Genomic DNA, 72089 nt, shown 5'->3' with positions numbered 1-72089 from the left:
ATGTTGGCCAGGAAAACTGAAAGGTACATGATGATGATACTGGTAATCTGATGTTTACATAAAAGTTTATAGTAATTTCTCCTTATTTTTCGAGGTGAAGGTTTTGTGTTTTGTTTTTTGTTTTTTGTTTTTTGTTTTTTTTGACTTGAGGGGTTTTATCCTTCTTTTGAAGGAAAGGTTTTCCAAACTGTGGCACACAGACGTCACACGGTTTTTCAGATGAAATCACTGATTTGGAAAGAAAGATTTAAATTTAAGTATGGGGGACAGGTAATACAAACATTTCAATTCTTAATATACTAGCACACTGAATTTACAGTGCTATAGAAAAATATAACTCTAACCCTAAAGCAAATTGGCGCAGTTTATAGAGAGAAGTGTAACTCATGTCACAAGCTCCATGGCAAAACAGAAACAAAAACAACAGAGATCTCCTGTAAAATTTCTGAACTTTCTTGAATAGCTTTTAAAGGTGGGATCCCTGGGTGGCTCAGCTGGTTAAGCCGGTGCCTTTGGCTCAGGTCATGATCCCAGGGTCCTGGGAAAGAGTCGCGCGTCAGGCTCCTAGCTCGGCACAGGGCTCCTTGCTCAGCATCGGGCTCCTTGCTCAGCATCAGGCCCCTTGCTCAGCGTGGAGCCTGCTTTTCCCTCTGCCTGCCAGTTCGCCTGCTTGTGCTCTCTCTCTCTCTGACAAATAACTAAATGAAATCATTTAAAACACTTTTAAAGGCAGGGACATAAGCCATTGCGATAGGTGTGATATCTCATTGTAGTTTTTCATTGGCTTTTCCCCGACGATCAGTGATGTTGAGCATATTTTCACGTGTCTGTTGGCCGTCTGGATGTCTGCTTTGGAAAAATGTCCATCCTTACCTTCTGCCTATTTTTTAACTGCATTCTTCATTTGGAGGGTGTCGAGTTTTATAGGCACTTTATATGTTTTGGATAGTAGCCGTTTATCAAATGTGTCATTTGCAAATATCTTCTCCCATCCCACAGGTTGCCTTTTCTTTGTGTTGTTTGTTTCCTTAGCCGAGTAGAAGCTTGTTAATTGATGAAGTCCCAGTCGTTTATTTTTGCTTTTGTTTCCCTTGCCTCAGGAGACATATCTAGAAAGAACGTGCTAGGGCTGCTGTCAAGGAGGTTGTGTTCTACTCTAGGATTCTGATGGCTTCAGGACTCACATTTAGGTCTTTGATCCATTTTGATTTATTTTTGTGTATGGTGTAACAAAGCGGTCCAATTTCATTCTTTTGCGTGTTGCTGTCCAGCTTCCCCAACACCCTTTCTCAGAGAGACTGTCTTTTGCCCTTGGATGGTCTTTCCTGCCTTGTCAAACAGGAGTTGACCATATAGGGGTGGGTTCCTTTCTCGGTTTTCTATTCTGTTCCCCTGATCGATGTGGCTGTTTTTGTGGCTGTGCCATCTTGTTCTGATCACTACACCTTTGTAATATAACATGAAGTCCAGAATTGTGATACCTCCAGCTTTGCTTTTCTTATTCAAGGTTGCTTTGGCTCTTCTGGGTCTTTGGTGGATACATACCAATTTTAGGATTATTTGTTCTTGCTCTGTGGCAAATGCTCGTGGTATTTTGATAGGGATGCCATTAAATGTGTAGATTGCTTTGGGTAGTATAGACATTCTAGCAATATTTATTCTTCTAATCCATGTGCATGGCATAGTTGTCCATTTCTTTGTGTCATCTTCAGTTTCTTTCACCAGTGTTCTATAGTTGTCAGGGTACAGGGCTTTCACCTCTCTGGTAAGGTTTATAACTAGGTATTATGTGGTTTTTGCAATTGTAAATGGGATTGACTCCTCAGTTTCTATTTGTGTTGCTTCATTGTTGGTGTATAGAAATGAAACGGATTTCTGTACCTTGACTTTGTGTCCTGTGCGTTTACTGAATGCGTGTAACAGTTCTAGCAATATTTTGGTGGAGTCTTTTGCGGTTTCCACATAGAGGATCATTGCCTTCTGCAAATACTGAAAGTTGGACTTCTTCCTTGCCGGTGTGGATGCCCTTGTTTCTTTTTGTTATCTGATTGCTGAGCCTGGGACGTCTAGTATTTTTTTATTTAAATTTCATTAATGAACATGTAGTGTAGTAGTACTTTCAGAGGTAGAATTTAGCGATTCATCTGTTGCATAGAACACCCAGTGCTCTTTACAGCAAGTGTCCTCCTTGACGCCCCTCACCCAGATATCCCATTCCCCCCACACATCCCCTCCTGTAACCCTGTTCCTATAGTCAAGAGTCTTGTATGGTTTGTCCCTCTCTCTGATTTCCTCTTATTTTACTTGTCCCTCCCTTCCCCTATGATCCTCTGCTTTGTTTCTCAATTTCCACATAGGAGTGAAATCATATGATAATAGTCTTTCCCTGAAGGCCTTGTTTCGTCTAGCATAATACCCTCTAGTTCCATCCATGTTGCGGCAAATGGTAAGATGTCAGTGTATTGATGGCTGAGTAATATTCCATTGTATATATATATATATATACACCACACTTGTTTATGCATTCATCCATTGATGGACATCTGGGCTCTCTCAGTATTTTGGCTACTGTGGCCTTTCCTCCTATAAACATTGTGGTGCAGGTGGCCCTTCAGATCACTACGGGTGTATCCTTTGGGTAATTACCTAGTAGTGGAATTGCTGGATCGTAGGGTAGATCTATTTTTAACTTTGTGAGGAGCCTCCCTACTGTTTTCCAGAGTGGCTGTACCAGCTTGCATTCCCACTAGCAGTGTAAGAGGGTTCCCCTATCTGCCCATCCTCACCAACATCTGTCACTTCCTGACTTGTTAAATTTAGCCATTCTGACGAGTGTGAGGAGGTATCTCATTGTGCTTTTGAATTGTATTTCCCTGATAGCGAGGGATGTGGAGCATTTTTTCACGTGTCTGTTGGCCATTTGTGTATGTGTTCTTTGGAGAAACGTCTGTTTCCTTCTGCCTATTTCTTGACTGGATTATTTGTGTTTGGGGGATTCTGTATCATAAGAGCTTTATATATTTGGGATACTAACCCTTTATCAGGTCTGTCATTTGCAAATATCTTTTCCCTATCCATAGGTTGCCTTCTAGTTTTCTTGATTACTTCCTTTGCTGTGGAGGAGCTTTTCATTTTGTTGAAGTCCAAATACTTTATTTTTGCTTTGGTTTCCATTGCTTTGGGAGACATATGTAGAAAAATTGTATGATTAATGTCAAAGAGGTTACTGCCTGTATTCTCCCGTAGGATTTTAATAGCTTCATGTCTCACATTTAGGTTTTTAGTCTATTGGGAATTTGTTTTTGTATATAGTGAAAAAAATGGTCCAGTTTCATCCCTTTGCATGTTGCTGTCCAGGTTTCCCAACACCATTTGTTGAAGAGACTATCTTTTTCCCATTGGCTGTTTTTCTTTAAGATTTTATTTATTTATTTGACAGAACAGAGAGAGAGATAGCAAGAGCAGGATCACAAGAAGGGGGAGTGAGAGAGGGAGAAGCAGGCCTCCCGCCAAGCACGGAGCCCGATGTGGGGTTCGATCCCAGCACCCTGGGACCATGACCTGAGCCAAAGGCACACACTTAACCAACTGAGCCACCCCCGCACCACGGATATTCTTTTTCAAAAATTTTTTTAGTTTATTTTAGAGAGAAAGATCGAGAGAGCGAGCTTGCCCAAGTGGGGCAAGGGGCAGAGGGAGAGGGAGAAGATCTCATGCAGACTCTATGCTGAGCGTGGAGCCTGTCGCTTGGCTTGATCTCAATCAACTGTGCCAAAACTATGAGTCACATGCATATCCAGCTGAGCTATCCAGGCACTGATCATTGGATCCTTTTTTTAATAGCTTCTTCCTTTTTTTTTTTTGGTTTGTTGGCGTAGAGTTTGAAGTAATTCTTATCCACCCTTTCTTCTCTTGTTTATGCACTTTAGACTATACCTTATCCTCAAGCATGACTTCATCTGCATTCAGTACAAGTTGTGGGCCACCTTCATTAATATTGGATTAAAGCTATTTTCTAGTTTACAGTATGATTTCTTTCAGCATAAGTTACCTACCAGAGTATGGCTTGGTCCGAGATTTTTCCGTTCTTTTTAATGTTGAATCCGACATTAACTTTCCTCTTGTCAGGCAACCGATTCTTACTTCCTCTGAAGCCTGTTAAGGCTTATTCGAGTGAGTAATTTTGTCAAATACTAGTTTACATTACTAGTACACATTAACCAAAGTGTGTATTCTGTCATCATTGTGTTTCATGCCATTGTGTTGCTTCCTTATTCGAGGAACCTCCTGTGTGTAATCTGAACCTAGCACCACCACCCCCCCATAAGAGGAGGGCAGGAATAAACCCAAGAAAGAGGTGGATCACCTCAGATTGGTGGGTTGCAGGTTAAGAAGCAAGGAAATTTATTTACGATTCTTTTTTACCGCGTCCAAAAGACTAGGAGATATCCACGCCAGTCCATCAATTCTTTAAAGTTTGTACAGAGAGACTATGGACTCTGAGAAACAAACTGAGGGTTCTAGAGGGGAGGGGTGTGGGGACTGGGTTAGCCCGGTGATGGGTATTAAAGAGGGCATGTACTGCATGGAGCACTGGGTGTTGTATGCAAACAATGAATCAGGGAACACTTCCTCAAAAACTAATGATGTGAGAATGTATGGTAATTAACATCAGATTAAAAACAGTTTATACAGAGGATTTAAGTGAGTTCAGCCATATACAGCTTCCAAAGACTCTTTTTAAAAAAATTGTATTATGTTCTGTTAGTTGCCGCAACATACGTGATTAGTTTCTGAGGTGGTGATCCATGATCCATTGTTTTCGTATAACACCCAGTGCTCCATGCAGCACGTGCCCTCCTTAATAGCCATCACCGGGCTAACCCATCCCCCCTCTCCCCTCTCCTCCGAATCCCTGTTTGTTTCTCAGACTCCATAGTCCCTCATGGTTCATCTTTCCCTCTGATTCCCTCCCCCGCCTTCATTTTTCCCTTCGTTCTCCTAAGGTCCTCCATGCTATTCCTTATGTTCCACAAATAAGTGAAACCCTGTGATAATTGACTTTCTCGGCTGGAGTTATTTCACGTAGCATCATCTCCGCCAGTCCCATCCATGTTGATGTAAAAGTTGGGTATTCACCTTTCTGATGGCTGAGCAATATTCCATTGTCTATATGGACCACTTCTTCTTTATCCATTCATCTGTTGAAGGGCATCTCGGCTCTTTCCCCAGTTTGGCTATTGCGGACATTGCTGCTATGAACATTGGGGTGCGTATGGCCCTTCTTTTCACTACATCTGTGTCTTTAGGGTCAATACCCAGGAGTGCAATTGCTGGGTCATAGGGTAACTCTGTTTTTAACTTTTTGAGGCACCTCCACACTCTTTTCCAAAGTGGCTGTACCAACTTGCATTCCCACCAACAGTGTAAGAGGGTTCCCCTTTCTCCACAACCTCTCCAACATTTGTTGTTTCTCGCCCTGTCCATTTTTGCCATCCTAACTGGTGTAAGGTGGTATTTCAATGTGGTTTTGATTTGAATTTCCCTGATGGCTAATGATGATGCACATTTTTTCACGTGTCTGTTAGTCATTTCTATGTCTTCTTCGGAGAAGTGTCTTTTCATGTCTTCTGCCCATTTTTTGACTTGATTATTTCTTTTTTCGTTGTTGAGTTTGGGAAGTTCTTTTTAGATCTTGGATACCAGCCCTTTATCTCCAGTGTCCTTTGCAAATATCTTCTCCCATTCTGTGGGTTGCCTCTTTGTTTTGTTGACTGTTTCCTTTGCTGTGCAGAAGCTTTTGATCTTGATGAAGTCCCAAAAGTTCATTTTTGCTTTTGTTTCACTAGCTTTTGGAGATGTATCTCGAAAGAAGTTGCTGTGGCCGATGTCAAAGAGGTTACTGCCCATGTTCTCCTCTAGGATTTTGATGGATTCCTGTCTCACATTGAGGTCTTTCATCCAAAGAGTCTTATCAGCACAATTCTATGTCAAGACGGTATCCTTAGGGTATATTCGAAGAACGGGAAAGGAAAGCAGTATGCACATTTCAAGAACAGGGCACTAGGAGGGGGTGCCAGTGTGGCCCAGTCAGTTAAGCCCCTGACTCTTGATCTCAGCTCAGGTCTTGATCTCAGTGTCGTGAGTTCAAGCCCCGTGTCGGGCTCCACAGTGGGCATGGAGCGAACTTTAAAAAAAAACAAAGTAAAAGAGGGGACCGTGTGGATGCATATATTTATTCATTTGTGTGTTCTATTTACACACTTATAATTTTAACCCTGACCCGTTTAAAATTATTTTCATATGTGGTATCAAAATAAGTAGATCCCCATACGGGAAGTGAGGGTCAAGTAAAATAAGACAACATCAGAAAGGGAGAGAAACCATAAAAGACAGTTAACTATGGGAAACACACTGAGGGTTCCTGGAGGGGCAGTGGGTGGGGGATGGGCTATCTGGGAGATGTCCAGTAAGGAGGCACTGGATGTAATGAACACTGACTGAGGTTTATATGTAACTGGTGAATCACTAAAGTGAAACTACTCTGAAACTAATACTACACTATCCGTTAAGCACTTGAATTTAAATAAATCAATAATATTAGATTCAACCTCACGGTGACATGGAGTACAATACTTGTTACCGTCTTTTGATTCATACTTCTTATGGCCCCTTTTCTCTTTATGAGAACGTTCCAATATTTTTTGTGATTCCACTTTTCTCTGTGAGGTTGTTAAGTCTGTATTTCCTTTCTCTTTTATTGACTATCACACAGCTTCCACTATGCAGCCCTGAGTTGATACAGTGTTGATAATTACTAACAGCGAATGCAAAGTATGAATTCTATTACTTCCCTTATACTGCAGGATTTGTGGAATGCTTTAACTTCATTTCTCCCCTTGAACTTCTACCTTATATTTACATTACGTTAATTTTACATATACTTGAAACGCCATAAAATATGATTTTTTTGTTTCTACAATGATGATGCAGTCAATATTCTCTTATATTTACTCACATAATGACCTTTCTTTGCTCCTCCTTATTTCCTATAATACTGTTTCACTTTGGAGTTCTATTTTTTCTGCCTGGAGAACTTTTAATATTATTTCTCTTAGTGCACACTTGCTGGTGATGAATTTCATCAGTGTGTGTGTGTTTGTGAGGGAGAGAGAACACTTACAATTCGTCTTCTTAAAGAATATTTTTATTGCTTATAGAATCGTACATTGACACTTGGTTTCCTAGACTGTGAAAGCTACCATTTCATTTTCTCCTAGGTTTCATTATTCTATGATATCGCTCACCTTTAAAGGTAAAGTATACTTTTTTACCTGCTTACTTTTATGAATTTCTGTTTGGTTATCAGCACTCTTTAAATTTGATGCTGTGGGGGTGACTATCTTTGTCATTATTTCTGGAGGGTCTACAGAGCTTGTGATATGTACGGATGCCTTTCATCAGTTGTAGAAAATCTGGGCTATTGTTTGTTCACACACTGCTTCTTCCCTGTTTTTTCTCTCCTTGCCTGTCTTCACTTACACCTGTGTTGGACCTGAATCCTTACCTTTTTTTCTCTCTAGCTTCATGTTGATATTTTCAGCTCCCTAATCCTGTGGTCTGCCTTGGTCCTGACCTTGCTTGTATGGAATCTTCTGCTAACCCGATATAGTGGATTCTTAGTTTTAAAGGCTGGGTTTTCACCATTTGAAAATGTCCATTTGAATCATTTAAAGATAGTTTAGTTTTCTGTTGAAATTTTTCATCTTTCAGGATGAGAATCATACGCAGTTGTTCCTAGGAAGTACCATTGCTAAAAGTAGAGGCAACATTTTTCTTTTACTGAAACCCATCCATTTAACATATGGACCGTACGTTTCTACTAATATTTATACTCAGTGGAACAATAAGATTTCTGTATATTAAGGAATAGCAGTTTTGATCACACACTATGCCTATTCAAAAATAACATGAAAAATCAATGTGATGTGGACTATAGCATGGAAAACCCTGGCACTCGATAAATTTCATATTATACAGTCTCTTGCATGACTCAGAGAGTACTAGAGGTTTAATAGCCGTTGGTTCCATATTGATGAAGTATAGGTGTGTGTTAAATTGGGTGATATGGGTAAGTTCTCACTTTTGAAAGTACTAATCCGACTTTCATTATTCAGCACATTGAGGAAATAAGAATTAGACATAAGCTTTTGTTTCGGGGATGTGCCAAAATTTATGAAAGAAGTGGCACTCTGTACAAAACAAGATACGACTTTTGGTCTGGACAAAATGACAGAGACTCATTTCTACTTGGTCTTCTCTACGAAGCAAGCCTGTGGAGTTTGAGATTAATGCAAGAGGCAACCAAATGAAAACTCTGAAAGAACGAAATCTTGCCATTTGCGATGGCGTGGATGGAGCTAGGCCAAATAAGCCGGTCAGAGAAAGAAAAAAACCATGTGCTTTCACTCATGTATGGAATATAAGGAACAAAAGAGATGAACATGGGACAGGGGAAAGAAAGACAAACCAAGACACAGACTCTTAATTATACAGAACAGATTGAGGGTTACTGGAGGGGAGGTGGGTGGGGGAAATCTGTTAAATAGGGGATGGGGATTTAGGAGGGGATGTAGGATGAGCACTGGGCTTTGTATGTAAGTGATGAATCACTAAATCCTACACCTGAAACTAATATTACACTGTATGTAAACTCACTGGAATTTTGTAAAAACTTGGGAAAGGAAAAAGAGAAAATTCTGAATAATATTAAAGGAAAGGAAAAGGATTTGGGGACTCCAGAAGTGGGTAACAACACAGTGGCTGGAAAACTTACTATGTGAGCTGATATTACAGCCCAAATCCAAAGACAGTATGAAGGCAGAATTCTCTCTTCCTTGGGTGACTTCAGCCCTGTTTTCTTTTATGGTCTTCGTCTGACTGAATGAGTCCCGGCCCCCTTATAGAAGGTGATGTGAATTACTCGTAGTCTACTGGTTTAAATGTTAACCTTATCTAGAGATTAGCTTCCCAGCAATATCCCCTCTAGTATTTGACCAAATATGTGAATACTCTGTCCTAGCCAAGTTGACACATGAACTTAGCCATCATCTGTTCTTTCCCTGGGAAGCGTCTCTGGAAGGCAGGTTACGTGAAAGTATTAGCACCAAAGCGGTGGGCAGCATTCTTAACTTACAGTTCAACGGAATCATTGTCATTTTTCTTCCCATTGAAACTAAGACCTCTAGGCAAGCAAGGCATAAAGCCACAGGGGGCAGGAAATAGAAATTGTGCTAGTGCATCACTAGGGGTTAATAGTGAGTGGTGCCACTGCCAGTTTCCATCCCTCGATTCCTGGACCCGTGATTCCTGCCCATGGGAAAAATAGCCCCGTGTGTTGGATGCTGATTCAGGTATACAGCCTCCTGGAGAACCTTGCCCCACTCCTACAGGGTATTGCCATCTACCTGGCACCATTAGCAGAGTCTTCAAAAGGACATTCCAACGTTGCGTCAGCCAGCGGACTTGGAACAGTGGGGAGCATGATACCACCAGTGAATTGCATGACTAGGGGCTCGTGGCTTCACACCATGTGCTGTGAACTTAGTTCCTCCATCAGAATCAGGCTGCACGGAATACAACAGTGGCAGAAAAAGCATTCCGTAAGTCACTGCTGTTAGTTTAGACACGAAGCAATGCATGCAGGGAAGGCAAATTCATGTCGATGGTAAGTGTCTATTCCAGTAAGAACAAATGCCGCTTTTCCATGATAGAAGAGGTCCAATGTAATAAACCTGCCACCAGCTAGCTGGCTGATCACCTGGGGGGAGGGTGCCTTATCAAAGACACACGGATCATTTCTGTTGCTAGCAGGTATGGGCACTCAGCGGTGCACTCAGCCACGTCAGCTCTGGTGAGTAGAAGTCCAGTGCTGAACCAATACATAACATCCTTCTATGACCCATGGCCAATTGGTCCAGTAGCCCATTGGGCAATGACAAGGATGGCTGAGGAAAGAGGCTAATATCCATAGAACAGTTCATCTTATATACTTGATTAGTAAAATGCATCTCTGCTGAGAGAGAGAGACAACCAACCAACAGACTCTTAACTGTAGCGAACAAACCGATGGTTACCGGGGGTGGGGGTGGGGTGGGGATGGGTGAAATAGACGATGGGGATTAAGGCGTGCACTTGTCCTGATGAGCGCTGGGTGATGTCTGGGATTGTTGAATCACGATAGTATACACCTGAAACTAATATAACACTGTAGGGCGACTATACTGAAATTTAAAAGAAAAGAGAATGGAAAGAAAGAAAAAGAATCTTCCTCTCTGCTGAGGTCACCCTTTAGTGAGCATTCACATAAGCCACAAATACCTTCACATTTCTCACCTACTCAGAGAGGTCTATCCACATACCTCTTTCCTAGAATTTGGTCACCTATTTTAATTCCTGTTCCTTCCACTTCCCTGACCTCTCTGCCAAACAATTGGCCACAGCCCGTGAATTGGAAGATAATCAGAATTCCGTCCATTTCCTCTTTTCCTTAGAGGAGGGGAGAGGGGCAGAGGGAGAGGGAGAGAGAAGCTTAAGCAGGCTCCACGCCCAGCACAGAGCCCAACGGGGGGCTCGATCCCACAACCCTGAGATCGTGACCTGAGCCGAATTCAAGAGTCAGGCGCTTAACCAACTGAGGCACCCTAGTGCCCTTGTCCATTGATCTTTTAAGAAAAGTAAACAACCGGGTGCACTGCTCGAAGTTCTGCCCACTGGGAGGTTGACCCTTCCGCACTGTCCTCCACGGATATCCCAGAAAGGGGCTGTAGTACCACAGCTATCCACTTGCAGGTGGTGTCTGCATATGGTGCAGAATCATCTGTAAATTGGGCCCAAAGTATCACTTCCTCTGTCAATTGCATGTATCCCTGCTGTTGCACAAATCTGTGAGGCAGTCTGGCTCGGGGAAATGTTAAAGACAAAAGTGTGAAAGGAAACGGGTAACACAACCTATACCATTCCCTACTCCCTGGTTTCACTGTCTACGACAAGGCATCTGCTTTTGCTTCCTTTTCAGACTCCTCAGGCAAGTGGTATTATATTTATTTTTTATTTTTTATTTTTGCCTTTTGTCTACAATGGTCAGTTACAATCACAGGGAGACATAGGCAGCAGTGAGCTAACTCCATGGCAGCCAGAAGCAGAAACTCCTCACTAGGTTTTTAAAAATAGTTTTACTCTTTAGAGCAGTTTTAAGTTCACGGCAAACTTGAGCCAAAAGTCAGAGTTGCCACATACCTACCGCTCCCACCCATACACAGCCTCCTCCACTTACAATATTCTGCGTCAGAGTGATGCATGAACTATAATCGATGAACCCATATATCATAATCCCTCCAAACGTCCACCGACAGTTTACGTTGTGATTCACCTTTGGTGCTGTACATTCTAACAGTTTTCACAAATGAGTAATGTCATGTCCACAGGATTTCTGAGTGGGCATAAACCTTGAACTACATTAACTAAACATCAAAAGTGCAATTATTGTATCTACAGAATTATTTCGCTGTCGTAAAATTGCTCTGCACACTGCCTGTTCTTCCTTCTCTCCTCTAACTCACGAGGCCACTAATGTTTTAATGTCTCCATAGTTTTGCCTTTTACGGAAGATCACCATAGTAGGAATCTTACCGTATGTATAGCCTTTTCAGATTGACTTTTTCACTGCTGAGATGCATCTAAGGTTCCTCCTGGCTTTTCATGGCTTGATGGCTCCTTTGTTTTAGCCCTGGATAATATTCCGTTCTCTGGATGTGCCGTATCTCTAGATAAATATACATTTATCTCCCAAAAAAGGAAACCGCTATGTTGGTTGCTTCCAAGTTTGAGTAGTTATAAATAGAGCTACTATAAACATTTGTGTGTAGGTTCTTGTGCGGACATAAATTTTCAACTAATTTGAGGAAACACTAAGGCGTGTGATTACTGGATTGTACGATAAGCATGTGTTGAGTTTTGTGAGCAACCTCGATTCTGTATTCCAAACGGTTATGCCGCTTTGGCTTTCTACCAGCAGCGAATGAGAGTTCCGGTTACTGCACGTCTTCACAAACATTTGATGTTCTCAGTGTACAGTGATGCCTCGTTGTTGTTTATTTTGCAATTTCATAATGGCATAGGATGTTGAGCATCTTTTCATATGCTTATTTCCCATCTGTGTATCTTCTTTGGTGACTTCCCTGTTCGTGTCTTTGCCTATGTTTAAATCGGGGTGTTCATTTTCATATTTTGGGGTTTAAGAATTCTTTCTAAATTTTGGATAACAGTCTTTTATCAGATATGCCTCTTCATCTATTTTCTGCCAGTCTGTCAAAGAGCAGAGTTTTTTAATTTTAATGAGGCCTACCGTATCTATTGTTTCTTTCGTGGATCATGGCTTTAGGTTGTATCAAAAGAAATGTTCTCTGTGTCCATCTTCATCTAGATGTTCTGCTCTGTTTTGGATTGCCTATGCAAAGGCATCTCCCATGCAGTTTTGTAGTTTTTATTTTACACTTAGGTCTGTGATCCTTTTGAGTTAATTTGCTGTGAAGGGCATAAGGTCTGTGTCTAAATTCATTTTTCCCCACGTGAATGTCCAGATATTCCAGCATCATTTGTCGAAAAGACTTCTTTGCTCCAGCGTATTACTTTCGGTCCATTGCATAAATCTGTTGGCTGTGTTTATGGAGGTCTGTTTCTGGGCTTTCTCTTTTGTTCCATTGACCTGTCGGTCTATTCTTTCTCCAGTACCATACTGCCTTGATTGTCTTAAGTTTATACTAAGTCCTGAAGTACGGTAGTGTCAGGCTACCAACCTTTTCTCCTCCTTCAGTATTGTGTTGGCTGTACTGTGTCTTTGGCCTCTCCATAGAAACTTCCTAATCAGTTTGTCAATGTGCGCAAAATAACCTGCCGGATTTTGATTAGGATGCATTAATCTATAGAACAAAGTGGGAAGAATTGGCAAGTCGACGATATTGAGTCCCCTTCCATGAACATGAACTATCTCTCCATTTGTTTCGTTCTTCTTTGATTTCTTTCATCAGACCGTTGTAATTTTCCTCATATAGATTTTGTACATATTTTGTTAGACTTAGACCAAATTGATCATTCTGTGGGGTGCTAATGTAAATGGTAATGGGTTCTTAATTCCAAAGTCCAGTTCCTTAGGCCGATATAGAAGAAAGCAGTGGACTCTGCTATGGTAACCTTGTATCCTCAAACTGGGTAGAATGGCTAATTTGTTCCACCAGGTTTTTATTCTTTTAAGTATCTTTACAAAGAAAATCATGATATCTGCAAACAGAGACAGTTTGTTCCTTCCTTCTCAATCAGAGTATCTATAATTTCCTCCCTTGTTAGCTAGGACTTCGAGTAGGATGTTGAACCTGAATAGCAAGAGGGGACGTCCTTGCCTTTTCCTGACCTCAGAGGGAAAGGTCACAATTAAGTCCAGTGTTAGCTGAAGGTTTCTTGTCGATGTTCTTTATCGAGCTGAGGAATTTCCTCTTTATTTCTGTTTTCTGAGTTTTAATCATGAATGGATGTTGGATGGTGTCAAATCCTTTTTCTGCATCTATTGATAGAATCAAGGGATGCTTTTTCTGTAGCCTGTTTCCTCACTGAAAATGTGGAAAACAAAATTGAATTGGAAGTGGTATCAAGTCGTTGGTCTGAGTGCAATACAGGCTGTTTGAAATGATAAGTCCCCGAAATGATGATCGTGATCATTTTAAGTTGATACGTCTTCTGAAATAAAATGAGGGTTCCATTGAACACCCGGAAGTATGAGCAACGATTGAAATGTAGAAGGCAGATACAATCTGTATTATCTTACAGATGTAAAGTGATGACTAAGGCCAACCTAAAATCAGCCATAGACCAGACGTCCTGTCAGGGCCTGGCAGGTGGTACACGCACTTGGGTTGCTTCCATAATTTGCCTATTGTAAATAATGCAGCTAGAGACATAGGGCTGCAGGTATCCCTTTGAATTTGTGTTTTTGTATTTTGGGGATAAATGCCCAATAGTGCGATTACTAGATTGTAGGGTAGTTCTAGGTTTAACTTTTTGGGAAACCTCGATACTCTTTTCCACAGTGGCTACACCAGTTTCTTGCTTGGTTCTTGATGTTAGAGAAAGACAAGTAGTCTTTCTCTATTAAGTATGGTGTAAGATGTGGGATTTTTGTAGTTGCTCTTTATAGATCGTCCTTCGGCTCCTCCTCGTTTGCGGAATGCTTTCGTCATGAATGGCTTAAATCTTGTTAAAACTTTTCCTGAAGGGAGAAAAACAGCATAGCCAGGTGACAAATTTGTTTTTTCTTCTGTCCTCCAGGCAGAAGAACAGGTTTTCAAAAATACACAAGGGTAACCTTCGGGGCGGGGGGGGGCAAAAAAAAATGAAGAAGAAGAAGAAGTTAAAATTTTAGTTTCTCTCTCCTCCAAGGGCGCTGGTAAAATTAAGCCAATTCTCTGGGTTTGAGTAAACCTTTAGATAACCGAGAAGGAAACGGGAAAAGTTTTCAAGCCTCGACTTCAGCGTTGCTGCTTCTCCTGAGGCTACCTCCCAGAATTTCAGAGGATCTCCATTGCCGCCTATAATCCAAATCTTATTACTTCCGAGAGACCGAAAAAGAAAAAAATAAGATCTAACAGTAAGTATTTGTTTTATTTCCTTTTATGGCTGGTGCAACTGGACATATGATAAAATTGATGTAAAGTGTCATATATACTTGCAGTATCTTAAATGCTGAAGGAACCATCCCTATCAGGGAAAATAGAAACAAAAAGATACTAAAGGGACTTCGTGTCTTAACTTGTGTTTGACTCAGGTGAGCAGATTGGAATTTTGGCTCTGCGAATATTAAGAAGAAAACATGTCTCTATAACTGATGGTTTTTACTCCGATTGTTGCCTCTGTAAAATGAGAAACAATATAAAAGGGTGGCAATATACAGATGGAGATAAAATTTGGGGTTTTAAAGCAGTTTTCAGTTTTTAGTGAACGCCTGTAAAATCAGCTATCTCGCGCATACAGAGTCATGATCTGTCAGCCAGGTGTGCATGTTTTTGAGTGGGGCAATTGGATTCTATGCCTGACAAGATAAATGGGGCTCAGGGTAGCCTTGCTTGTGGCTTGGACATGAGGCAGGGCTGTCCAGCTTGAAGTATTTTTTGCCTTTGCTGCTGCTGCTGCCAAAGAAAAGCTTCTGGCTTCTTTGCAACCCTGGCTTCACAGATCCTGATTCCCTGACCTGACTCTGTACTGAAACCTGATGTGCCTGCTGTGGGCTCTTTCAGCCTCAGCAGGAGCTGTGCTGCACTGAAAGCAGGCCCAGGCTGAGTGAACAGGACTGAGGCTCGGGGACTGTTGCAGATTGAAGACACCCATCTGTGAGCCCAAGAACTAGGGAAACATCATGGAAGCTGCTTGAACTGTCCACGGCACTGCACCACGAAAAGGACTGGTTCGCTGAGGGGACCATCTAAAATCGACCTTTACGTTAGGCCTATATTTCTGATGCAGAGGCTAGTTGCATTCCTAACGTTTGATTCCTGCCGCAACTACAAGTTGGGGGAGGACACATCACTGTGTGTGTGACCCTCCATCCACTCCCGACACATCGGGATATCTCACTGCTATTGACTTGGTTTCCACTTCCTCACTGATGACAGATGGTAGTATGAATATCTCACACTGAATTTTCCCCATCCACTGACAGTATAGCCTATTGGTCACCTGACTTCCATAAGCCCCTGCTCAGGCTGGAGGGCCACAGAGTCACTTTGCGTCTCCTGGAATCAGTGGCACTTCAGATCCGGTGTCCAGCAGTCCCGAAAAGTTGTGATCATTTCCTCTTTCCCAGTGTCCAGTCACCCTACTAAAAGGTCCCTTTGGGAAGACTAGAAGAAAGATTTAGAGTATCAATGTCCAGGAGTGTATGGTTGACCTTCAAAACACAAAAGAACCAGCTTTTTTTCTTTTCTTTTCTTTTTTACCAGCAAAATGACCTCATTCAGGAAGAGCAGAGGACTTGCAATTCTGGACAAGGAAACCAGGCAACCCCTCTGTAAGTGCCGAGATCATAGGAGAGAGTCTTGCTTTTACAGTGGAGAAGAGGAAGCTGGGAGGGGTTTCTACAGCTTGCCATTGGCTGAGTGTGGTGGTCTTCATGGGATGGGCTGTTGCTGGGCAAAGAGACATTCTTCTTTCCTCCTGCTAGGGCAGGTAAGCTAAACCTCTTCCTGTTGGGGAATGTGAGCTATGTTTATTAGACAGCGGCGGTGATGTGGGAAACAAAGGCAGAAGGAAATGTAGGTAAAATTAGATGTCCTTCTAACTGGCAGCCCACTGACAAATCCTTGAGACAGGCGGAGTATAATGTACCTCCAGGAATCTCCCAACAGTCTTGAAGTTAATGCCTTGCTGAGGGAAAAACAATCTTGGTTTGACAACATCAAGGCCTCAGGTTTCTTGTGAGTCTTCTTTAGCATATGAAAATCCTTTTGAAGCTTCCCTTATCTTTACTTCCCCCAACCCCAAAGTATATCATCAGTTGCTCCTCCCAGTCCCAGGGCAGCAGCTCTTCCTGCCCACTGGACCTGTCCCCTTGCCTTAATAAAACCACCTTCTTTTGCACCAGAGATGTCTCAAGAATTCTTTCTGGCCCTCAGAAGCCGCTTTGGGCCCTGGACCCCAACAACACACTACTCTGCAGCTCTTCATTGTCATATACAGAGTCACGAAACTCCTTGCTTCTTATAAGTGGTTGTTTAGGAGTGTCAAATGCACATATTTTGTGTATCTATGTAAACAACGATTCATGGACTATCGGTGCTGTTTTTCCTATTAGAAATCGAGCCATTAGCTTCTTTAAATGTAATCATATTAGACACTCAATTGCAGAAAACCAACAAGCAATTCAGAAAACCCACCCTGAACATCCGGGTCCTCTAGAAACACTCTCGGCACCAAAACCTTCTGTAGTCAACCATTCTGCAGAGAACTAGCACCAACAGGATTACATACAGATGTACAGGCATATATAAGAGGAGGATATTCATTACAGGAGTTGGCTTATGTGATTATGAAGGTGAGGAAACCCACGGTCGGCTCTGTACACACAAGACAACAAGGAAAGTCGGTGGCCTACTTCAGTCCACGTCTAAAGACCTGGTTACATGGGGTTGTCGTTTTTTGTGGGGTTTTTGCTTTTTTCTTTCTTTTTTTTTAAGATTTTATTTATTTATCTGACAGAGAGCGACACAGCGACAGAGGGAACACCAGCAGGGGGAGTGGGAGAGGGAGACGCAGGCTTCCCGTGGAGAACGGAGCCCGATGCGGGGCTCAATCCCAGGACCCCGGGATCATGACATGAGCAGAAGGCAGACGCTTAACGACTGAGCCCCCCCCCCCGGGACCCCTACACGGGTTGTAAGTCCCACTGTATGACCAAAGCCTGAGAACCAAAAGTGTTGATGTCTGAAGACAAGAGAAGATCGACAAAGCTCATACACTCTGTGCCCTAGCAATAAAGGACCGCATCTCCTACAACGCTCCCAGCTTATGAAGCCAGGGTGAGAGTTGCATTTCACACGGTTACATTGATCCATTTGACCTCAACCAGCAAACAGTGTGAGCTTAGTTACTAGCCGCCTCCAGTACCCTGGAAAATGGCAGCCGCCCCGAATCTGTAGAACTTGCCCCATGCCCACTCATCCTCGGTTCTGTGGGAATTTCAATTGCTTCCTAGATTCTCCTGCTTGCATGGAGAGAAGCTCTGGTCCTGCAGAAAACTGAAGCCCTCCCCCAGGCAGAGGAGTTTCTGGCACTCTCAGCCCTAGCTCCGTGCTTAGCAGCGCAGACACAGCTCCTGGAGGCAACAGTCGGGCAGTTCTTCCCGCCTCTACAGTGTCCTTGATACTTGCCGCTGCTTCCTGGGGGTCCCCGGAGCATCTTCACAACTGGCTTTCACCTGAATCCAATTATGGCCCTATCACGAGCTGCCCAACACTTTTCTCCAACAGGAATGGTGGGAGAAAGCCAAATGTTTGTACCAGGTTGAAGTCAGGCCTGGGAGGTGGACTGGAGCAGTTCGGGCATCATCAGGTCCTCAGAACCCACAACTAACTGTCCAGGCATCCGACGGCAGGAACTTGAATGTTTGCAATTTAGGTGCTCCCAGAAAGTGTAAATTCAGAAATCACCGCGTCCCAACCTTTGAGCCCTTCTTGAGTGCTACACACACCCAAAAACGGGGGCTAAAAGAGAAAGAGCCAGCCAGAGTAACTCGGTGATGATAGTCTCCTTGCTGACAATGATTTTAAGAGATAAAAAATAAACCTCTGAGGGCTGTGACTACTCTCACTCTTAAACATTCCTTGAGAAGAATCACATTTCCTATTCAGTCTGCTTCTCAGGGAGAAAGAGGCAGAGAGCCTGGGAGACCTCCCTTGCTATACTGAAGCTACTTCCTTCGAAGAAGCCCAGCTAGATGGAACACATCGGAGTCACTTAAGTTCAGCAGCATATCCTAACTTATTCAGAAAAAGATACTTTCTGACTAGGGCGCCCCTCTTGTCCTCTCTTCCATGTGCACCTCCCACACAAAACTACTAAGTTATCTCAAAGTAATCAAAATGGACACCTGCACACAGCTGACTGTCTACATTAGCAAGGGTTCGTATTCCCCTGCTTTCATCAACCGTCATGACCCCTCTGTGAAAGCACACACAGGGGTTGTGTCTTTCCCCAACGTCAGCTTTATGCAATCATAGAACAAAGTAAATCACCATTATAAAGCAGGTTCAGGATTCCAAACTCAATGACAACTCCCCCCTGTGATTAAACTTGGCTTCTCAAACAGCACACAGAGCAGGACGTAAGACAAACCACACCACAAGCGAGATAACACAAGGGTGCAGGAAGTTAGTGAACCAAAGGGGAAGTCAGTCTGTGGGCATGCAGTTGAAACAAGGCCTCGGTCCGGTCCGTTCTGGTCCGGGGCAGCTCTGGGCATGACCGCTTATTACGTTCAAGCGGTGAAGGATCTCAGTTCTGTTCAGAGATCCGTCGGGCGCAGCTATCGGAGGCAGTTGCCTTTTCTCAGCGGTCAGTCATAGAGGGGTCATGTCTGAAGAGTCTGGCGGTTTGCTGCAAAATTCTTCCCCTTTCTAAAGGGATTTAGTCGGGATCTAAAGGTCTGCCCCTGCAGACCTCCTCTGGTTCTGCTTGTTATCAGTGCTGGGGCGTCGGCTGATGCTGGTCCCGGCCATCCCTCCTAGCAGCAGTACCGTTACCTACTTGGGTCATTGCTTGACACAGGCCCCTGCTTGACATGACAGACTCCACTTTGCTCTCTGCATCAACGTAAACTTACTAATCCAGCAAGGCCTCACTTGGGAACACAAGAGTCGCAAATAACGTTCTTCTTCGTTCTGGGAACTACCTGAAAAACCCATGAACGCGTCGATAAAAAGTGTGAAAGGACATTTTTCAACCACAAGAAACTTTGAGCTTTTGGTCTTAAAATTCTTGCCTCGTGGGCCACCTGGGTGGCTCAGATGGTTAAGCGTCTGCCTTCCGCTCAGGTCAGGATCTCCAGGTCCTGGGATCCAGCCCGAGGTCGGGCTCCCAGCTCAGTGGGGCGTCTGCTTCACCCTCTCCCTCTGCCTCTCCCCCTGCTTGTGTTCTCTCTCTCTCTCAAATAAATAAATAAAAATCTTTAAAAATTGTTTCCCTTGTGTCATCCAAACCTAAGCCATTCTATCACGATTCTCACCCAATCTAAATCACACCGTCCTCCAACATTGAAAGATCTGCTCTATAGCGGACTTCAAAATCTGAATAAATACCTCTCCTGCCCTGCCACCTCCAAGACTCTATTAAGAGTCTGTCCAGGTAGTGCTCTCCCTTTATGGGATAAAGTCAGCTTTGCTTAGAAGTGGCCTGGCGGTTTATTGGGAAGTACAGAATTTGAGGAACATAGACACTACTGCTGCATGCCATGTGAGCATGGACGGAGCCTAAATCCCAGGACCAGTATCTGTGGATATTTCTGAAAGCATACACCGACTGAATGAACGCAGTTACAGAGGAAGGAGCTACGAGTGCAGAGTATTCAACGTGTGGTAGCGCCAAGAAAAACGTAAAGAGAACAGATGTTAATGTATTTATCACACAGAGGTGAGCCAGTTCATTCAAGAATGACACATCACCCAAAAGCAAACGAGGAAATGACTAAACAAAGGAAGTATCAAACTCGGATTAAAATGCTTCATATCTATTTCTGTCTCAGCGGTGTTTCTTCTTCTTTTTTAAAGATTTCATTTATTAATTTGTCATAGAGAGAGAGCAAAAGCAGGGGGCGCAGCGGGCAGAGGAAGAAGCAGGCTCCCGCTGAGGGAGGAGCCCGATGCTGGACTGGATCTCAGGACCCCGGGATCATGACCTGATTCTAAAGCAGATGCTTAGACGACGGAGCCACCCAGGCGTTAACGTGTCATTGGTTTTTCTGAGACACCTTGTCCGCTAAGGGTAAGCTGGGGCTCTCTGTCCCCAAAGTATCTGGCTGCCTAGGAGAGATTGGGTGGTGTGCAAAACAGAACGCTCAAGCCCCTTTCCTTCTCCTCGGCTGACCCGCGCAGCTGCGAGTCTCTGCAGCAGCGAGTCTCTGCAGCAGCACAGGCGGGAAAACCTCAACCCACCCTGCCCGCAGCCAAGGCTGTGCGCATGCTCCTTGCTGTGAGCGAACAGTGCGCATGCGCCTTGCTGTGAGCGACTGTTACTGGGCGTGTGCATTGCTGTCCGCGCTCTGTGAGCTGGGGCGAGATCCGTCGAGGCGCCGTGTTCTCTGTGCCGTGAGCTTTCTCGCTAGCCCAATTCAACTGGTAGGTCCCCAGATCAGTCCTTCCAGGAGTTTAAGTGTGAGCGAGGATGGGGAGGGAGCCAGTGGGCCGCGGGCAGGTGGGGACGGTAGATCTGTGGCATCCTAGGTGGAAGTGGCGAGGAGCTAGCGCCCTTCTCCTCACAGGCGTCGCGGCCGCCATGGCGCTCGTCCTCGTGGTGGGGCCAGGGCAAGTGAGGATGGTGGGTCGAGGAGCGGAGGGGAAGACGGGCCGAGGCCCGGCGCGGGCGGGGCGGGGCGGTTAGTGGAGATCTCGGAGTCCTGGAGCACCTACAGCTGCCAGCAGAGCACAGAGTCCAGGATCCTCTGTGGGACCCGGGGCAGGGAGCCGACCAGGCGGTATAGAAAAGCCCAGGTAGCGGGGAACGCTAGGGGCTTGTGACTGGGTCCGCGAGATTAGCCGTGCACCGTGCAGAGGTCGAGGGAGGAGCCGGCCCGTGGGTCTGGTTCGCGACTACACGCCTGAACCCTTGGAGTGCGAACAGAGCCCGAGGCCGTATGCAGAGGATTCTTTCTTTCCCTGCGTTCCAGCCAAACGTTATTTAAGGCGGTAAAATGAGCCTAGTAAATGGGAATGTGACCAAAGCAGTAGTGACTCAGGTTTGAATGTCCAGCACTGTTTTCTCAAATGCCTTTATAGTGGGGAATGCAGGCGTGAGGCTAAGCCTCGTCTTTTAGCCTGTCCATAAGGCGATTTCACGGCCAGCCTGGCTGATGTAAATGATCTTGCAGCCCGTGTCTTTGGTGTGACCACAGCTTGTACACTCTACTGATGCTAGGTTGGCTCTCAGAGTGTTTTCAAAGTAAAAAAAAAAAATTAAGCCTTTGGCCTTGGTTGGACGTGGTATGCCTCTCCTTTAGAGTACATTTTCGAAATACCAGTGTTCTCCTTTCAGTGTGGACTATGAGTGGCCAAGTCAGATCCAGATCCAGAACCAGAATCAAAGAAAGAAAAGATAATCCAGGGTCTAAAGAGCAGGTGGGTGTGAGTACTTCCGTGTTGGCTGTTTTCGATTACCTTCCATTTATTGCTCTGAAAATTTTGTTGAGCTGCAGGCATACAAATACAGTGATAAAATCTTCTCTGCTGATAAAGGGAGGGAAACATTGAACCAGAAGGCTTCCATATTTCTGTTGCCCATGCAAATACACCCTATGGCTCCTTTGTCATGCTTATTAACGACAGATTGTGCATATCCATCCCAGCATAGTTTACAGTAGCCTCCAAAGTGCTTGTGGTTACCTTTGTTGGAGTAGCCGCTGTGTGGGAAGAGTCACTTTTAAGAATAAGTGCATAGAATCATGATGTGGGAGTGTCTTTATGCTTATTCCTTATTTGATATCAAAATGTATAATGTATATTTATACTGTTAGCATGTATTAACAACCCAACTTTTTATTTGCCCACATACACACACCCACACACACACCCTTAGGAGCAGCAACCCAGTGATGAGCAACCGAAAAAAAGGGAGGCACCACCTGAGAGTCAGGATATTCTGCCTGATCAAGGGAAGGAAGTTGAAGCAGGACCTGTGGCTCAAGGTGAAGGGAAAGGGAAGGAGAATGACTGTGGGGGCAGGGGGTGTATGTGGGCATCATGCGTTATGACAAACCATTGCAGGAGGAAAGAAAACATTGGAAGAGACTCTCAGTCATTTCCCGAAAACGGGTTGAAGATGTGAAGAGTGTATAGTGTGCAGCTTCCTGTAGTCCTTCACCGTAACCAATTTCCCTTTTTCCTCGAGAATTAATCGGTGTGCTTGAAAATGCTGTCCTCTCTAAATTAGAGGAAAATGTTTAACTACAAAACTATACATCGCTTCCCTAGTTTAATTTGTTCTTCTTAGAATATTTTTGTGTGTCCTTTTCACTCATTTCATCAAAAGCGTAAGCACTAGTCAACAGGATAGGCAGAGTGGCACGTCAACGTATCCTGTAACGTGTGGAATAAAGCCAGTTTGCATACGGATGGGAGCCCCATTTTATAAATGAGAAAACTAAGGCTCAGGGATTGTGGCTTGCCAAAGACTGCTTGACACATGGAGATACACCTCGTAGTTCAGTACAAAGTTTGCGTTCTTGGGGAAGCTGGCAGGCTCAGTCGGTAGAGCATGTGACTCTCGGTGTCGGGGTCGAGAGTTCAAGGCCCATACTGAGTGTAGAGATTACTTAAAATAAGCAATTTTAAAGAGGTCTGTGTTCTTCCTACCATCTGTGTTGTTTTACAAACAAGTGAATGGTTTTGTATCGAATGCTTAGTAGTCAAATGTGTCTGTCCTGTAAAGTAGCTTATTAGTGGCACAGGAATCAGTCCAGTTCAGTGGAGCAGGAGAGAGACTCCAGAAAAGAGCTCAGTGAATGATAGCCACTGTCTGATTAATCATTCAGGAAACTGGCATTAGGGTCACTACGTTAATATGATTTTTACGTGGCCTTAAAAGGTGTTGAAGTACTTTTACGATTAGGAAAATCAAAAGGATCTTAAAACGATCATGAAACAAGAAATGAATGTCTTCCAAATGGAACATCTTCATCAAGTACTTGTAGTGAATTATGGACACCGTTCAGGCCATGGAGTGTGTTAGGAATTCGCTGTTAAGAGGTTTCCACAATACGACTGACGACAAAGTTCATTAATTTCTTTCCACCCTACTTGTCCCTACTGTCTCACTGCCAGACAGAAGTGGGGCTGTTAATCACTACTGTTTTGCCGTTACTTTTGGAACTTTGCTCTATACATGACTGCTTTATCCTAACTTATACATAGAGGGAATTTGCACTTAAATCGAACGGGTAAAATTGGACAAAATACCCTGCAGATTGCCCTACTACGGCATGGATGTCACTAGTATAGGATTTGTTAGAGGCCCACGAATACACTCAGCTTATCCTTCGGAAAACTACGTTGTACTTTTTAAATAAAATCTTATGCGTGGTGTAGACTTGATTTCCCACATGTAGCTGATGCTCTCTATTCTAAGAACACTATGGTAATAGAAAGGAAATGAAGTGCAGTGGGCTTTATCTTTCGAATGTCCCTTGAAATAAAGCAAATCGTACTACAGGAAAACAAGGGTGTGAAATGCATTTTCCCATCACATTTTTTTATCACCCTAGCCTATAGGCTTTTATTGGTTTATATTTCATATTTACTGCTTAAATCGATTACCTTTGTGTTTTAAGGACGGGACCTGGAAGCTGATCTCCAGGAGCTGCCTCAGGCAAAGGCTGGGGGTATAACTGAAGATGACCCTGATGCAAGGGGCCAAGTCTACCCTTCTTAGAGCCCATTAAAATGCCGGAAGCAGGTATGTTATCCATTGACAGTGCAAAGTATGAGGGTCTTTCCCCGAATATTATATCTTTACGTATGCAGATACAACTTTAATGATACATTTCTAACAGGGGTTGCATATGAAGATTACTTTCCCAAGTAGATCAAACATCCTGCCGGCCTGACTTATACACAAGTAGAGATAGAAACAAATTGGGTCAAAGCCTTATTAAATCATACAATATGAAACCATTTTCTTTTTTTGAGTATAAATACTTCAACGAACTGCTAATAATATTCAGATCCTTCTGTAAGTTCTGCTTTTATCAAACACAGAATTCATTTGGATTGAATATCAGTTTGTATGAAATATGCTGAGGCACTGAGGTAGGTTCTACCCGCGGCTGTAATATAACGTGTATGATTTTCTGACAGTCCCTTAACTTCTGAACCCATCTTTACTCATAATATATATTGAGTTGAATTCTGATATATTACAATCATTTTTAATGCTGATATTTGTATTCTGGGGTTCTGTTGGTTACATAGAATACCAAGATGTTGTATTTTGCATGATTTTTTTTATCAGATAACATCTTTGGTCAAATTTTAACATGTGAATTGAAATTTGGCTGCCACCGGGAGCAACAAAACACAATGGTTGCTGTTTGTGTTTCTCTATGGCGATCTGGACCCCTATTCCCGTTTTTGGTTTCAAATGTTTGTTTAATTTCTATGTAGTTAACGCATAGTGAAATACTGGTTTCAGGAGTAGAATTTAGGGATTCATCCCTTACCTATAATACCCAGTGCTCATCACATCCGGTACCCTCCTTAACACCCATCACCCATTTAGCCCATCCCCAACCCATCTTCCTCCATCAACACTCAGTTTCCTCTCCATAGTTAAGAGTCTCACGGTCGGCTTCCCTCTCTCTTTTTTTCTGTCCCATATGTTCATCTGTTTTGTTCCTTAAATTCTACCTATGAGTGAAATCATGTTATTTGTTTTTCTCTGACTGACTTTTTTCGTTAGCATGATATACTCGAGGACTTCCACATCATTGCAAATGGCAAGATTTCATTCATTTTCATGGCTGAGTCATATTCTACTGCACACACACGCGCACACACACACACACACACACACACACACACACACACACACGTCTTCTCTATCCGTTCATCGATCGGTGGACATTTGGGCTCTTTCCATAGTTTGGCTATTGTTGAAACTGCTGCTCTAAACATTGGGGTGTTTGTACACTTTGAGTCTGTAATTTTGTGTCCCTCGGGTAAAAACCTCATAGTGTAAATGCTGGGTCACTAGGTAGTTCTATTTTTAACTTTTCTAGGAACGTCTATACTGTTTTCCACAGCGACTGTCCCAGTTTGCATTCCCACCAACAGCGTAAGAGGGTTCCCCTTTCTCCACATCCTCACCTACATAGCTCGTTTCCTGCTTTGTTAATTTTACCCATTTGACAGGTGTGAAGTGTGTGACCATATAATCTGTTCGAGAGACTGGAACGCCGTTAAGGCCAGCACCGTTAAGGCAAACGGTTACCCTACTGAATCAATGACGTAAGGGAAACACTAGCTGACAAAAACAGCTTTCCGCTTAACCAGAACAAAGAATAACTTACATGTGGTCCTCATTGCTCTACTCCCATCACTTACGCAGTAACCAACTTGGCATTATTCCTTCGGCATCATATATTCACAATATTATTTCAAGTTGAGGCCTTTAAGTGATACTTACGTGTACATTTTTGTTTTTCAGCTCTTTGCATGTTGTTTGGAGTTTTTGTAAACCTGCATTCGCCTTTTGCTCTCCATTTAAAACTACCTTTTAATAGGCTCATTTCATTTTGTGTGTTGTGAACCTGAACTGTCTTTTTGTATTGTTGTACCAATAGAAAGTGGGGTGTGTTCAAAAAATATTGGTAAAATATACGCTTGGAATTCTATCTTATACAATGAAAACTATAATGTCCTTCCTGTACCATGAATTTAGTCGACATACGATTCTGCTGAGTAGTATTTCTAACTGTTACATCTACCTTACAGGTGAAGGACTACTCCAGATTGAAACAAGGACAAGCTGAAACATGCAGACTACTCTTATGTGGGGTACTTCACTGTTGTAGTTCTCTCAATAAAGTGTTACAGACGTTCCACAAAGAATCTTTTGAAATCTGTGTTAAACTTATCCCAAGTAGGGGGTGCCTGGGTCTCAGTCCCTTAAGCAGCTGACTCTTGGTTTCAGCTCAGGTCATAATTCGTTGGTCATGGGATGGACCCCGAGTCTGGCTCGATGCTCCTCGGGAAGTCAGCTTGAACGATTCTGTCCCTCTGCTCCTGTTCCCTCCCTCCCTCCCTCTGTCCCTCCCTCCCTCCCTCTCTCTCTCTCTCTCTCTCTCTTAAATTAATAAACCTTTAAAGGAAAACTTATTCTGAGTAGTCGATGCTATCAAAATTAGGTCACTTTTTGAAATGTTATAGTCCGATTGAGCTGATATACACAGATATATCTGTACATTGAATTTCTGTCCAGCAACCGTGCTACGTATGCTTTAATAAGTGTACATCGACCTCCGTTTTGAGTTTCAACAGACACAATGATATCATCTTTGAACACCGACAGTTTGTTTCTGCCATTTTAAACCTATCCCCTTTTCTGATCGTTTGACAACATTGGACAGACCCACCCAGTACAATGTTGAAAGAACTGGCCACGATGGACAGCCTTGTCTTATTCCTGATAAATTAGATAATATTTAACATTTTGTCTATTTACTGTGAAGGAAAGGAAGTTCCATTCTTACTCTCGTTTACCATGAATATTTCTATTGAAAATATGTTGACTTCCAGTAAACACTTGCAGTACGTTTATTCAGATGAGTGTAGGATTTCCCTTCATTAATCTGTGAATGTGATGAATTACTTACATATTGTCCTATGTTTAAACCAACCATACATTACCGGGAGGGCAGGGTCATGATATATTATCTTTCTGAATACTCTACTTCTTAATAATTTGTTTAGAAGTTTTACGGCTATCCTCATGAGTGTCATTAGCAGACACTTTTATATACTGTCTTGGATATTGGTATCAAGGCCATACTAGCTTCATAAAATGAGTTGGTATGTAAAACCTCTTTTCCGCTTCTCTGGAACTGAAGACTCTGGAAGGCTGGGAGTAACGTAGGACTAGACTTGCCCGTGTTCAGCTGTGTCTGGATCGCATCTCTCTTTTGCAGTCGGACCCTCCCTAAATGGCAGGTGACTGAAGGGACACCTCCAGGTTCCCATCCTTTGAAATTTTGTGAGGGGCCCATCTTCCCTGCAAGACACCTCTAATGATGCTGTCACTCCAAAAGCTACCTGCTCCAGTTTCTATACTCTTACGAATCTTCTATACCCAGAAAGCTAAAGGTCATGGCTCTGTTAACTACATAATTTTGATCTGTGCTGTCTGATTGTGAATAGCTGGCCAACCTCGACTTCTCTCCCGTGACGACCATAGGTCCATTTATTGGGCTTTTTAAAAAACAAGAGTTAGTATTAAAAGTCTTATTTAATGTTAGCCACTTCTTTCTCCTGGGTTCCATACATTTATAACCTCATTTAATCTTCACAAAAAGGTGGGTCACAGTGTACCCCAAACTTACGTCTCACTCTAATAAGCAGTAGATTTTGGGATTTAGTTCCAATTTAGATGTCCTTGCTCTTTCTCAAAGGAAATACTCCTGAAAATGTTGGCCAGGAAAACTGAAAGGTACATGATGATGATACTGGTAATCTGATGTTTACATAAAAGTTTATAGTAATTTCTCCTTATTTTTCGAGGTGAAGGTTTTGTGTTTTGTTTTTTGTTTTTTGTTTTTTGTTTTTTTTGACTTGAGGGGTTTTATCCTTCTTTTGAAGGAAAGGTTTTCCAAACTGTGGCACACAGACGTCACACGGTTTTTCAGATGAAATCACTGATTTGGAAAGAAAGATTTAAATTTAAGTATGGGGGACAGGTAATACAAACATTTCAATTCTTAATATACTAGCACACTGAATTTACAGTGCTATAGAAAAATATAACTCTAACCCTAAAGCAAATTGGCGCAGTTTATAGAGAGAAGTGTAACTCATGTCACAAGCTCCATGGCAAAACAGAAACAAAAACAACAGAGATCTCCTGTAAAATTTCTGAACTTTCTTGAATAGCTTTTAAAGGTGGGATCCCTGGGTGGCTCAGCTGGTTAAGCCGGTGCCTTTGGCTCAGGTCATGATCCCAGGGTCCTGGGAAAGAGTCGCGCGTCAGGCTCCTAGCTCGGCACAGGGCTCCTTGCTCAGCATCGGGCTCCTTGCTCAGCATCAGGCCCCTTGCTCAGCGTGGAGCCTGCTTTTCCCTCTGCCTGCCAGTTCGCCTGCTTGTGCTCTCTCTCTCTCTGACAAATAACTAAATGAAATCATTTAAAACACTTTTAAAGGCAGGGACATAAGCCATTGCGATAGGTGTGATATCTCATTGTAGTTTTTCATTGGCTTTTCCCCGACGATCAGTGATGTTGAGCATATTTTCACGTGTCTGTTGGCCGTCTGGATGTCTGCTTTGGAAAAATGTCCATCCTTACCTTCTGCCTATTTTTTAACTGCATTCTTCATTTGGAGGGTGTCGAGTTTTATAGGCACTTTATATGTTTTGGATAGTAGCCGTTTATCAAATGTGTCATTTGCAAATATCTTCTCCCATCCCACAGGTTGCCTTTTCTTTGTGTTGTTTGTTTCCTTAGCCGAGTAGAAGCTTGTTAATTGATGAAGTCCCAGTCGTTTATTTTTGCTTTTGTTTCCCTTGCCTCAGGAGACATATCTAGAAAGAACGTGCTAGGGCTGCTGTCAAGGAGGTTGTGTTCTACTCTAGGATTCTGATGGCTTCAGGACTCACATTTAGGTCTTTGATCCATTTTGATTTATTTTTGTGTATGGTGTAACAAAGCGGTCCAATTTCATTCTTTTGCGTGTTGCTGTCCAGCTTCCCCAACACCCTTTCTCAGAGAGACTGTCTTTTGCCCTTGGATGGTCTTTCCTGCCTTGTCAAACAGGAGTTGACCATATAGGGGTGGGTTCCTTTCTCGGTTTTCTATTCTGTTCCCCTGATCGATGTGGCTGTTTTTGTGGCTGTGCCATCTTGTTCTGATCACTACACCTTTGTAATATAACATGAAGTCCAGAATTGTGATACCTCCAGCTTTGCTTTTCTTATTCAAGGTTGCTTTGGCTCTTCTGGGTCTTTGGTGGATACATACCAATTTTAGGATTATTTGTTCTTGCTCTGTGGCAAATGCTCGTGGTATTTTGATAGGGATGCCATTAAATGTGTAGATTGCTTTGGGTAGTATAGACATTCTAGCAATATTTATTCTTCTAATCCATGTGCATGGCATAGTTGTCCATTTCTTTGTGTCATCTTCAGTTTCTTTCACCAGTGTTCTATAGTTGTCAGGGTACAGGGCTTTCACCTCTCTGGTAAGGTTTATAACTAGGTATTATGTGGTTTTTGCAATTGTAAATGGGATTGACTCCTCAGTTTCTATTTGTGTTGCTTCATTGTTGGTGTATAGAAATGAAACGGATTTCTGTACCTTGACTTTGTGTCCTGTGCGTTTACTGAATGCGTGTAACAGTTCTAGCAATATTTTGGTGGAGTCTTTTGCGGTTTCCACATAGAGGATCATTGCCTTCTGCAAATACTGAAAGTTGGACTTCTTCCTTGCCGGTGTGGATGCCCTTGTTTCTTTTTGTTATCTGATTGCTGAGCCTGGGACGTCTAGTATTTTTTTATTTAAATTTCATTAATGAACATGTAGTGTAGTAGTACTTTCAGAGGTAGAATTTAGCGATTCATCTGTTGCATAGAAAACCCAGTGCTCTTTACAGCAAGTGTCCTCCTTGACGCCCCTCACCCAGATATCCCATTCCCCCCACACATCCCCTCCTGTAACCCTGTTCCTATAGTCAAGAGTCTTGTATGGTTTGTCCCTCTCTCTGATTTCCTCTTATTTTACTTGTCCCTCCCTTCCCCTATGATCCTCTGCTTTGTTTCTCAATTTCCACATAGGAGTGAAATCATATGATAATAGTCTTTCCCTGAAGGCCTTGTTTCGTCTAGCATAATACCCTCTAGTTCCATCCATGTTGCGGCAAATGGTAAGATGTCAGTGTATTGATGGCTGAGTAATATTCCATTGTATATATATATATATATACACCACACTTGTTTATGCATTCATCCATTGATGGACATCTGGGCTCTCTCAGTATTTTGGCTACTGTGGCCTTTCCTCCTATAAACATTGTGGTGCAGGTGGCCCTTCAGATCACTACGGGTGTATCCTTTGGGTAATTACCTAGTAGTGGAATTGCTGGATCGTAGGGTAGATCTATTTTTAACTTTGTGAGGAGCCTCCCTACTGTTTTCCAGAGTGGCTGTACCAGCTTGCATTCCCACTAGCAGTGTAAGAGGGTTCCCCCATCTGCCCATCCTCACCAACATCTGTCACTTCCTGACTTGTTAAATTTAGCCATTCTGACGAGTGTGAGGAGGTATCTCATTGTGCTTTTGAATTGTATTTCCCTGATAGCGAGGGATGTGGAGCATTTTTTCACGTGTCTGTTGGCCATTTGTGTATGTGTTCTTTGGAGAAACGTCTGTTTCCTTCTGCCTATTTCTTGACTGGATTATTTGTGTTTGGGGGATTCTGTATCATAAGAGCTTTATATATTTGGGATACTAACCCTTTATCAGGTCTGTCATTTGCAAATATCTTTTCCCTATCCATAGGTTGCCTTCTAGTTTTCTTGATTACTTCCTTTGCTGTGGAGGAGCTTTTCATTTTGTTGAAGTCCAAATACTTTATTTTTGCTTTGGTTTCCATTGCTTTGGGAGACATATGTAGAAAAATTGTATGATTAATGTCAAAGAGGTTACTGCCTGTATTCTCCCGTAGGATTTTAATAGCTTCATGTCTCACATTTAGGTTTTTAGTCTATTGGGAATTTGTTTTTGTATATAGTGAAAAAAATGGTCCAGTTTCATCCCTTTGCATGTTGCTGTCCAGGTTTCCCAACACCATTTGTTGAAGAGACTATCTTTTTCCCATTGGCTGTTTTTCTTTAAGATTTTATTTATTTATTTGACAGAACAGAGAGAGAGATAGCAAGAGCAGGATCACAAGAAGGGGGAGTGAGAGAGGGAGAAGCAGGCCTCCCGCCAAGCACGGAGCCCGATGTGGGGTTCGATCCCAGCACCCTGGGACCATGACCTGAGCCAAAGGCACACACTTAACCAACTGAGCCACCCCCGCACCACGGATATTCTTTTTCAAAAATTTTTTTAGTTTATTTTAGAGAGAAAGATCGAGAGAGCGAGCTTGCCCAAGTGGGGCAAGGGGCAGAGGGAGAGGGAGAAGATCTCATGCAGACTCTATGCTGAGCGTGGAGCCTGTCGCTTGGCTTGATCTCAATCAACTGTGCCAAAACTATGAGTCACATGCATATCCAGCTGAGCTATCCAGGCACTGATCATTGGATCCTTTTTTTAATAGCTTCTTCCTTTTTTTTTTTTGGTTTGTTGGCGTAGAGTTTGAAGTAATTCTTATCCACCCTTTCTTCTCTTGTTTATGCACTTTAGACTATACCTTATCCTCAAGCATGACTTCATCTGCATTCAGTACAAGTTGTGGGCCACCTTCATTAATATTGGATTAAAGCTATTTTCTAGTTTACAGTATGATTTCTTTCAGCATAAGTTACCTACCAGAGTATGGCTTGGTCCGAGATTTTTCCGTTCTTTTTAATGTTGAATCCGACATTAACTTTCCTCTTGTCAGGCAACCGATTCTTACTTCCTTTGAAGCCTGTTAAGGCTTATTCGAGTGAGTAATTTTGTCAAATACTAGTTTACATTACTAGTACACATTAACCAAAGTGTGTATTCTGTCATCATTGTGTTTCATGCCATTGTGTTGCTTCCTTATTCGAGGAACCTCCTGTGTGTAATCTGAACCTAGCACCACCACCCCCCCATAAGAGGAGGGCAGGAATAAACCCAAGAAAGAGGTGGATCACCTCAGATTGGTGGGTTGCAGGTTAAGAAGCAAGGAAATTTATTTACGATTCTTTTTTACCGCGTCCAAAAGACTAGGAGATATCCACGCCAGTCCATCAATTCTTTAAAGTTTGTACAGAGAGACTATGGACTCTGAGAAACAAACTGAGGGTTCTAGAGGGGAGGGGTGTGGGGACTGGGTTAGCCCGGTGATGGGTATTAAAGAGGGCATGTACTGCATGGAGCACTGGGTGTTGTATGCAAACAATGAATCAGGGAACACTTCCTCAAAAACTAATGATGTGAGAATGTATGGTAATTAACATCAGATTAAAAACAGTTTATACAGAGGATTTAAGTGAGTTCAGCCATATACAGCTTCCAAAGACTCTTTTTAAAAAAATTGTATTATGTTCTGTTAGTTGCCGCAACATACGTGATTAGTTTCTGAGGTGGTGATCCATGATCCATTGTTTTCGTATAACACCCAGTGCTCCATGCAGCACGTGCCCTCCTTAATAGCCATCACCGGGCTAACCCATCCCCCCTCTCCCCTCTCCTCCGAATCCCTGTTTGTTTCTCAGACTCCATAGTCCCTCATGGTTCATCTTTCCCTCTGATTCCCTCCCCCGCCTTCATTTTTCCCTTCGTTCTCCTAAGGTCCTCCATGCTATTCCTTATGTTCCACAAATAAGTGAAACCCTGTGATAATTGACTTTCTCGGCTGGAGTTATTTCACGTAGCATCATCTCCGCCAGTCCCATCCATGTTGATGTAAAAGTTGGGTATTCACCTTTCTGATGGCTGAGCAATATTCCATTGTCTATATGGACCACTTCTTCTTTATCCATTCATCTGTTGAAGGGCATCTCGGCTCTTTCCCCAGTTTGGCTATTGCGGACATTGCTGCTATGAACATTGGGGTGCGTATGGCCCTTCTTTTCACTACATCTGTGTCTTTAGGGTCAATACCCAGGAGTGCAATTGCTGGGTCATAGGGTAACTCTGTTTTTAACTTTTTGAGGCACCTCCACACTCTTTTCCAAAGTGGCTGTACCAACTTGCATTCCCACCAACAGTGTAAGAGGGTTCCCCTTTCTCCACAACCTCTCCAACATTTGTTGTTTCTCGCCCTGTCCATTTTTGCCATCCTAACTGGTGTAAGGTGGTATTTCAATGTGGTTTTGATTTGAATTTCCCTGATGGCTAATGATGATGCACATTTTTTCACGTGTCTGTTAGTCATTTCTATGTCTTCTTCGGAGAAGTGTCTTTTCATGTCTTCTGCCCATTTTTTGACTTGATTATTTCTTTTTTCGTTGTTGAGTTTGGGAAGTTCTTTTTAGATCTTGGATACCAGCCCTTTATCTCCAGTGTCCTTTGCAAATATCTTCTCCCATTCTGTGGGTTGCCTCTTTGTTTTGTTGACTGTTTCCTTTGCTGTGCAGAAGCTTTTGATCTTGATGAAGTCCCAAAAGTTCATTTTTGCTTTTGTTTCACTAGCTTTTGGAGATGTATCTCGAAAGAAGTTGCTGTGGCCGATGTCAAAGAGGTTACTGCCCATGTTCTCCTCTAGGATTTTGATGGATTCCTGTCTCACATTGAGGTCTTTCATCCAAAGAGTCTTATCACCACAATTCTATGTCAAGACGGTATCCTTAGGGTATATTCGAAGAACGGGAAAGGAAAGCAGTATGCACATTTCAAGAACAGGGCACTAGGAGGGGGTGCCAGTGTGGCCCAGTCAGTTAAGCCCCTGACTCTTGATCTCAGCTCAGGTCTTGATCTCAGTGTCGTGAGTTCAAGCCCCGTGTCGGGCTCCACAGTGGGCATGGAGCGAACTTTAAAAAAAAACAAAGTAAAAGAGGGGACCGTGTGGATGCATATATTTATTCATTTGTGTGTTCTATTTACACACTTATAATTTTAACCCTGACCCGTTTAAAATTATTTTCATATGTGGTATCAAAATAAGTAGATCCCCATACGGGAAGTGAGGGTCAAGTAAAATAAGACAACATCAGAAAGGGAGAGAAACCATAAAAGACAGTTAACTATGGGAAACACACTGAGGGTTCCTGGAGGGGCAGTGGGTGGGGGATGGGCTATCTGGGAGATGTCCAGTAAGGAGGCACTGGATGTAATGAACACTGACTGAGGTTTATATGTAACTGGTGAATCACTAAAGTGAAACTACTCTGAAACTAATACTACACTATCCGTTAAGCACTTGAATTTAAATAAATCAATAATATTAGATTCAACCTCACGGTGACATGGAGTACAATACTTGTTACCGTCTTTTGATTCATACTTCTTATGGCCCCTTTTCTCTTTATGAGAACGTTCCAATATTTTTTGTGATTCCACTTTTCTCTGTGAGGTTGTTAAGTCTGTATTTCCTTTCTCTTTTATTGACTATCACACAGCTTCCACTATGCAGCCCTGAGTTGATACAGTGTTGATAATTACTAACAGCGAATGCAAAGTATGAATTCTATTACTTCCCTTATACTGCAGGATTTGTGGAATGCTTTAACTTCATTTCTCCCCTTGAACTTCTACCTTATATTTACATTACGTTAATTTTACATATACTTGAAACGCCATAAAATATGATTTTTTTGTTTCTACAATGATGATGCAGTCAATATTCTCTTATATTTACTCACATAATGACCTTTCTTTGCTCCTCCTTATTTCCTATAATACTGTTTCACTTTGGAGTTCTATTTTTTCTGCCTGGAGAACTTTTAATATTATTTCTCTTAGTGCACACTTGCTGGTGATGAATTTCATCAGTGTGTGTGTGTTTGTGAGGGAGAGAGAACACTTACAATTCGTCTTCTTAAAGAATATTTTTATTGCTTATAGAATCCTACATTGACACTTGGTTTCCTAGACTGTGAAAGCTACCATTTCATTTTCTCCTAGGTTTCATTATTCTATGATATCGCTCACCTTTAAAGGTAAAGTATACTTTTTTACCTGCTTACTTTTATGAATTTCTGTTTGGTTATCAGCACTCTTTAAATTTGATGCTGTGGGGGTGACTATCTTTGTCATTATTTCTGGAGGGTCTACAGAGCTTGTGATATGTACGGATGCCTTTCATCAGTTGTAGAAAATCTGGGCTATTGTTTGTTCACACACTGCTTCTTCCCTGTTTTTTCTCTCCTTGCCTGTCTTCACTTACACCTGTGTTGGACCTGAATCCTTACCTTTTTTTCTCTCTAGCTTCATGTTGATATTTTCAGCTCCCTAATCCTGTGGTCTGCCTTGGTCCTGACCTTGCTTGTATGGAATCTTCTGCTAACCCGATATAGTGGATTCTTAGTTTTAAAGGCTGGGTTTTCACCATTTGAAAATGTCCATTTGAATCATTTAAAGATAGTTTAGTTTTCTGTTGAAATTTTTCATCTTTCAGGATGAGAATCATACGCAGTTGTTCCTAGGAAGTACCATTGCTAAAAGTAGAGGCAACATTTTTCTTTTACTGAAACCCATCCATTTAACATATGGACCGTACGTTTCTACTAATATTTATACTCAGTGGAACAATAAGATTTCTGTATATTAAGGAATAGCAGTTTTGATCACACACTATGCCTATTCAAAAATAACATGAAAAATCAATGTGATGTGGACTATAGCATGGAAAACCCTGGCACTCGATAAATTTCATATTATACAGTCTCTTGCATGACTCAGAGAGTACTAGAGGTTTAATAGCCGTTGGTTCCATATTGATGAAGTATAGGTGTGTGTTAAATTGGGTGATATGGGTAAGTTCTCACTTTTGAAAGTACTAATCCGACTTTCATTATTCAGCACATTGAGGAAATAAGAATTAGACATAAGCTTTTGTTTCGGGGATGTGCCAAAATTTATGAAAGAAGTGGCACTCTGTACAAAACAAGATACGAGTTTTGGTCTGGACAAAATGACAGAGACTCATTTCTACTTGGTCTTCTCTACGAAGCAAGCCTGTGGAGTTTGAGATTAATGCAAGAGGCAACCAAATGAAAACTCTGAAAGAACGAAATCTTGCCATTTGCGATGGCGTGGATGGAGCTAGGCCAAATAAGCCGGTCAGAGAAAGAAAAAAACCATGTGCTTTCACTCATGTATGGAATATAAGGAACAAAAGAGATGAACATGGGACAGGGGAAAGAAAGACAAACCAAGACACAGACTCTTAATTATACAGAACAGATTGAGGGTTACTGGAGGGGAGGTGGGTGGGGGAAATCTGTTAAATAGGGGATGGGGATTTAGGAGGGGATGTAGGATGAGCACTGGGCTTTGTATGTAAGTGATGAATCACTAAATCCTACACCTGAAACTAATATTACACTGTATGTAAACTCACTGGAATTTTGTAAAAACTTGGGAAAGGAAAAAGAGAAAATTCTGAATAATATTAAAGGAAAGGAAAAGGATTTGGGGACTCCAGAAGTGGATAACAACACAGTGGCTGGAAAACTTACTATGTGAGCTGATATTACAGCCCAAATCCAAAGACAGTATGAAGGCAGAATTCTCTCTTCCTTGGGTGACTTCAGCCCTGTTTTCTTTTATGGTCTTCGTCTGACTGAATGAGTCCCGGCCCCCTTATAGAAGGTGATGTGAATTACTCGTAGTCTACTGGTTTAAATGTTAACCTTATCTAGAGATTAGCTTCCCAGCAATATCCCCTCTAGTATTTGACCAAATATGTGAATACTCTGTCCTAGCCAAGTTGACACATGAACTTAGCCATCATCTGTTCTTTCCCTGGGAAGCGTCTCTGGAAGGCAGGTTACGTGAAAGTATTAGCACCAAAGCGGTGGGCAGCATTCTTAACTTACAGTTCAACGGAATCATTGTCATTTTTCTTCCCATTGAAACTAAGACCTCTAGGCAAGCAAGGCATAAAGCCACAGGGGGCAGGAAATAGAAATTGTGCTAGTGCATCACTAGGGGTTAATAGTGAGTGGTGCCACTGCCAGTTTCCATCCCTCGATTCCTGGACCCGTGATTCCTGCCCATGGGAAAAATAGCCCCGTGTGTTGGATGCTGATTCAGGTATACAGCCTCCTGGAGAACCTTGCCCCACTCCTACAGGGTATTGCCATCTACCTGGCACCATTAGCAGAGTCTTCAAAAGGACATTCCAACGTTGCATCAGCCAGCGGACTTGGAACAGTGGGGAGCATGATACCACCAGTGAATTGCATGACTAGGGGCTCGTGGCTTCACACCATGTGCTGTGAACTTAGTTCCTCCATCAGAATCAGGCTGCACGGAATACAACAGTGGCAGAAAAAGCATTCCGTAAGTCACTGCTGTTAGTTTAGACACGAAGCAATGCATGCAGGGAAGGCAAATTCATGTCGATGGTAAGTGTCTATTCCAGTAAGAACAAATGCCGCTTTTCCATGATAGAAGAGGTCCAATGTAATAAACCTGCCACCAGCTAGCTGGCTGATCACCTGGGGGGAGGGTGCCTTATCAAAGACACACGGATCATTTCTGTTGCTAGCAGGTATGGGCACTCAGCGGTGCACTCAGCCACGTCAGCTCTGGTGAGTAGAAGTCCAGTGCTGAACCAATACATAACATCCTTCTATGACCCATGGCCAATTGGTCCAGTAGCCCATTGGGCAATGACAAGGATGGCTGAGGAAAGAGGCTAATATCCATAGAACAGTTCATCTTATATACTTGATTAGTAAAATGCATCTCTGCTGAGAGAGAGAGACAACCAACCAACAGACTCTTAACTGTAGCGAACAAACCGATGGTTACCGGGGGTGGGGGTGGGGTGGGGATGGGTGAAATAGACGATGGGGATTAAGGCGTGCACTTGTCCTGATGAGCGCTGGGTGATGTCTGGGATTGTTGAATCACGATAGTATACACCTGAAACTAATATAACACTGTAGGGCGACTATACTGAAATTTAAAAGAAAAGAGAATGGAAAGAAAGAAAAAGAATCTTCCTCTCTGCTGAGGTCACCCTTTAGTGAGCATTCACATAAGCCACAAATACCTTCACATTTCTCACCTACTCAGAGAGGTCTATCCACATACCTCTTTCCTAGAATTTGGTCACCTATTTTAATTCCTGTTCCTTCCACTTCCCTGACCTCTCTGCCAAACAATTGGCCACAGCCCGTGAATTGGAAGATAATCAGAATTCCGTCCATTTCCTCTTTTCCTTAGAGGAGGGGAGAGGGGCAGAGGGAGAGGGAGAGAGAAGCTTAAGCAGGCTCCACGCCCAGCACAGAGCCCAACGGGGGGCTCGATCCCACAACCCTGAGATCGTGACCTGAGCCGAATTCAAGAGTCAGGCGCTTAACCAACTGAGGCACCCTAGTGCCCTTGTCCATTGATCTTTTAAGAAAAGTAAACAACCGGGTGCACTGCTCGAAGTTCTGCCCACTGGGAGGTTGACCCTTCCGCACTGTCCTCCACGGATATCCCAGAAAGGGGCTGTAGTACCACAGCTATCCACTTGCAGGTGGTGTCTGCATATGGTGCAGAATCATCTGTAAATTGGGCCCAAAGTATCACTTCCTCTGTCAATTGCATGTATCCCTGCTGTTGCACAAATCTGTGAGGCAGTCTGGCTCGGGGAAATGTTAAAGACAAAAGTGTGAAAGGAAACGGGTAACACAACCTATACCATTCCCTACTCCCTGGTTTCACTGTCTACGACAAGGCATCTGCTTTTGCTTCCTTTTCAGACTCCTCAGGCAAGTGGTATTATATTTATTTTTTATTTTTTATTTTTGCCTTTTGTCTACAATGGTCAGTTACAATCACAGGGAGACATAGGCAGCAGTGAGCTAACTCCATGGCAGCCAGAAGCAGAAACTCCTCACTAGGTTTTTAAAAATAGTTTTACTCTTTAGAGCAGTTTTAAGTTCACGGCAAACTTGAGCCAAAAGTCAGAGTTGCCACATACCTACCGCTCCCACCCATACACAGCCTCCTCCACTTACAATATTCTGCGTCAGAGTGATGCATGAACTATAATCGATGAACCCATATATCATAATCCCTCCAAACGTCCACCGACAGTTTACGTTGTGATTCACCTTTGGTGCTGTACATTCTAACAGTTTTCACAAATGAGTAATGTCATGTCCACAGGATTTCTGAGTGGGCATAAACCTTGAACTACATTAACTAAACATCAAAAGTGCAATTATTGTATCTACAGAATTATTTCGCTGTCGTAAAATTGCTCTGCACACTGCCTGTTCTTCCTTCTCTCCTCTAACTCACGAGGCCACTAATGTTTTAATGTCTCCATAGTTTTGCCTTTTACGGAAGATCACCATAGTAGGAATCTTACCGTATGTATAGCCTTTTCAGATTGACTTTTTCACTGCTGAGATGCATCTAAGGTTCCTCCTGGCTTTTCATGGCTTGATGGCTCCTTTGTTTTAGCCCTGGATAATATTCCGTTCTCTGGATGTGCCGTATCTCTAGATAAATATACATTTATCTCCCAAAAAAGGAAACCGCTATGTTGGTTGCTTCCAAGTTTGAGTAGTTATAAATAGAGCTACTATAAACATTTGTGTGTAGGTTCTTGTGCGGACATAAATTTTCAACTAATTTGAGGAAACACTAAGGCGTGTGATTACTGGATTGTACGATAAGCATGTGTTGAGTTTTGTGAGCAACCTCGATTCTGTATTCCAAACGGTTATGCCGCTTTGGCTTTCTACCAGCAGCGAATGAGAGTTCCGGTTACTGCACGTCTTCACAAACATTTGATGTTCTCAGTGTACAGTGATGCCTCGTTGTTGTTTATTTTGCAATTTCATAATGGCATAGGATGTTGAGCATCTTTTCATATGCTTATTTCCCATCTGTGTATCTTCTTTGGTGACTTCCCTGTTCGTGTCTTTGCCTATGTTTAAATCGGGGTGTTCATTTTCATATTTTGGGGTTTAAGAATTCTTTCTAAATTTTGGATAACAGTCTTTTATCAGATATGCCTCTTCATCTATTTTCTGCCAGTCTGTCAAAGAGCAGACTTTTTTAATTTTAATGAGGCCTACCGTATCTATTGTTTCTTTCGTGGATCATGCCTTTAGGTTGTATCAAAAGAAATGTTCTCTGTGTCCATCTTCATCTAGATGTTCTGCTCTGTTTTGGATTGCCTATGCAAAGGCATCTCCCATGCAGTTTTGTAGTTTTTATTTTACACTTAGGTCTGTGATCCTTTTGAGTTAATTTGCTGTGAAGGGCATAAGGTCTGTGTCTAAATTCATTTTTCCCCACGTGAATGTCCAGATATTCCAGCATCATTTGTCGAAAAGACTTCTTTGCTCCAGCGTATTACTTTCGGTCCATTGCATAAATCTGTTGGCTGTGTTTATGGAGGTCTGTTTCTGGGCTTTCTCTTTTGTTCCATTGACCTGTCGGTCTATTCTTTCTCCAGTACCATACTGCCTTGATTGTCTTAAGTTTATACTAAGTCCTGAAGTACGGTAGTGTCAGGCTACCAACCTTTTCTCCTCCTTCAGTATTGTGTTGGCTGTACTGTGTCTTTGGCCTCTCCATAGAAACTTCCTAATCAGTTTGTCAATGTGCGCAAAATAACCTGCCGGATTTTGATTAGGATGCATTAATCTATAGAACAAAGTGGGAAGAATTGGCAAGTCGACGATATTGAGTCCCCTTCCATGAACATGAACTATCTCTCCATTTGTTTCGTTCTTCTTTGATTTCTTTCATCAGACCGTTGTAATTTTCCTCATATAGATTTTGTACATATTTTGTTAGACTTAGACCAAATTGATCATTCTGTGGGGTGCTAATGTAAATGGTAATGGGTTCTTAATTCCAAAGTCCAGTTCCTTAGGCCGATATAGAAGAAAGCAGTGGACTCTGCTATGGTAACCTTGTATCCTCAAACTGGGTAGAATGGCTAATTTGTTCCACCAGGTTTTTATTCTTTTAAGTATCTTTACAAAGAAAATCATGATATCTGCAAACAGAGACAGTTTGTTCCTTCCTTCTCAATCAGAGTATCTATAATTTCCTCCCTTGTTAGCTAGGACTTCGAGTAGGATGTTGAACCTGAATAGCAAGAGGGGACGTCCTTGCCTTTTCCTGACCTCAGAGGGAAAGGTCACAATTAAGTCCAGTGTTAGCTGAAGGTTTCTTGTCGATGTTCTTTATCGAGCTGAGGAATTTCCTCTTTATTTCTGTTTTCTGAGTTTTAATCATGAATGGATGTTGGATGGTGTCAAATCCTTTTTCTGCATCTATTGATAGAATCAAGGGATGCTTTTTCTGTAGCCTGTTTCCTCACTGAAAATGTGGAAAACAAAATTGAATTGGAAGTGGTATCAAGTCGTTGGTCTGAGTGCAATACAGGCTGTTTGAAATGATAAGTCCCCGAAATGATGATCGTGATCATTTTAAGTTGATACGTCTTCTGAAATAAAATGAGGGTTCCATTGAACACCCGGAAGTATGAGCAACGATTGAAATGTAGAAGGCAGATACAATCTGTATTATCTTACAGATGTAAAGTGATGACTAAGGCCAACCTAAAATCAGCCATAGACCAGACGTCCTGTCAGGGCCTGGCAGGTGGTACACGCACTTGGGTTGCTTCCATAATTTGCCTATTGTAAATAATGCAGCTAGAGACATAGGGCTGCAGGTATCCCTTTGAATTTGTGTTTTTGTATTTTGGGGATAAATGCCCAATAGTGCGATTACTAGATTGTAGGGTAGTTCTAGGTTTAACTTTTTGGGAAACCTCGATACTCTTTTCCACAGTGGCTACACCAGTTTCTTGCTTGGTTCTTGATGTTAGAGAAAGACAAGTAGTCTTTCTCTATTAAGTATGGTGTAAGATGTGGGATTTTTGTAGTTGCTCTTTATAGATCGTCCTTCGGCTCCTCCTCGTTTGCGGAATGCTTTCGTCATGAATGGCTTAAATCTTGTTAAAACTTTTCCTGAAGGGAGAAAAACAGCATAGCCAGGTGACAAATTTGTTTTTTCTTCTGTCCTCCAGGCAGAAGAACAGGTTTTCAAAAATACACAAGGGTAACCTTCGGGGCGGGGGGGGCAAAAAAAAATGAAGAAGAAGAAGAAGTTAAAATTTTAGTTTCTCTCTCCTCCAAGGGCGCTGGTAAAATTAAGCCAATTCTCTGGGTTTGAGTAAACCTTTAGATAACCGAGAAGGAAACGGGAAAAGTTTTCAAGCCTCGACTTCAGCGTTGCTGCTTCTCCTGAGGCTACCTCCCAGAATTTCAGAGGATCTCCATTGCCGCCTATAATCCAAATCTTATTACTTCCGAGAGACCGAAAAAGAAAAAAATAAGATCTAACAGTAAGTATTTGTTTTATTTCCTTTTATGGCTGGTGCAACTGGACATATGATAAAATTGATGTAAAGTGTCATATATACTTGCAGTATCTTAAATGCTGAAGGAACCATCCCTATCAGGGAAAATAGAAACAAAAAGATACTAAAGGGACTTCGTGTCTTAACTTGTGTTTGACTCAGGTGAGCAGATTGGAATTTTGGCTCTGCGAATATTAAGAAGAAAACATGTCTCTATAACTGATGGTTTTTACTCCGATTGTTGCCTCTGTAAAATGAGAAACAATATAAAAGGGTGGCAATATACAGATGGAGATAAAATTTGGGGTTTTAAAGCAGTTTTCAGTTTTTAGTGAACGCCTGTAAGATCAGCTATCTCGCGCATACAGAGTCATGATCTGTCAGCCAGGTGTGCATGTTTTTGAGTGGGGCAATTGGATTCTATGCCTGACAAGATAAATGGGGCTCAGGGTAGCCTTGCTTGTGGCTTGGACATGAGGCAGGGCTGTCCAGCTTGAAGTATTTTTTGCCTTTGCTGCTGCTGCTGCCAAAGAAAAGCTTCTGGCTTCTTTGCAACCCTGGCTTCACAGATCCTGATTCCCTGACCTGACTCTGTACTGAAACCTGATGTGCCTGCTGTGGGCTCTTTCAGCCTCAGCAGGAGCTGTGCTGCACTGAAAGCAGGCCCAGGCTGAGTGAACAGGACTGAGGCTCGGGGACTGTTGCAGATTGAAGACACCCATCTGTGAGCCCAAGAACTAGGGAAACATCATGGAAGCTGCTTGAACTGTCCACGGCACTGCACCACGAAAAGGACTGGTTCACTGAGGGGACCATCTAAAATCGACCTTTACGTTAGGCCTATATTTCTGATGCAGAGGCTAGTTGCATTCCTAACGTTTGATTCCTGCCGCAACTACAAGTTGGGGGAGGACACATCACTGTGTGTGTGACCCTCCATCCACTCCCGACACATCGGGATATCTCACTGCTATTGACTTGGTTTCCACTTCCTCACTGATGACAGATGGTAGTATGAATATCTCACACTGAATTTTCCCCATCCACTGACAATATAGCCTATTGGTCACCTGACTTCCATAAGCCCCTGCTCAGGCTGGAGGGCCACAGAGTCACTTTGCGTCTCCTGGAATCAGTGGCACTTCAGATCCGGTGTCCAGCAGTCCCGAAAAGTTGTGATCATTTCCTCTTTCCCAGTGTCCAGTCACCCTACTAAAAGGTCCCTTTGGGAAGACTAGAAGAAAGATTTAGAGTATCAATGTCCAGGAGTGTATGGTTGACCTTCAAAACACAAAAGAACCAGCTTTTTTTTTTTTTTCTTTTCTTTTTTACCAGCAAAATGACCTCATTCAGGAAGAGCAGAGGACTTGCAATTCTGGACAAGGAAACCAGGCAACCCCTCTGTAAGTGCCGAGATCATAGGAGAGAGTCTTGCTTTTACACTGGAGAAGAGGAAGCTGGGAGGGGTTTCTACAGCTTGCCATTGGCTGAGTGTGGTGGTCTTCATGGGATGGGCTGTTGCTGGGCAAAGAGACATTCTTTCCTCCTGCTAGGGCAGGTAAGCTAAACCTCTTCCTGTTGGGGAATGTGAGCTATGTTTATTAGACAGCCGCGGTGATGTGGGAAACAAAGGCAGAAGGAAATGTAGGTAAAATTAGATGTCCTTCTAACTGGCAGCCCACTGACAAATCCTTGAGACAGGCGGAGTATAATGTACCTCCAGGAATCTCCCAACAGTCTTGAAGTTAATGCCTTGCTGAGGGAAAAACAATCTTGGTTTGACAACATCAAGGCCTCAGGTTTCTTGTGAGTCTTCTTTAGCATATGAAAATCCTTTTGAAGCTTCCCTTATCTTTACTTCCCCCAACCCCAAAGTATATCATCAGTTGCTCCTCCCAGTCCCAGGGCAGCAGCTCTTCCTGCCCACTGGACCTGTCCCCTTGCCTTAATAAAACCACCTTCTTTTGCACCAGAGATGTCTCAAGAATTCTTTCTGGCCCTCAGAAGCCGCTTTGGGCCCTGGACCCCAACAACACACTACTCTGCAGCTCTTCATTGTCATATACAGAGTCACGAAACTCCTTGCTTCTTATAAGTGGTTGTTTAGGAGTGTCAAATGCACATATTTTGTGTATCTCTGTAAACAACGATTCATGGACTATCGGTGCTGTTTTTCCTATTAGAAATCGAGCCATTAGCTTCTTTAAATGTAATCATATTAGACACTCAATTGCAGAAAACCAACAAGCAATTCAGAAAACCCACCCTGAACATCCGGGTCCTCTAGAAACACTCTCGGCACCAAAACCTTCTGTAGTCAACCATTCTGCAGAGAACTAGCACCAACAGGATTACATACAGATGTACAGGCATATATAAGAGGAGGATATTCATTACAGGAGTTGGCTTATGTGATTATGAAGGTGAGGAAACCCACGGTCGGCTCTGTACACACAAGACAACAAGGAAAGTCGGTGGCCTACTTCAGTCCACGTCTAAAGACCTGGTTACATGGGGTTGTCGTTTTTTGTGGGGTTTTTGCTTTTTTCTTTCTTTTTTTTTTTTAAGATTTTATTTATTTATCTGACAGAGAGAGACACAGCGACAGAGGGAACACCAGCAGGGGGAGTGGGAGAGGGAGACGCAGGCTTCCCGTGGAGCACGGAGCCCGATGCGGGGCTCAATCCCAGGACCCCGGGATCATGACATGAGCAGAAGGCAGACGCTTAACGCCTGAGCCCCCCCCACCGGCACCCCTACACGGGTTGTAAGTCCCACTGTATGACCAAAGCCTGAGAACCAAAAGTGTTGATGTCTGAAGACAAGAGAAGATCGACAAAGCTCATACACTCTGTGCCCTAGCAATAAAGGACCGCATCTCCTACAACGCTCCCAGCTTATGAAGCCAGGGTGAGAGTTGCATTTCACACGGTTACATTGATCCATTTGACCTCAACCAGCAAACAGTGTGAGCTTAGTTACTAGCCGCCTCCAGTACCCTGGAAAATGGCAGCCGCCCCGAATCTGTAGAACTTGCCCCATGCCCACTCATCCTCGGTTCTGTGGGAATTTCAATTGCTTCCTAGATTCTCCTGCTTGCATGGAGAGAAGCTCTGGTCCTGCAGAAAACTGAAGCCCTCCCCCAGGCAGAGGAGTTTCTGGCACTCTCAGCCCTAGCTCCGTGCTTAGCAGCGCAGACACAGCTCCTGGAGGCAACAGTCGGGCAGTTCTTCCCGCCTCTACAGTGTCCTTGATACTTGCCGCTGCTTCCTGGGGGTCCCCGGAGCATCTTCACAACTGGCTTTCACCTGAATCCAATTATGGCCCTATCACGAGCTGCCCAACACTTTTCTCCAACAGGAATGGTGGGAGAAAGCCAAATGTTTGTACCAGGTTGAAGTCAGGCCTGGGAGGTGGACTGGAGCAGTTCGGGCATCATCAGGTCCTCAGAACCCACAACTAACTGTCCAGGCATCCGACGGCAGGAACTTGAATGTTTGCAATTTAGGTGCTCCCAGAAAGTGTAAATTCAGAAATCACCGCGTCCCAACCTTTGAGCCCTTCTTGAGTGCTACACACACCCAAAAACGGGGGCTAAAAGAGAAAGAGCCAGCCAGAGTAACTCGGTGATGATAGTCTCCTTGCTGACAATGATTTTAAGAGATAAAAAATAAACCTCTGAGGGCTGTGACTACTCTCACTCTTAAACATTCCTTGAGAAGAATCACATTTCCTATTCAGTCTGCTTCTCAGGGAGAAAGAGGCAGAGAGCCTGGGAGACCTCCCTTGCTATACTGAAGCTACTTCCTTCGAAGAAGCCCAGCTAGATGGAACACATCGGAGTCACTTAAGTTCAGCAGCATATCCTAACTTATTCAGAAAAAGATACTTTCTGACTAGGGCGCCCCTCTTGTCCTCTCTTCCATGTGCACCTCCCACACAAAACTACTAAGTTATCTCAAAGTAATCAAAATGGACACCTGCACACAGCTGACTGTCTACATTAGCAAGGGTTCGTATTCCCCTGCTTTCATCAACCGTCATGACCCCTCTGTGAAAGCACACACAGGGGTTGTGTCTTTCCCCAACGTCAGCTTTATGCAATCATAGAACAAAGTAAATCACCATTATAAAGCAGGTTCAGGATTCCAAACTCAATGACAACTCCCCCCTGTGATTAAACTTGGCTTCTCAAACAGCACACAGAGCAGGACGTAAGACAAACCACACCACAAGCGAGATAACACAAGGGTGCAGGAAGTTAGTGAACCAAAGGGGAAGTCAGTCTGTGGGCATGCAGTTGAAACAAGGCCTCGGTCCGGTCCGTTCTGGTCCGGGGCAGCTCTGGGCATGACCGCTTATTACGTTCAAGCGGTGAAGGATCTCAGTTCTGTTCAGAGATCCGTCGGGCGCAGCTATCGGAGGCAGTTGCCTTTTCTCAGCGGTCAGTCATAGAGGGGTCATGTCTGAAGAGTCTGGCGGTTTGCTGCAAAATTCTTCCCCTTTCTAAAGGGATTTAGTCGGGATCTAAAGGTCTGCCCCTGCAGACCTCCTCTGGTTCTGCTTGTTATCAGTGCTGGGGCGTCGGCTGATGCTGGTCCCGGCCATCCCTCCTAGCAGCAGTACCGTTACCTACTTGGGTCATTGCTTGACACAGGCCCCTGCTTGACATGACAGACTCCACTTTGCTCTCTGCATCAACGTAAACTTACTAATCCAGCAAGGCCTCACTTGGGAACACAAGAGTCGCAAATAACGTTCTTCTTCGTTCTGGGAACTACCTGAAAAACCCATGAACGCGTCGATAAAAAGTGTGAAAGGACATTTTTCAACCACAAGAAACTTTGAGCTTTTGGTCTTAAAATTCTTGCCTCGTGGGCCACCTGGGTGGCTCAGATGGTTAAGCGTCTGCCTTCCGCTCAGGTCAGGATCTCCAGGTCCTGGGATCCAGCCCGAGGTCGGGCTCCCAGCTCAGTGGGGCGTCTGCTTCACCCTCTCCCTCTGCCTCTCCCCCTGCTTGTGTTCTCTCTCTCTCTCTCTCTCAAATAAATAAATAAAAATCTTTAAAAATTGTTTCCCTTGTGTCATCCAAACCTAAGCCATTCTATCACGATTCTCACCCAATCTAAATCACACCGTCCTCCAACATTGAAAGATCTGCTCTATAGCGGACTTCAAAATCTGAATAAATACCTCTCCTGCCCTGCCACCTCCAAGACTCTATTAAGAGTCTGTCCAGGTAGTGCTCTCCCTTTATGGGATAAAGTCAGCTTTGCTTAGAAGTGGCCTGGCGGTTTATTGGGAAGTACAGAATTTGAGGAACATAGACACTACTGCTGCATGCCATGTGAGCATGGACGGAGCCTAAATCCCAGGACCAGTATCTGTGGATATTTCTGAAAGCATACACCGACTGAATGAACGCAGTTACAGAGGAAGGAGCTACGAGTGCAGAGTATTCAACGTGTGGTAGCGCCAAGAAAAACGTAAAGAGAACAGATGTTAATGTATTTATCACACAGAGGTGAGCCAGTTCATTCAAGAATGACACATCACCCAAAAGCAAACGAGGAAATGACTAAACAAAGGAAGTATCAAACTCGGATTAAAATGCTTCATATCTATTTCTGTCTCAGCGGTGTTTCTTCTTCTTTTTTAAAGATTTCATTTATTAATTTGTCATAGAGAGAGAGCAAAAGCAGGGGGCGCAGCGGGCAGAGGAAGAAGCAGGCTCCCGCTGAGGGAGGAGCCCGATGCTGGACTGGATCTCAGGACCCCGGGATCATGACCTGATTCTAAAGCAGATGCTTAGACGACGGAGCCACCCAGGCGTTAACGTGTCATTGGTTTTTCTGAGACACCTTGTCCGCTAAGGGTAAGCTGGGGCTCTCTGTCCCCAAAGTATCTGGCTGCCTAGGAGAGATTGGGTGGTGTGCAAAACAGAACGCTCAAGCCCCTTTCCTTCTCCTCGGCTGACCCGCGCAGCTGCGAGTCTCTGCAGCAGCGAGTCTCTGCAGCAGCACAGGCGGGAAAACCTCAACCCACCCTGCCCGCAGCCAAGGCTGTGCGCATGCTCCTTGCTGTGAGCGAACAGTGCGCATGCGCCTTGCTGTGAGCGACTGTTACTGGGCGTGTGCATTGCTGTCCGCGCTCTGTGAGCTGGGGCGAGATCCGTCGAGGCGCCGTGTTCTCTGTGCCGTGAGCTTTCTCGCTAGCCCAATTCAACTGGTAGGTCCCCAGATCAGTCCTTCCAGGAGTTTAAGTGTGAGCGAGGATGGGGAGGGAGCCAGTGGGCCGCGGGCAGGTGGGGACGGTAGATCTGTGGCATCCTAGGTGGAAGTGGCGAGGAGCTAGCGCCCTTCTCCTCACAGGCGTCGCGGCCGCCATGGCGCTCGTCCTCGTGGTGGGGCCAGGGCAAGTGAGGATGGTGGGTCGAGGAGCGGAGGGGAAGACGGGCCGAGGCCCGGCGCGGGCGGGGCGGGGCGGTTAGTGGAGATCTCGGAGTCCTGGAGCACCTACAGCTGCCAGCAGAGCACAGAGTCCAGGATCCTCTGTGGGACCCGGGGCAGGGAGCCGACCAGGCGGTATAGAAAAGCCCAGGTAGCGGGGAACGCTAGGGGCTTGTGACTGGGTCCGCGAGATTAGCCGTGCACCGTGCAGAGGTCGAGGGAGGAGCCGGCCCGTGGGTCTGGTTCGCGACTACACGCCTGAACCCTTGGAGTGCGAACAGAGCCCGAGGCCGTATGCAGAGGATTCTTTCTTTCCCTGCGTTCCAGCCAAACGTTATTTAAGGCGGTAAAATGAGCCTAGTAAATGGGAATGTGACCAAAGCAGTAGTGACTCAGGTTTGAATGTCCAGCACTGTTTTCTCAAATGCCTTTATAGTGGGGAATGCAGGCGTGAGGCTAAGCCTCGTCTTTTAGCCTGTCCATAAGGCGATTTCACGGCCAGCCTGGCTGATGTAAATGATCTTGCAGCCCGTGTCTTTGGTGTGACCACAGCTTGTACACTCTACTGATGCTAGGTTGGCTCTCAGAGTGTTTTCAAAGTAAAAAAAAAAAATTAAGCCTTTGGCCTTGGTTGGACGTGGTATGCCTCTCCTTTAGAGTACATTTTCGAAATACCAGTGTTCTCCTTTCAGTGTGGACTATGAGTGGCCAAGTCAGATCCAGATCCAGAACCAGAATCAAAGAAAGAAAAGATAATCCAGGGTCTAAAGAGCAGGTGGGTGTGAGTACTTCCGTGTTGGCTGTTTTCGATTACCTTCCATTTATTGCTCTGAAAATTTTGTTGAGCTGCAGGCATACAAATACAGTGATAAAATCTTCTCTGCTGATAAAGGGAGGGAAACATTGAACCAGAAGGCTTCCATATTTCTGTTGCCCATGCAAATACACCCTATGGCTCCTTTGTCATGCTTATTAACGACAGATTGTGCATATCCATCCCAGCATAGTTTACAGTAGCCTCCAAAGTGCTTGTGGTTACCTTTGTTGGAGTAGCCGCTGTGTGGGAAGAGTCACTTTTAAGAATAAGTGCATAGAATCATGATGTGGGAGTGTCTTTATGCTTATTCCTTGTTTGATATCAAAATGTATAATGTATATTTATACTGTTAGCATGTATTAACAACCCAACTTTTTATTTGCCCACATACACACACCCACACACACACCCTTAGGAGCAGCAACCCAGTGATGAGCAACCGAAAAAAAGGGAGGCACCACCTGAGAGTCAGGATATTCTGCCTGATCAAGGGAAGGAAGTTGAAGCAGGACCTGTGGCTCAAGGTGAAGGGAAAGGGAAGGAGAATGACTGTGGGGGCAGGGGGTGTATGTGGGCATCATGCGTTATGACAAACCATTGCAGGAGGAAAGAAAACATTGGAAGAGACTCTCAGTCATTTCCCGAAAACGGGTTGAAGATGTGAAGAGTGTATAGTGTGCAGCTTCCTGTAGTCCTTCACCGTAACCAATTTCCCTTTTTCCTCGAGAATTAATCGGTGTGCTTGAAAATGCTGTCCTCTCTAAATTAGAGGAAAATGTTTAACTACAAAACTATACATCGCTTCCCTAGTTTAATTTGTTCTTCTTAGAATATTTTTGTGTGTCCTTTTCACTCATTTCATCAAAAGCATAAGCACTAGTCAACAGGATAGGCAGAGTGGCACGTCAACGTATCCTGTAACGTGTGGAATAAAGCCAGTTTGCATACGGATGGGAGCCCCATTTTATAAATGAGAAAACTAAGGCTCAGGGATTGTGGCTTGCCAAAGACTGCTTGACACATGGAGATACACCTCGTAGTTCAGTACAAAGTTTGCGTTCTTGGGGAAGCTGGCAGGCTCAGTCGGTAGAGCATGTGACTCTCGGTGTCAGGGTCGAGAGTTCAAGGCCCATACTGAGTGTAGAGATTACTTAAAATAAGCAATTTTAAAGAGGTCTGTGTTCTTCCTACCATCTGTGTTGTTTTACAAACAAGTGAATGGTTTTGTATCGAATGCTTAGTAGTCAAATGTGTCTGTCCTGTAAAGTAGCTTATTAGTGGCACAGGAATCAGTCCAGTTCAGTGGAGCAGGAGAGAGACTCCAGAAAAGAGCTCAGTGAATGATAGCCACTGTCTGATTAATCATTCAGGAAACTGGCATTAGGGGTCACTACGTTAATATGATTTTTACGTGGCCTTAAAAGGTGTTGAAGTACTTTTACGATTAGGAAAATCAAAAGGATCTTAAAACGATCATGAAACAAGAAATGAATGTCTTCCAAATGGAACATCTTCATCAAGTACTTGTAGTGAATTATGGACACCGTTCAGGCCATGGAGTGTGTTAGGAATTCGCTGTTAAGAGGTTTCCACAATACGACTGACGACAAAGTTCATTAATTTCTTTCCACCCTACTTGTCCCTACTGTCTCACTGCCAGACAGAAGTGGGGCTGTTAATCACTACTGTTTTGCCGTTACTTTTGGAACTTTGCTCTATACATGACTGCTTTATCCTAAGTTATACATAGAGGGACTTTGCACTTAAATCGAACGGGTAAAATTGGACAAAATACCCTGCAGATTGCCCTACTACGGCATGGATGTCACTAGTATAGGATTTGTTAGAGGCCCACGAATACACTCAGCTTATCCTTCGGAAAACTACGTTGTACTTTTTAAATAAAATCTTATGCGTGGTGTAGACTTGATTTCCCACATGTAGCTGATGCTCTCTATTCTAAGAACACTATGGTAATAGAAAGGAAATGAAGTGCAGTGGGCTTTATCTTTCGAATGTCCCTTGAAATAAAGCAAATCGTACTACAGGAAAACAAGGGTGTGAAATGCATTTTCCCATCACATTTTTTTATCACCCTAGCCTATAGGCTTTTATTGGTTTATATTTCATATTTACTGCTTAAATCGATTACCTTTGTGTTTTAAGGACGGGACCTGGAAGCTGATCTCCAGGAGCTGCCTCAGGCAAAGGCTGGGGGTATAACTGAAGATGACCCTGATGCAAGGGGCCAAGTCTACCCTTCTTAGAGCCCATTAAAATGCCGGAAGCAGGTATGTTATCCATTGACAGTGCAAAGTATGAGGGTCTTTCCCCGAATATTATATCTTTACGTATGCAGATACAACTTTAATGATACATTTCTAACAGGGGTTGCATATGAAGATTACTTTCCCAAGTAGATCAAACATCCTGCCGGCCTGACTTATACACAAGTAGAGATAGAAACAAATTGGGTCAAAGCCTTATTAAATCATACAATATGAAACCATTTTCTTTTTTTGAGTATAAATACTTCAACGAACTGCTAATAATATTCAGATCCTTCTGTAAGTTCTGCTTTTATCAAACACAGAATTCATTTGGATTGAATATCAGTTTGTATGAAATATGCTGAGGCACTGAGGTAGGTTCTACCCGCGGCTGTAATATAACGTGTATGATTTTCTGACAGTCCCTTAACTTCTGAACCCATCTTTACTCATAATATATATTGAGTTGAATTCTGATATATTACAATCATTTTTAATGCTGATATTTGTATTCTGGGGTTCTGTTGGTTACATAGAATACCAAGATGTTGTATTTTGCATGATTTTTTTTATCAGATAACATCTTTGGTCAAATTTTAACATGTGAATTGAAATTTGGCTGCCACCGGGAGCAACAAAACACAATGGTTGCTGTTTGTGTTTCTCTATGGCGATCTGGACCCCTATTCCCGTTTTTGGTTTCAAATGTTTGTTTAATTTCTATGTAGTTAACGCATAGTGAAATACTGGTTTCAGGAGTAGAATTTAGGGATTCATCCCTTACCTATAATACCCAGTGCTCATCACATCCGGTACCCTCCTTAACACCCATCACCCATTTAGCCCATCCCCAACCCATCTTCCTCCATCAACACTCAGTTTCCTCTCCATAGTTAAGAGTCTCACGGTCGGCTTCCCTCTCTCTTTTTTTCTGTCCCATATGTTCATCTGTTTTGTTCCTTAAATTCTACCTATGAGTGAAATCATGTTATTTGTTTTTCTCTGACTGACTTTTTTCGTTAGCATGATATACTCGAGGACTTCCACATCATTGCAAATGGCAAGATTTCATTCATTTTCATGGCTGAGTCATATTCTACTGCACACACGCGCGCGCGCACACACACACACACACACACACACACGTCTTCTCTATCCGTTCATCGATCGGTGGACATTTGGGCTCTTTCCATAGTTTGGCTATTGTTGAAACTGCTGCTCTAAACATTGGGGTGTTTGTACACTTTGAGTCTGTAATTTTGTGTCCCTCGGGTAAAAACCTCATAGTGTAAATGCTGGGTCACTAGGTAGTTCTATTTTTAACTTTTCTAGGAACGTCTATACTGTTTTCCACAGCGACTGTCCCAGTTTGCATTCCCACCAACAGCGTAAGAGGGTTCCCCTTTCTCCACATCCTCACCTACATAGCTCGTTTCCTGCTTTGTTAATTTTACCCATTTGACAGGTGTGAAGTGTGTGACCATATAATCTGTTCGAGAGACTGGAACGCCGTTAAGGCCAGCACCGTTAAGGCAAACGGTTACCCTACTGAATCAATGACGTAAGGGAAACACTAGCTGACAAAAACAGCTTTCCGCTTAACCAGAACAAAGAATAACTTACATGTGGTCCTCATTGCTCTACTCCCATCACTTACGCAGTAACCAACTTGGCATTATTCCTTCGGCATCATATATTCACAATATTATTTCAAGTTGAGGCCTTTAAGTGATACTTACGTGTACATTTTTGTTTTTCAGCTCTTTGCATGTTGTTTGGAGTTTTTGTAAACCTGCATTCGCCTTTTGCTCTCCATTTAAAACTACCTTTTAATAGGCTCATTTCATTTTGTGTGTTGTGAACCTGAACTGTCTTTTTGTATTGTTGTACCAATAGAAAGTGGGGTGTGTTCAAAAAATATTGGTAAAATATACGCTTGGAATTCTATCTTATACAATGAAAACTATAATGTCCTTCCTGTACCATGAATTTAGTCGACATACGATTCTGCTGAGTAGTATTTCTAACTGTTACATCTACCTTACAGGTGAAGGACTACTCCAGATTTAAACAAGGACAAGCTGAAACATGCAGACTACTCTTATGTGGGGTACTTCACTGTTGTAGTTCTCTCAATAAAGTGTTACAGACGTTCCACAAAGAATCTTTTGAAATCTGTGTTAAACTTATCCCAAGTAGGGGGTGCCTGGGTCTCAGTCCCTTAAGCAGCTGACTCTTGGTTTCAGCTCAGGTCATAATTCGTTGGTCATGGGATGGACCCCGAGTCTGGCTCGATGCTCCTCGGGAAGTCAGCTTGAACGATTCTGTCCCTCTGCTCCTGTTCCCTCCCTCCCTCCCTCCGTCCCTCCCTCCCTCCCTCTCTCTCTCTCTCTCTCTCTCTTAAATTAATAAACCTTTAAAGGAAAACTTATTCTGAGTAGTCGATGCTATCAAAATTAGGTCACTTTTTGAAATGTTATAGTCCGATTGAGCTGATATACACAGATATATCTGTACATTGAATTTCTGTCCAGCAACCGTGCTACGTATGCTTTAATAAGTGTACATCGACCTCCGTTTTGAGTTTCAACAGACACAATGATATCATCTTTGAACACCGACAGTTTGTTTCTGCCATTTTAAACCTATCCCCTTTTCTGATCGTTTGACAACATTGGACAGACCCACCCAGTACAATGTTGAAAGAACTGGCCACGATGGACAGCCTTGTCTTATTCCTGATAAATTAGATAATATTTAACATTTTGTCTATTTACTGTGAAGGAAAGGAAGTTCCATTCTTACTCTCGTTTACCATGAATATTTCTATTGAAAATATGTTGACTTCCAGTAAACACTTGCAGTACGTTTATTCAGATGAGTGTAGGATTTCCCTTCATTAATCTGTGAATGTGATGAATTACTTACATATTGTCCTATGTTTAAACCAACCATACATTACCGGGAGGGCAGGGTCATGATATATTATCTTTCTGAATACTCTACTTCTTAATAATTTGTTTAGAAGTTTTACGGCTATCCTCATGAATGTCATTAGCAGACACTTTTATATACTGTCTTGGATATTGGTATCAAGGCCATACTAGCTTCATAAAATGAGTTGGTATGTAAAACCTCTTTTCCGCTTCTCTGGAACTGAAGACTCTGGAAGGCTGGGAGTAACGTAGGACTAGACTTGCCCGTGTTCAGCTGTGTCTGGATCGCATCTCTCTTTTGCAGTCGGACCCTCCCTAAATGGCAGGTGACTGAAGGGACACCTCCAGGTTCCCATCCTTTGAAATTTTGTGAGGGGCCCATCTTCCCTGCAAGACACCTCTAATGATGCTGTCACTCCAAAAGCTACCTGCTCCAGTTTCTATACTCTTACGAATCTTCTATACCCAGAAAGCTAAAGGTCATGGCTCTGTTAACTACATAATTTTGATCTGTGCTGTCTGATTGTGAATAGCTGGCCAACCTCGACTTCTCTCCCGTGACGACCATAGGTCCATTTATTGGGCTTTTTAAAAAACAAGAGTTAGTATTAAAAGTCTTATTTAATGTTAGCCACTTCTTTCTCCTGGGTTCCATACATTTATAACCTCATTTAATCTTCACAAAAAGGTGGGTCACAGTGTACCCCAAACTTACGTCTCACTCTAATAAGCAGTAGATTTTGGGATTTAGTTCCAATTTAGATGTCCTTGCTCTTTCTCAAAGGAAATACTCCTGAAAATGTTGGCCAGGAAAACTGAAAGGTACATGATGATGATACTGGTAATCTGATGTTTACATAAAAGTTTATAGTAATTTCTCCTTATTTTTCGAGGTGAAGGTTTTGTGTTTTGTTTTTTGTTTTTTGTTTTTTGTTTTTTTTGACTTGAGGGGTTTTATCCTTCTTTTGAAGGAAAGGTTTTCCAAACTGTGGCACACAGACGTCACACGGTTTTTCAGATGAAATCACTGATTTGGAAAGAAAGATTTAAATTTAAGTATGGGGGACAGGTAATACAAACATTTCAATTCTTAATATACTAGCACACTGAATTTACAGTGCTATAGAAAAATATAACTCTAACCCTAAAGCAAATTGGCGCAGTTTATAGAGAGAAGTGTAACTCATGTCACAAGCTCCATGGCAAAACAGAAACAAAAACAACAGAGATCTCCTGTAAAATTTCTGAACTTTCTTGAATAGCTTTTAAAGGTGGGATCCCTGGGTGGCTCAGCTGGTTAAGCCGGTGCCTTTGGCTCAGGTCATGATCCCAGGGTCCTGGGAAAGAGTCGCGCGTCAGGCTCCTAGCTCGGCACAGGGCTCCTTGCTCAGCATCGGGCTCCTTGCTCAGCATCAGGCCCCTTGCTCAGCGTGGAGCCTGCTTTTCCCTCTGCCTGCCAGTTCGCCTGCTTGTGCTCTCTCTCTCTCTGACAAATAACTAAATGAAATCATTTAAAACACTTTTAAAGGCAGAGACATAAGCCATTGCGATAGGTGTGATATCTCATTGTAGTTTTTCATTGGCTTTTCCCCGACGATCAGTGATGTTGAGCATATTTTCACGTGTCTGTTGGCCGTCTGGATGTCTGCTTTGGAAAAATGTCCATCCTTACCTTCTGCCTATTTTTTAACTGCATTCTTCATTTGGAGGGTGTCGAGTTTTATAGGCACTTTATATGTTTTGGATAGTAGCCGTTTATCAAATGTGTCATTTGCAAATATCTTCTCCCATCCCACAGGTTGCCTTTTCTTTGTGTTGTTTGTTTCCTTAGCCGAGTAGAAGCTTGTTAATTGATGAAGTCCCAGTCGTTTATTTTTGCTTTTGTTTCCCTTGCCTCAGGAGACATATCTAGAAAGAACGTGCTAGGGCTGCTGTCAAGGAGGTTGTGTTCTACTCTAGGATTCTGATGGCTTCAGGACTCACATTTAGGTCTTTGATCCATTTTGATTTATTTTTGTGTATGGTGTAACAAAGCAGTCCAATTTCATTCTTTTGCGTGTTGCTGTCCAGCTTCCCCAACACCCTTTCTCAGAGAGACTGTCTTTTGCCCTTGGATGGTCTTTCCTGCCTTGTCAAACAGGAGTTGACCATATAGGGGTGGGTTCCTTTCTCGGTTTTCTATTCTGTTCCCCTGATCGATGTGGCTGTTTTTGTGGCTGTGCCATCTTGTTCTGATCACTACACCTTTGTAATATAACATGAAGTCCAGAATTGTGATACCTCCAGCTTTGCTTTTCTTATTCAAGGTTGCTTTGGCTCTTCTGGGTCTTTGGTGGATACATACCAATTTTAGGATTATTTGTTCTTGCTCTGTGGCAAATGCTCGTGGTATTTTGATAGGGATGCCATTAAATGTGTAGATTGCTTTGGGTAGTATAGACATTCTAGCAATATTTATTCTTCTAATCCATGTGCATGGCATAGTTGTCCATTTCTTTGTGTCATCTTCAGTTTCTTTCACCAGTGTTCTATAGTTGTCAGGGTACAGGGCTTTCACCTCTCTGGTAAGGTTTATAACTAGGTATTATGTGGTTTTTGCAATTGTAAATGGGATTGACTCCTCAGTTTCTATTTGTGTTGCTTCATTGTTGGTGTATAGAAATGAAACGGATTTCTGTACCTTGACTTTGTGTCCTGTGCGTTTACTGAATGCGTGTAACAGTTCTAGCAATATTTTGGTGGAGTCTTTTGCGGTTTCCACATAGAGGATCATTGCCTTCTGCAAATACTGAAAGTTGGACTTCTTCCTTGCCGGTGTGGATGCCCTTGTTTCTTTTTGTTATCTGATTGCTGAGCCTGGGACGTCTAGTATTTTTTTATTTAAATTTCATTAATGAACATGTAGTGTAGTAGTACTTTCAGAGGTAGAATTTAGCGATTCATCTGTTGCATAGAACACCCAGTGCTCTTTACAGCAAGTGTCCTCCTTGACGCCCCTCACCCAGATATCCCATTCCCCCCACACATCCCCTCCTGTAACCCTGTTCCTATAGTCAAGAGTCTTGTATGGTTTGTCCCTCTCTCTGATTTCCTCTTATTTTACTTGTCCCTCCCTTCCCCTATGATCCTCTGCTTTGTTTCTCAATTTCCACATAGGAGTGAAATCATATGATAATAGTCTTTCCCTGAAGGCCTTGTTTCGTCTAGCATAATACCCTCTAGTTCCATCCATGTTGCGGCAAATGGTAAGATGTCAGTGTATTGATGGCTGAGTAATATTCCATTGTATATATATATATATACACCACACTTGTTTATGCATTCATCCATTGATGGACATCTGGGCTCTCTCAGTATTTTGGCTACTGTGGCCTTTCCTCCTATAAACATTGTGGTGCAGGTGGCCCTTCAGATCACTACGGGTGTATCCTTTGGGTAATTACCTAGTAGTGGAATTGCTGGATCGTAGGGTAGATCTATTTTTAACTTTGTGAGGAGCCTCCCTACTGTTTTCCAGAGTGGCTGTACCAGCTTGCATTCCCACTAGCAGTGTAAGAGGGTTCCCCTATCTGCCCATCCTCACCAACATCTGTCACTTCCTGACTTGTTAAATTTAGCCATTCTGACGAGTGTGAGGAGGTATCTCATTGTGCTTTTGAATTGTATTTCCCTGATAGCGAGGGATGTGGAGCATTTTTTCACGTGTCTGTTGGCCATTTGTGTATGTGTTCTTTGGAGAAACGTCTGTTTCCTTCTGCCTATTTCTTGACTGGATTATTTGTGTTTGGGGGATTCTGTATCATAAGAGCTTTATATATTTGGGATACTAACCCTTTATCAGGTCTGTCATTTGCAAATATCTTTTCCCTATCCATAGGTTGCCTTCTAGTTTTCTTGATTACTTCCTTTGCTGTGGAGGAGCTTTTCATTTTGTTGAAGTCCAAATACTTTATTTTTGCTTTGGTTTCCATTGCTTTGGGAGACATATGTAGAAAAATTGTATGATTAATGTCAAAGAGGTTACTGCCTGTATTCTCCCGTAGGATTTTAATAGCTTCATGTCTCACATTTAGGTTTTTAGTCTATTGGGAATTTGTTTTTGTACATAGTGAAAAAAATGGTCCAGTTTCATCCCTTTGCATGTTGCTGTCCAGGTTTCCCAACACCATTTGTTGAAGAGACTATCTTTTTCCCATTGGCTGTTTTTTTTTAAGATTTTATTTATTTATTTGACAGAACAGAGAGAGAGATAGCAAGAGCAGGATCACAAGAAGGGGGAGTGAGAGAGGGAGAAGCAGGCCTCCCGCCAAGCACGGAGCCCGATGTGGGGTTCGATCCCAGCACCCTGGGACCATGACCTGAGCCAAAGGCACACACTTAACCAACTGAGCCACCCCCGCACCACGGATATTCTTTTTCAAAAATTTTTTTAGTTTATTTTAGAGAGAAAGATCGAGAGAGCGAGCTTGCCCAAGTGGGGCAAGGGGCAGAGGGAGAGGGAGAAGATCTCATGCAGACTCTATGCTGAGCGTGGAGCCTGTCGCTTGGCTTGATCTCAATCAACTGTGCCAAAACTATGAGTCACATGCATATCCAGCTGAGCTATCCAGGCACTGATCATTGGATCCTTTTTTTAATAGCTTCTTCCTTTTTTTTTTTTGGTTTGTTGGCGTAGAGTTTGAAGTAATTCTTATCCACCCTTTCTTCTCTTGTTTATGCACTTTAGACTATACCTTATCCTCAAGCATGACTTCATCTGCATTCAGTACAAGTTGTGGGCCACCTTCATTAATATTGGATTAAAGCTATTTTCTAGTTTACAGTATGATTTCTTTCAGCATAAGTTACCTACCAGAGTATGGCTTGGTCCGAGATTTTTCCGTTCTTTTTAATGTTGAATCCGACATTAACTTTCCTCTTGTCAGGCAACCGATTCTTACTTCCTTTGAAGCCTGTTAAGGCTTATTCGAGTGAGTAATTTTGTCAAATACTAGTTTACATTACTAGTACACATTAACCAAAGTGTGTATTCTGTCATCATTGTGTTTCATGCCATTGTGTTGCTTCCTTATTCGAGGAACCTCCTGTGTGTAATCTGAACCTAGCACCACCACCCCCCCATAAGAGGAGGGCAGGAATAAACCCAAGAAAGAGGTGGATCACCTCAGATTGGTGGGTTGCAGGTTAAGAAGCAAGGAAATTTATTTACGATTCTTTTTTACCGCGTCCAAAAGACTAGGAGATATCCACGCCAGTCCATCAATTCTTTAAAGTTTGTACAGAGAGACTATGGACTCTGAGAAACAAACTGAGGGTTCTAGAGGGGAGGGGTGTGGGGACTGGGTTAGCCCGGTGATGGGTATTAAAGAGGGCATGTACTGCATGGAGCACTGGGTGTTGTATGCAAACAATGAATCAGGGAACACTTCCTCAAAAACTAATGATGTGAGAATGTATGGTAATTAACATCAGATTAAAAACAGTTTATACAGAGGATTTAAGTGAGTTCAGCCATATACAGCTTCCAAAGACTCTTTTTAAAAAAATTGTATTATGTTCTGTTAGTTGCCGCAACATACGTGATTAGTTTCTGAGGTGGTGATCCATGATCCATTGTTTTCGTATAACACCCAGTGCTCCATGCAGCACGTGCCCTCCTTAATAGCCATCACCGGGCTAACCCATCCCCCCTCTCCCCTCTCCTCCGAATCCCTGTTTGTTTCTCAGACTCCATAGTCCCTCATGGTTCATCTTTCCCTCTGATTCCCTCCCCCGCCTTCATTTTTCCCTTCGTTCTCCTAAGGTCCTCCATGCTATTCCTTATGTTCCACAAATAAGTGAAACCCTGTGATAATTGACTTTCTCGGCTGGAGTTATTTCATGTAGCATCATCTCCGCCAGTCCCATCCATGTTGATGTAAAAGTTGGGTATTCACCTTTCTGATGGCTGAGCAATATTCCATTGTCTATATGGACCACTTCTTCTTTATCCATTCATCTGTTGAAGGGCATCTCGGCTCTTTCCCCAGTTTGGCTATTGCGGACATTGCTGCTATGAACATTGGGGTGCGTATGGCCCTTCTTTTCACTACATCTGTGTCTTTAGGGTCAATACCCAGGAGTGCAATTGCTGGGTCATAGGGTAACTCTGTTTTTAACTTTTTGAGGCACCTCCACACTCTTTTCCAAAGTGGCTGTACCAACTTGCATTCCCACCAACAGTGTAAGAGGGTTCCCCTTTCTCCACAACCTCTCCAACATTTGTTGTTTCTCGCCCTGTCCATTTTTGCCATCCTAACTGGTGTAAGGTGGTATCTCAATGTGGTTTTGATTTGAATTTCCCTGATGGCTAATGATGATGCACATTTTTTCACGTGTCTGTTAGTCATTTCTATGTCTTCTTCGGAGAAGTGTCTTTTCATGTCTTCTGCCCATTTTTTGACTTGATTATTTCTTTTTTCGTTGTTGAGTTTGGGAAGTTCTTTTTAGATCTTGGATACCAGCCCTTTATCTCCAGTGTCCTTTGCAAATATCTTCTCCCATTCTGTGGGTTGCCTCTTTGTTTTGTTGACTGTTTCCTTTGCTGTGCAGAAGCTTTTGATCTTGATGAAGTCCCAAAAGTTCATTTTTGCTTTTGTTTCACTAGCTTTTGGAGATGTATCTCGAAAGAAGTTGCTGTGGCCGATGTCAAAGAGGTTACTGCCCATGTTCTCCTCTAGGATTTTGATGGATTCCTGTCTCACATTGAGGTCTTTCATCCAAAGAGTCTTATCACCACAATTCTATGTCAAGACGGTATCCTTAGGGTATATTCGAAGAACGGGAAAGGAAAGCAGTATGCACATTTCAAGAACAGGGCACTAGGAGGGGGTGCCAGTGTGGCCCAGTCAGTTAAGCCCCTGACTCTTGATCTCAGCTCAGGTCTTGATCTCAGTGTCGTGAGTTCAAGCCCCGTGTCGGGCTCCACAGTGGGCATGGAGCGAACTTTAAAAAAAAACAAAGTAAAAGAGGGGACCGTGTGGATGCATATATTTATTCATTTGTGTGTTCTATTTACACACTTATAATTTTAACCCTGACCCGTTTAAAATTATTTTCATATGTGGTATCAAAATAAGTAGATCCCCATACGGGAAGTGAGGGTCAAGTAAAATAAGACAACATCAGAAAGGGAGAGAAACCATAAAAGACAGTTAACTATGGGAAACACACTGAGGGTTCCTGGAGGGGCAGTGGGTGGGGGATGGGCTATCTGGGAGATGTCCAGTAAGGAGGCACTGGATGTAATGAACACTGACTGAGGTTTATATGTAACTGGTGAATCACTAAAGTGAAACTACTCTGAAACTAATACTACACTATCCGTTAAGCACTTGAATTTAAATAAATCAATAATATTAGATTCAACCTCACGGTGACATGGAGTACAATACTTGTTACCGTCTTTTGATTCATACTTCTTATGGCCCTTTTTCTCTTTATGAGAACGTTCCAATATTTTTTGTGATTCCACTTTTCTCTGTGAGGTTGTTAAGTCTGTATTTCCTTTCTCTTTTATTGACTATCACACAGCTTCCACTATGCAGCCCTGAGTTGATACAGTGTTGATAATTACTAACAGCGAATGCAAAGTATGAATTCTATTACTTCCCTTATACTGCAGGATTTGTGGAATACTTTAACTTCATTTCTCCCCTTGAACTTCTACCTTATATTTACATTACGTTAATTTTACATATACTTGAAATGCCATAAAATATGATTTTTTTGTTTCTACAATGATGATGCAGTCAATATTCTCTTATATTTACTCACATAATGACCTTTCTTTGCTCCTCCTTATTTCCTATAATACTGTTTCACTTTGGAGTTCTATTTTTTCTGCCTGGAGAACTTTTAATATTATTTCTCTTAGTGCACACTTGCTGGTGATGAATTTCATCAGTGTGTGTGTGTTTGTGAGGGAGAGAGAACACTTACAATTCGTCTTCTTAAAGAATATTTTTATTGCTTATAGAATCGTACATTGACACTTGGTTTCCTAGACTGTGAAAGCTACCATTTCATTTTCTCCTAGGTTTCATTATTCTATGATATCGCTCACCTTTAAAGGTAAAGTATACTTTTTTACCTGCTTACTTTTATGAATTTCTGTTTGGTTATCAGCACTCTTTAAATTTGATGCTGTGGGGGTGACTATCTTTGTCATTATTTCTGGAGGGTCTACAGAGCTTGTGATATGTACGGATGCCTTTCATCAGTTGTAGAAAATCTGGGCTATTGTTTGTTCACACACTGCTTCTTCCCTGTTTTTTCTCTCCTTGCCTGTCTTCACTTACACCTGTGTTGGACCTGAATCCTTACCTTTTTTTCTCTCTAGCTTCATGTTGATATTTTCAGCTCCCTAATCCTGTGGTCTGCCTTGGTCCTGACCTTGCTTGTATGGAATCTTCTGCTAACCCGATATAGTGGATTCTTAGTTTTAAAGGCTGGGTTTTCACCATTTGAAAATGTCCATTTGAATCATTTAAAGATAGTTTAGTTTTCTGTTGAAATTTTTCATCTTTCAGGATGAGAATCATACGCAGTTGTTCCTAGGAAGTACCATTGCTAAAAGTAGAGGCAACATTTTTCTTTTACTGAAACCCATCCATTTAACATATGGACCGTACGTTTCTACTAATATTTATACTCAGTGGAACAATAAGATTTCTGTATATTAAGGAATAGCAGTTTTGATCACACACTATGCCTATTCAAAAATAACATGAAAAATCAATGTGATGTGGACTATAGCATGGAAAACCCTGGCACTCGATAAATTTCATATTATACAGTCTCTTGCATGACTCAGAGAGTACTAGAGGTTTAATAGCCGTTGGTTCCATATTGATGAAGTATAGGTGTGTGTTAAATTGGGTGATATGGGTAAGTTCTCACTTTTGAAAGTACTAATCCGACTTTCATTATTCAGCACATTGAGGAAATAAGAATTAGACATAAGCTTTTGTTTCGGGGATGTGCCAAAATTTATGAAAGAAGTGGCACTCTGTACAAAACAAGATACGACTTTTGGTCTGGACAAAATGACAGAGACTCATTTCTACTTGGTCTTCTCTACGAAGCAAGCCTGTGGAGTTTGAGATTAATGCAAGAGGCAACCAAATGAAAACTCTGAAAGAACGAAATCTTGCCATTTGCGATGGCGTGGATGGAGCTAGGCCAAATAAGCCGGTCAGAGAAAGAAATAAACCATGTGCTTTCACTCATGTATGGAATATAAGGAACAAAAGAGATGAACATGGGACAGGGGAAAGAAAGACAAACCAAGACACAGACTCTTAATTATACAGAACAGATTGAGGGTTACTGGAGGGGAGGTGGGTGGGGGAAATCTGTTAAATAGGGGATGGGGATTTAGGAGGGGATGTAGGATGAGCACTGGGCTTTGTATGTAAGTGATGAATCACTAAATCCTACACCTGAAACTAATATTACACTGTATGTAAACTCACTGGAATTTTGTAAAAACTTGGGAAAGGAAAAAGAGAAAATTCTGAATAATATTAAAGGAAAGGAAAAGGATTTGGGGACTCCAGAAGTGGGTAACAACACAGTGGCTGGAAAACTTACTATGTGAGCTGATATTACAGCCCAAATCCAAAGACAGTATGAAGGCAGAATTCTCTCTTCCTTGGGTGACTTCAGCCCTGTTTTCTTTTATGGTCTTCGTCTGACTGAATGAGTCCCGGCCCCCTTATAGAAGGTGATGTGAATTACTCGTAGTCTACTGGTTTAAATGTTAACCTTATCTAGAGATTAGCTTCCCAGCAATATCCCCTCTAGTATTTGACCAAATATGTGAATACTCTGTCCTAGCCAAGTTGACACATGAACTTAGCCATCATCTGTTCTTTCCCTGGGAAGCGTCTCTGGAAGGCAGGTTACGTGAAAGTATTAGCACCAAAGCGGTGGGCAGCATTCTTAACTTACAGTTCAACGGAATCATTGTCATTTTTCTTCCCATTGGAACTAAGACCTCTAGGCAAGCAAGGCATAAAGCCACAGGGGGCAGGAAATAGAAATTGTGCTAGTGCATCACTAGGGGTTAATAGTGAGTGGTGCCACTGCCAGTTTCCATCCCTCGATTCCTGGACCCGTGATTCCTGCCCATGGGAAAAATAGCCCCGTGTGTTGGATGCTGATTCAGGTATACAGCCTCCTGGAGAACCTTGCCCCACTCCTACAGGGTATTGCCATCTACCTGGCACCATTAGCAGAGTCTTCAAAAGGACATTCCAACGTTGCATCAGCCAGCGGACTTGGAACAGTGGGGAGCATGATACCACCAGTGAATTGCATGACTAGGGGCTCGTGGCTTCACACCATGTGCTGTGAACTTAGTTCCTCCATCAGAATCAGGCTGCACGGAATACAACAGTGGCAGAAAAAGCATTCCGTAAGTCACTGCTGTTAGTTTAGACACGAAGCAATGCATGCAGGGAAGGCAAATTCATGTCGATGGTAAGTGTCTATTCCAGTAAGAACAAATGCCGCTTTTCCATGATAGAAGAGGTCCAATGTAATAAACCTGCCACCAGCTAGCTGGCTGATCACCTGGGGGGAGGGTGCCTTATCAAAGACACACGGATCATTTCTGTTGCTAGCAGGTATGGGCACTCAGCGGTGCACTCAGCCACGTCAGCTCTGGTGAGTAGAAGTCCAGTGCTGAACCAATACATAACATCCTTCTATGACCCATGGCCAATTGGTCCAGTAGCCCATTGGGCAATGACAAGGATGGCTGAGGAAAGAGGCTAATATCCATAGAACAGTTCATCTTATATACTTGATTAGTAAAATGCATCTCTGCTGAGAGAGAGAGACAACCAACCAACAGACTCTTAACTGTAGCGAACAAACCGATGGTTACCGGGGGTGGGGGTGGGGTGGGGATGGGTGAAATAGACGATGGGGATTAAGGCGTGCACTTGTCCTGATGAGCGCTGGGTGATGTCTGGGATTGTTGAATCACGATAGTATACACCTGAAACTAATATAACACTGTAGGGCGACTATACTGAAATTTAAAAGAAAAGAGAATGGAAAGAAAGAAAAAGAATCTTCCTCTCTGCTGAGGTCACCCTTTAGTGAGCATTCACATAAGCCACAAATACCTTCACATTTCTCACCTACTCAGAGAGGTCTATCCACATACCTCTTTCCTAGAATTTGGTCACCTATTTTAATTCCTGTTCCTTCCACTTCCCTGACCTCTCTGCCAAACAATTGGCCACAGCCCGTGAATTGGAAGATAATCAGAATTCCGTCCATTTCCTCTTTTCCTTAGAGGAGGGGAGAGGGGCAGAGGGAGAGGGAGAGAGAAGCTTAAGCAGGCTCCACGCCCAGCACAGAGCCCAACGGGGGGCTCGATCCCACAACCCTGAGATCGTGACCTGAGCCGAATTCAAGAGTCAGGCGCTTAACCAACTGAGGCACCCTAGTGCCCTTGTCCATTGATCTTTTAAGAAAAGTAAACAACCGGGTGCACTGCTCGAAGTTCTGCCCACTGGGAGGTTGACCCTTCCGCACTGTCCTCCACGGATATCCCAGAAAGGGGCTGTAGTACCACAGCTATCCACTTGCAGGTGGTGTCTGCATATGGTGCAGAATCATCTGTAAATTGGGCCCAAAGTATCACTTCCTCTGTCAATTGCATGTATCCCTGCTGTTGCACAAATCTGTGAGGCAGTCTGGCTCGGGGAAATGTTAAAGACAAAAGTGTGAAAGGAAACGGGTAACACAACCTATACCATTCCCTACTCCCTGGTTTCACTGTCTACGACAAGGCATCTGCTTTTGCTTCCTTTTCAGACTCCTCAGGCAAGTGGTATTATATTTATTTTTTATTTTTTATTTTTGCCTTTTGTCTACAATGGTCAGTTACAATCACAGGGAGACATAGGCAGCAGTGAGCTAACTCCATGGCAGCCAGAAGCAGAAACTCCTCACTAGGTTTTTAAAAATAGTTTTACTCTTTAGTGCAGTTTTAAGTTCACGGCAAACTTGAGCCAAAAGTCAGAGTTGCCACATACCTACCGCTCCCACCCATACACAGCCTCCTCCACTTACAATATTCTGCGTCAGAGTGATGCATGAACTATAATCGATGAACCCATATATCATAATCCCTCCAAACGTCCACCGACAGTTTACGTTGTGATTCACCTTTGGTGCTGTACATTCTAACAGTTTTCACAAATGAGTAATGTCATGTCCACAGGATTTCTGAGTGGGCATAAACCTTGAACTACATTAACTAAACATCAAAAGTGCAATTATTGTATCTACAGAATTATTTCGCTGTCGTAAAATTGCTCTGCACACTGCCTGTTCTTCCTTCTCTCCTCTAACTCACGAGGCCACTAATGTTTTAATATCTCCATAGTTTTGCCTTTTACGGAAGATCACCATAGTAGGAATCTTACCGTATGTATAGCCTTTTCAGATTGACTTTTTCACTGCTGAGATGCATCTAAGGTTCCTCCTGGCTTTTCATGGCTTGATGGCTCCTTTGTTTTAGCCCTGGATAATATTCCGTTCTCTGGATGTGCCGTATCTCTAGATAAATATACATTTATCTCCCAAAAAAGGAAACCGCTATGTTGGTTGCTTCCAAGTTTGAGTAGTTATAAATAGAGCTACTATAAACATTTGTGTGTAGGTTCTTGTGCGGACATAAATTTTCAACTAATTTGAGGAAACACTAAGGCGTGTGATTACTGGATTGTACGATAAGCATGTGTTGAGTTTTGTGAGCAACCTGTATTCTGTATTCCAAACGGTTATGCCGCTTTGGCTTTCTACCAGCAGCGAATGGGAGTTCCGGTTACTGCACGTCTTCACAAACATTTGATGTTCTCAGTGTACAGTGATGCCTCGTTGTTGTTTATTTTGCAATTTCATAATGGCATAGGATGTTGAGCATCTTTTCATAGGCTTATTTCCCATCTGTGTATCTTCTTTGGTGACTTCCCTGTTCGTGTCTTTGCCTATGTTTAAATCGGGGTGTTCATTTTCATATTTTGGGGTTTAAGAATTCTTTCTAAATTTTGGATAACAGTCTTTTATCAGATATGCCTCTTCATCTATTTTCTGCCAGTCTGTCAAAGAGCAGACTTTTTTAATTTTAATGAGGCCTACCGTATCTATTGTTTCTTTCGTGGATCATGCCTTTAGGTTGTATCAAAAGAAATGTTCTCTGTGTCCATCTTCATCTAGATGTTCTGCTCTGTTTTGGATTGCCTATGCAAAGGCATCTCCCATGCAGTTTTGTAGTTTTTATTTTACACTTAGGTCTGTGATCCTTTTGAGTTAATTTGCTGTGAAGGGCATAAGGTCTGTGTCTAAATTCATTTTTCCCCACGTGAATGTCCAGATATTCCAGCATCATTTGTCGAAAAGACTTCTTTGCTCCAGCGTATTACTTTCGGTCCATTGCATAAATCTGTTGGCTGTGTTTATGGAGGTCTGTTTCTGGGCTTTCTCTTTTGTTCCATTGACCTGTCGGTCTATTCTTTCTCCAGTACCATACTGCCTTGATTGTCTTAAGTTTATACTAAGTCCTGAAGTACGGTAGTGTCAGGCTACCAACCTTTTCTCCTCCTTCAGTATTGTGTTGGCTGTTCTGTGTCTTTGGCCTCTCCATAGAATCTTCCTAATCAGTTTGTCAATGTGCGCAAAATAACCTGCCGGATTTTGATTAGGATGCATTAATCTATAGAACAAAGTGGGAAGAATTGGCAAGTCGACGATATTGAGTCCCCTTCCATGAACATGAACTATCTCTCCATTTGTTTCGTTCTTCTTTGATTTCTTTCATCAGACCGTTGTAATTTTCCTCATATAGATTTTGTACATATTTTGTTAGACTTAGACCAAATTGATCATTCTGTGGGGTGCTAATGTAAATGGTAATGGGTTCTTAATTCCAAAGTCCAGTTCCTTAGGCCGATATAGAAGAAAGCAGTGGACTCTGCTATGGTAACCTTGTATCCTCAAACTGGGTAGAATGGCTAATTTGTTCCACCAGGTTTTTATTCTTTTAAGTATCTTTACAAAGAAAATCATGATATCTGCAAACAGAGACAGTTTGTTCCTTCCTTCTCAATCAGAGTATCTATAATTTCCTCCCTTGTTAGCTAGGACTTCGAGTAGGATGTTGAACCTGAATAGCAAGAGGGGACGTCCTTGCCTTTTCCTGACCTCAGAGGGAAAGGTCACAATTAAGTCCAGTGTTAGCTGAAGGTTTCTTGTCGATATTCTTTATCGAGCTGAGGAAGTTCCTCTTTATTTCTGTTTTCTGAGTTTTAATCATGAATGGATGTTGGATGGTGTCAAATCCTTTTTCTGCATCTATTGATAGAATCAAGGGATGCTTTTTCTGTAGCCTGTTTCCTCACTGAAAATGTGGAAAACAAAATTGAATTGGAAGTGGTATCAAGTCGTTGGTCTGAGTGCAATACAGGCTGTTTGAAATGATAAGTCCCCGAAATGATGATCGTGATCATTTTAAGTTGATACGTCTTCTGAAATAAAATGAGGGTTCCATTGAACACCCGGAAGTATGAGCAACGATTGAAATGTAGAAGGCAGATACAATCTGTATTATCTTACAGATGTAAAGTGATGACTAAGGCCAACCTAAAATCAGCCATAGACCAGACGTCCTGTCAGGGCCTGGCAGGTGGTACACGCACTTGGGTTGCTTCCATAATTTGCCTATTGTAAATAATGCAGCTAGAGACATAGGGCTGCAGGTATCCCTTTGAATTTGTGTTTTTGTATTTTGGGGATAAATGCCCAATAGTGCGATTACTAGATTGTAGGGTAGTTCTAGGTTTAACTTTTTGGGAAACCTCGATACTCTTTTCCACAGTGGCTACACCAGTTTCTTGCTTGGTTCTTGATGTTAGAGAAAGACAAGTAGTCTTTCTCTATTAAGTATGGTGTAAGATGTGGGATTTTTGTAGTTGCTCTTTATAGATCGTCCTTCGGCTCCTCCTGGTTTGCGGAATGCTTTCGTCATGAATGGCTTAAATCTTGTTAAAACTTTTCCTGAAGTGAGAAAAACAGCATAGCCAGGTGACAAATTTGTTTTTTCTTCTGTCCTCCAGGCAGAAGAACAGGTTTTCAAAAATACACAAGGGTAACCTTCGGGGGGGGGGGCAAAAAAAAATGAAGAAGAAGAAGAAGTTAAAATTTTAGTTTCTCTCTCCTCCAAGGGCGCTGGTAAAATTAAGCCAATTCTCTGGGTTTGAGTAAACCTTTAGATAACCGAGAAGGAAACGGGAAAAGTTTTCAAGCCTCGACTTCAGCGTTGCTGCTTCTCCTGAGGCTACCTCCCAGAATTTCAGAGGATCTCCATTGCCGCCTATAATCCAAATCTTATACTTCCGAGAGACCGAAAAAGAAAAAAATAAGATCTAACAGTAAGTATTTGTTTTATTTCCTTTTATGGCTGGTGCAACTGGACATATGATAAAATTGATGTAAAGTGTCATATATACTTGCAGTATCTTAAATGCTGAAGGAACCATCCCTATCAGGGAAAATAGAAACAAAAAGATACTAAAGGGACTTCGTGTCTTAACTTGTGTTTGACTCAGGTGAGCAGATTGGAATTTCGGCTCTACGAATATTAAGAAGAAAACATGTCTCTATAACTGATGGTTTTTACTCCGATTGTTGCCTCTGTAAAATGAGAAACAATATAAAAGGGTGGCAATATACAGATGGAGATAAAATTTGGGGTTTTAAAGCAGTTTTCAGTTTTTAGTGAACGCCTGTAAGATCAGCTATCTCGTGCATACAGAGTCATGATCTGTCAGCCAGGTGTGCATGTTTTTGAGTGGGGCAATTGGATTCTATGCCTGACAAGATAAATGGGGCTCAGGGTAGCCTTGCTTGTTGCTTGGACATGAGGCAGGGCTGTCCAGCTTGAAGTATTTTTTGCCTTTGCTGCTGCTGCTGCCAAAGAAAAGCTTCTGGCTTCTTTGCAACCCTGGCTTCACAGATCCTGATTCCCTGACCTGACTCTGTACTGAAACCTGATGTGCCTGCTGTGGGCTCTTTCAGCCTCAGCAGGAGCTGTGCTGCACTGAAAGCAGGCCCAGGCTGAGTGAACAGGACTGAGGCTCGGGGACTGTTGCAGATTGAAGACACCCATCTGTGAGCCCAAGAACTAGGGAAACATCATGGAAGCTGCTTGAACTGTCCACGGCACTGCACCACGAAAAGGACTGGTTCGCTGAGGGGACCATCTAAAATCGACCTTTACATTAGGCCTATATTTCTGATGCAGAGGCTAGTTGCATTCCTAACGTTTGATTCCTGCCGCAACTACAAGTTGGGGGAGGACACATCACTGTGTGTGTGACCCTCCATCCACTCCCGACACATCGGGATATCTCACTGCTATTGACTTGGTTTCCACTTCCTCACTGATGACAGATGGTAGTATGAATATCTCACACTGAATTTTCCCCATCCACTGACAGTATAGCCTATTGGTCACCTGACTTCCATAAGCCCCTGCTCAGGCTGGAGGGCCACAGAGTCACTTTGCGTCTCCTGGAATCAGTGGCACTTCAGATCCGGTGTCCAGCAGTCCCGAAAAGTTGTGATCATTTCCTCTTTCCCAGTGTCCAGTCACCCTACTAAAAGGTCCCTTTGGGAAGACTAGAAGAAAGATTTAGAGTATCAATGTCCAGGAGTGTATGGTTGACCTTCAAAACACAAAAGAACCAGCTTTTTTTTTTTTTTTTTCTTTTTTACCAGCAAAATGACCTCATTCAGGAAGAGCAGAGGACTTGCAATTCTGAACAAGGAACCCAGGCAACCCCTCTGTAAGTGCCGAGA

The sequence above is a fragment of the Eumetopias jubatus genome, unplaced genomic scaffold, assembly GCF_037043125.1.
Source record: "Eumetopias jubatus isolate StellerSeaLion01/CBP00866 unplaced genomic scaffold, mEumJub1_p1.0 scaffold_11, whole genome shotgun sequence".
NCBI lineage: Eukaryota > Metazoa > Chordata > Mammalia > Carnivora > Otariidae > Eumetopias > Eumetopias jubatus.
The sequence above is the reverse complement of the archived record's forward strand: the minus strand, read 5'-3'. Positions refer to the sequence as shown.